Source organism: Haemaphysalis longicornis, unplaced genomic scaffold, assembly GCF_048455015.1.
Source record: "Haemaphysalis longicornis isolate Haplotype H1 unplaced genomic scaffold, Haemaphysalis longicornis Haplotype H1 scaffold_1, whole genome shotgun sequence".
Taxonomy (NCBI): domain Eukaryota; kingdom Metazoa; phylum Arthropoda; class Arachnida; order Ixodida; family Ixodidae; genus Haemaphysalis; species Haemaphysalis longicornis.
Window position 1 is genome coordinate 311247697 of NW_027526203.1, and position 71874 is coordinate 311319570.

At 48.4% G+C, this 71874-nt stretch overlaps 1 protein-coding gene and 1 non-coding gene across 3 annotated transcripts; one reads left to right on the top strand and one right to left on the bottom strand.

Moving 5' to 3' along the window:
- The first annotated feature begins 12803 nt into the window (after nt 1-12803).
- Nucleotides 12804-37194, top strand: LOC144149934 (L-xylulose reductase-like). 2 transcript variants are annotated; one of them, XM_077681681.1, is made up of 7 exons: nt 12804-12966; nt 13773-13870; nt 17260-17414; nt 23050-23092; nt 27866-28030; nt 30493-30610; nt 36922-37194. In XM_077681681.1, exons 1-7 carry the CDS (start codon nt 12897-12899, stop codon nt 37023-37025), a joined length of 753 nt encoding a protein of 250 aa, XP_077537807.1. In that variant the 5' UTR covers nt 12804-12896; the 3' UTR covers nt 37026-37194. The 2 variants fall into 2 exon arrangements, with proteins under 2 accessions (XP_077537807.1, XP_077537814.1); XM_077681688.1 differs by having other exon boundaries at nt 12807-13099.
- Nucleotides 37195-53381: 16187 nt separating this feature from the next.
- On the bottom strand, nt 53382-53471 carry Trnay-gua (transfer RNA tyrosine (anticodon GUA)). The gene is given in 2 exon segments: nt 53382-53417; nt 53435-53471. It is a non-coding gene; the product is annotated as a tRNA-Tyr (tRNA).
- Between the last annotated feature and the right edge of the window lie 18403 nt (nt 53472-71874).

Below are 71874 nucleotides of genomic sequence, written 5' to 3' on the forward strand. Positions count from 1 at the left end.
TTATGCTGAGTGGGCGCGCCTTTTCTTTTCGCCCCCTTCTCGTTGGGCTTTTGTGGGCCCCATCGGGAGGCAATTAGCGTGTCTCGCGACAATGGCCGTCTTTCAGCTCCTGCACGTACCTACCTGTGCCGGGACGGGGGACAGTGGAAGGGGTGGCAGGGCCCCCGGAAAAGCTTGCAGGCGACGCCAGCAGAAAAGTATTTGGGCTTTGCAGGGAAGACGACCCTGTGCTTTGCCAAGAAGCCGACTTTTTCAATCAGCCCCCCCCCCCCGCCCCAGCCCGATGACGTAGGCCGCGTCGCGCAAAAGAGAATTTCGGCTTTATAGTCTAGGTGGTGTTGCATCAGCGCTCCATTAGAGGCGCGAAGATGAGGGAGACCTAGGGCTCCGCGCAGCAGCAGCGGAAGCACGGCATAAGGGAGAGATATGGCGCCGAACGCAACACAGCCGCTCCCGCAGACAATAGAGAGCTTTAGCAGTCCGTCCGTTCCGTCGTGTACGTAGTTACCGTGTCGACCGGGACTCGTCTGGGCACTTGTGCATTCGTCCCCGTAGAGGGATTAGTTCCGCGGGCCGGCCTTCGCCATGTCCGCGCATTCGTCACGGAGGGGTGCGCCTCCTCGCCCTTCCTCCTCGCCCTTTCGCGCGCGCAGGCGCAGTCGGGTCCGGGTAAGCACGCTAACTGCGTACACAATGGAACAGACGGACTGCTAAAACTCTCTAATAAGGTAAGGCGCGGCAGTTCCGTGCACTCCTCTGGACTGCGTCCCGGTCAAACGGGTTGTAAGGTTTCGGTATGTGGGAAGCCACATGAGAACAAAACGTCTTCGCTAGGTGATTCGCCACCAAATCAATGGCTTGGCCATCAATTTTTTTTACGAAGGTGATATTCCACTGTACTCTTTGCATAGTGTTGGTGTGCAAAGCGCACACTATCCAAAAGAATCCACTGGCGATTACTTTACTCTCTAATGCGAAATGTATGCACAGCGCGAACTGCAGTCTTCTCGGTCACGGCGCATATCTGCTGCGTCTCAGGGAGTGATCGCGTGATCAGCGGATGCACGGCGGCGTGCGGTACTGTGCCGTTATCTCGCAGCGCTTCACCGCCGCTGAGCATGTTGCAAATCGTGTTTGAACCTCCCGCGCAAATGTAACGTGGTTCGGATGAACACCAAACGGAGGAGGAGCGTCTGGCGAAAGTGTGAGGGGGAGAGCGCTCCACGGTGGCTACGCATGGCGAATGTGTGGAGGCAGTGAGACATACCGAGCCGTGGCGACGCGCTGGGACATGACGCCTTAGCAGCGCGTGCCGCACTCCCCATCACGTTTTCGCCAGAGGTTGCTCCGCCGTTTTCTTTCTGCCTGGGGTGTCTCGTTCGCTCACTCGGTGTTGCCAACATTACCTTCGCTTTGGCCGCCGCCGCCGCCAAACCCCTGTACCGGGCGCCAAAGTGATGTGCACTAAAATGCAAAATTTCCGCCCTAAAATTAACGGCGTATTGAAGCGCAGCAAAGACGAGGACAGGAACTAAGACGACACACAGGGTGCTACGACACACAGACGACGACACACAGCGCCCTGTGTGTCGTCGTCTGTGTTCCTGTCCTCGTCTTTGCTGCGCTTCAATACGCCGCTATGTACCAACTCGCCCAAACCAATACTCTCCTGAACTAAAATTAACAAGACGTGACAACAAATGGACACAGATGGGGAACAAACATACGGCGGCAGAGAGCAACAAAAGAAATTGAGGAGCCACCCTGTCCTACAGAAGTTGATGACCAGCGAAGATGTTGGGTGTACCGAAACAAACGATAAAATCAATTGACGATAAAATCAATTGAAACGCACGCTGGAAGAGTGTTAATCCGTCCGAACCGTAAAAAAATTAGGAGTGGCTTAGCTAGGCTATGCCAGGATATACGTAGCGTAAGGTTCAGCTAGTTATTCTTAGCTTTCCTAATTGTCTAGGATTAGCTTGATTATCGTGCTTGCTGCTTCTTCAGTGACACACACGGTATACGCATTATGTGACACATGTATATTTATCAAGCGGCTCCGGCGCAGCGTCCCCAATCGCCCCAGAGCTAAGCTGGTTCCACAGGCGCACGCCGGTGTTGCTGCGACGCACGAGCCATCGGTTACACACCCGGCCACCCCTCGCAGGATCATCAAGTGAACCGGGCCGCCACGTGCGGAACGGAGGTCGGCGAAGACGCTGGGTCGCTCGCTAAAGGGTCGCTCGCTAAAGGGTCAGGGTGAAAAGGGAGAAAAGAGGGGGTGACGGCCGGGCGGGCAAAGCGGCCGCAGTTGCTCTGCTCGTACGGCACGTGTTGATTGCCGCAGTTATTTTTGTTTACGGGGCCTGGGAATGCGTGGCGGGTTCGTTGCGCGTCCTCCGTTCAAGTTCTTTTAGGGGAGAGGCGGTTGAGGCTGCTAACAATGCATGCACTAGGCGTACTGAAGTCGCTCTTTCTCGGTCTTCAGCAGTTTTTCTAGACGAACGTCGCGCTGTGTAGTCGTTCCGTGAGCCGAACCGCTCATTTAAACAGTCGCGAATAATTAACGTGATTCGCGTCACATCGCCTGCATGGTTTGTGACACCGAAATTGCCCGCACCATACCGTTGTGCGCATTCAAGCGATGACTTTGCTGATAAACGTGCTCCAATCTGGTTTTATTAGGTTCCCGTTTTGAAACATTTTGTTCAGGTTCGCTGGAACTACGGTCTCGTGCAGTGCTATTTACAAGTAAACATATAGCAACACCGTGCAGGCACGGCGGTGGAATTTTCCCCTGCAACCGAAATAAAACATACGAATACACCTTAAGAATCGGACAACCCACAAACGGCGCAAGCTCAAGTGCGCTCGTTATTTTTCTGTGTATTTTTACGAGCTCCTCACGGGGTGCAAGCCCGCGCAAAAGCCTGGATGATACCAGGCGCTTTCCACGAGGCGTACGATCACGTGCGCACCGTGAAGAGCGTAACGCGGCAGGCGCCACAGAAAGCTATCGTCTTTCGATGACATTTCGATGAGCAGATTCACAGACAGTTTTTGTGCGGATCAATGACCTGCTTGTTGCCATTAAGGAACTTTCATTTTATTGCAGTACCGTTTTAGTGAAGTACCGAAGAACCCGCTGCTCTGACGTTGCAGAGCTGCCGGCGGCAGCCGCCGCCACGAGTCGCGCCCGCGAAGCCAGAGCAGAAACTGAAGCCAAAGCACGGCTCGCCCTCCGGGTGGCTCGCAATCCAGATACCGAGTTAGCCGGGACACAGAGTTTCTCACTAGCCTACTATGAGCTGAGCCGACGCGACAAAGCCGGGAGACGCCAAAAGAGGGCAGCCGCAGCTGCAGCAGCAGCAGCCCCAATGACGACAGCAACAGCAGCAAGTAGCGCCGCCAAAGCAAAGCGGCGGGAAACCTGCAGGAAGAAAGCGAATCGATGAAGACGCTAAAAGAGGCGGCTGAGAAACTCTGGCGGAGAAGCATCGAGCTGGAAGCGACGGCTGACAGAATCAGCAGAGAAGTGGAATAAATTAAGAAGACGAGGGCGGCCATCATGCAGCGGATACAGACGCAGCAACAACACTAGACACCGCAACCGGCGCAACAAGTAGAGACGGAACTGGAAGCAGAAATGGACCCGAGGGCGGCGGCAGCGGGCCCGGCGCCCAAGAGAAGGGCAATCGGGAACCTCAAAGCGAGAGGATGGACAACCTCGAAGCCAGGCTCGACAACTTCGAAGAGTATCCAAACGATGTTCACCAAGTCGATAGACGACTGGATCACCGCGCTCGAGAGAATGTGCCAGCAGCTCGCTACGACAGTACAGAATCTATAGTGACGCAAATGGCCAACCTCCAGCAAGTATTGACGGTACACCCACAGCAACAACAACCACAGCAGTAACGACGAGGGACCTCCTGGTCTGGCACTGGAACTGAAACGGCTTCGCCGCTAAGAGGGCGGTACTACAGCAGCACCTACAACAAATACCTAGAAAGCCAGACGTAATCATGCTGCAAGAGACCCGCACTTAAGAGGTCAGACTCCCGGGATACCGGACCCACGCCAGCCCGCCGAGCTCGCAAAAGACGGCCGGTAGGCCTGGCCCGGGGTCTGCACTCTGGTCCGGAAGGGCATCACGTACGTAGAGCATAAACGACTAAGCAAGAGCACAAAATAGAGCACAGCGCGGTGGAGGTAATCACCGGGAAGAAAAAGAAGAGACAGAGCATGTTCTTGACGAACGTCTACAGCAGCCCGTCGCACGGCAGACAGAAATTCAAGGCGCTGCTGCACAAGGCGAGAAAAACGGCGAGGCCCGACAACAGTCACCGTACCGCTCGGGGACAACGAAGAGATTGGCAGAGGACCGTGTAAACACCAGTTCACGGACTGGGACGCCTTCCGATGACTGCTGCCCGAAGAGCAAGGCGAAATCACGGACATCGAAAGTGGGCCAACAAGATCGTGCAGAAGACGAGGGAGGCCACCAGGGAAATCGAAACGGACGCGCGCGTCGACAGAGTGGACAGCCACCTGGCCCACCTAATTGAGGCCAAGCAGTCGATCACGGCGAGATGGAAGACAGAACGGATGAACAGAAAACTACGCAAGAAGATTGCGGAACTCAACCGCGAGATCCAGTCCCACAGCAGGGCACTGTGCGCGCAGCAATGGAACGAAGCCTGCAGTGCGGCGGATGGACAGATGCACTGCGGCAAGACGTGTAGCATGCTAAGACACCTACTGGACGAGATCAAGACCAAGTCTTACCAGCCCGAAAACCTGGCTAAGCCCGTCCACAGGGCGCTGGCGAAGGAGGGAGAGGCCGAGGTAAAGAAGCGCCTCGACGACAAGTACCTGCCGGCCACCCCCACTGAGACCCACTCGGACTACCAAGGCGAGACGAACGAGGGGCTAGACAGGGACATAGAAGTGTGGGAGGTGAGAGTGGCCCGACACGACTTGAACACCAAGTCGGCCGCCGGACCCGACCACGTGACGAACAGAGCACTGAAGAATCTGAACGAGAGAACGATAAAGAACCTCACGGCGTACTATATCAGATGCTGGCCAGCCGGGAAGCTGCCGACGCAGTGGAGGGCGTCTAAGACCAAGACCATCCTGATCCCCAAGCCGGGCAAACCCCCCAACATCGAGAACCTCCGACCAATCTCGCTCACTTCTTGCGTGGGCAAGGCGCAAGAGCACGTGCTAATGAACAGATGGCAGAGGTACCTGGAGGCAGCAGAGCTGTACCCGAACACTATGATCGGGTTTCGGAGCATGCTCAGAACGCAGGACGCCATGATACAGCTGAAGAACGATATCCTGGACGACGACGCCAACACGAGAGACAACCGGGCGATCCTGGGCCTGGACCTGAAAAGCGTCTTCGACAAAGTGAGGCACTCGGCGATCTTGGCCCAGGTGTCGCGACTGAATATGGGGAAGAGAACGTACGAGTACACCAGGGACTTCCTGACGCAGGCCACTGAGATTAACGCCGGTGACCTGAAGCTCCCGGATAAGCTCGGCAGTGTAGGGACCCCCAGGGCTCGGTCATCTTGCCGCTGCTCTTCAATGTGGAGATGATCGGAGTGGCCGAGCGACTCTCGCTAGTGGCAGGGGTCCCACACACCATCTACGCCGAAGACATAATGCTGTGGGTCCCGGGCAAGAAGCAGTGGACAAGAAGCCGACGACAGTGGACCGACGACACAACGTGGACCGACGACACGACGCTGTGGGCAAGAAGCAGTGGACTCCATCGAGGAGCAACTGGACGGTTTCGGAGTCGTATGCTCCCCGAGCAAGTCCGAACTCCTGTTGATCCCACTGAAAAAAAAAACGACCAGGAAAAAGAGGGAGGGGGGGTGGACGAAAGGTCACCAAAAGAACAGGAGAAGGTCAAGGGCAAAACGACCGGCGGCCACACGATCCCGGAGGTCGAGAGAGTCCGCGTGCTCGGCATGTTGATAGAGCGCAAGCGCGATAACGGCGAGACGGTGAACCGCCTCGCGGATAAAGTCACCGCGGCCACATGACTCATCAAGAGGGTGTCAAACAGAAAGGCAGGCATGGAGGAAGAGAGCCTCACCCGACTGGTGCAGTCTTTCGCCATAAGCCACACCACGTACGTCGCGGCGTTCAACAACTGGAAACAGTGCGAGCGAAACATGATCAATGCGCTGAAGGCGTACAAGGCAGCACTCGAACTCCTCGACTTCACGAGCACCGAGATGTTCCTGCCCCTTAGGGTGCACAACACCCTGAAGGAGATAGCGGAGGCGCAGAGGACCGCCAAGATCTCAAGGCTATCGGAAACGAGAACGGGCAGGCAGGTACTGCACGACCTGGGTCTGACACCTCGGTCTGGCTGGGTCTGGGTGTGGCGTCTGACCCGTGTCGGACGCCACACGCAGACGGTTACGGGTATGCCCGGTACCGAGAAACATGAACCCAGAGTTCAACAATGAGCGAAGGACGGTGAGGGCCAAGGCGCTAGTCGACCTCCACGCCAGAGGCGAAGGCGCCATGAACGTGGATGCGGCGGAGTACCAGGAAAGTGAGGGGGCCTACACCGCGGCGGTCGTCGGGGCGTCGACCGGCGAAACTATAACGGCGGCGAGCGTGAGAACCCAGAAGGCGCACCGTGCAGAGGAGGTGTCATAACCCTGGCCATCGCCGACCCCGCGTACGCGACGGTGATATGCGACTCAAGAACGACGGTGAGAAACTACGCCAAAGGGAGAGTGTGCAGGGAGGCCGCGCGAGTACTACGCGCGGTCGACCTCGACGGCGAAAGAAGGTGCGTGGCGATCAAGTGGTTCCCGGCACACATGGGCAGCGATGTGTCGGACCGGGGCAACACCAACCACAACGAGACGGCAAACGCGGAGGCGCGAGGACTAACCATCCAAGCCGCCGCGGCAAAAGCCGACCCTCTGCGGTGGTGGAGGGAGACCAAGGACAGCATGCATCCACCTACAACGAGATCGTGAACTGGTACAGACTGAGTAGACGAAAGGTTCCGCCACCCCACCCGGGCCTGACCCGAGAGGAAGCGGTGATATACCGGCAACTGCACACGGGGTCGCTCCTCACCTCGATGCTGATGAGACACGTGTGTTCGAGCGTGTACGAAAAGACTTGCGCCGAGTGTGCCAGATGGAGAGAGTCACCGCGGCTCACATCCTCTGGGACTGTGTCAAGAACCCGCGCGAAGCGTCGACAGAGACAATGATCCCGCCGCAGCTCGAAGCCGCAGCTCGAAGCTACGGCCAGAAAGAGCAGACCAAGGCCGTCCAGCAGATACTCGGCGGCCCTCGAAAGGCAACGACCGAGCGAAACCGACGGAAGGTTACCGCCCCAAAGAAGGGGCAGGCGAAGCCAGTCGAAGGGAGTAGCGAGGCCGGAGCCGAAGTAGAGGGACAAGAAGTCGAGAAGTCGCCAAGGCCGCGTCGCGGAAAAAACCCCCCACCCCCACCCATGCCCGCGAGGGGGATCTAACCGAGCTGCAGGAGCTTTAATTATTATTGTTATAATTCTTTATTCGGAAGGGGAGACTCAAGGTCTTTAATAAAATTGTTCTCTCTCTCTCTCTCTCTCTCTCTCTCTCTCTCTCTCTCTCTCTCTCTCTCTCTCTCTCTCTCTCTGCCGGGATAGAACATTTTTTGTCTATTGATGCGGAAGGAACAGAGAAAGGAAGGATGTACTGCGGATATTATTCTACCCAATCGCAAGGCACGTATACATAAAACGCAGTGTAGGGGGAGAGGAGAGACTAGGATAGATACTAAGTTTGCAGGGCCTACATTTGTTCTTCGGGGACTGGCCGTGCGCGTGTTCGTGGCTTCCTCTGAACATTTCGCGTTTCAGATCCTCATAGATTCTCAACCAGCCTGCCGCAACTACCTCACCAGCTGTATCTCTCATCAAGCCCTGCGCATTTAAGTCAGAATCTCCATCTCAATCAACGTTGGGACCTTCCCGCAGAGACGGGGGCGGACCGTTGTCTGGGGCCTGGTTCCGAGCGGGGTGTTCATAAACTAATGCAGCGCCATCTGGAGTCATCGTGGCTGCGTTTGCTGCCGCCAGAGCGCGCTGTTTTATTCAAGTGATCACCACAGCAATGCGAGGTGCGAATAAATGGGTTCCATATGGCTCCTAAAATGCCTGGCGACGTGCTTCACCGGCTATGACGGTGAAGGGCCGTAATCGCGAGGAATCACTTCCTTGATGTAACTAACGAAGATATGCGCCCCCAAATAACCGAAGCCATGGCCTTGTGGTTAGGGCATCCGTCTGGGCTGCGAGAGAGGTGGTTGGTGCGAATCCCACCGGCGGACACCCGCCGGCTAAAATGGGGACAAGCGAACCTCGGCCTGGTGCCCGGCTTTCGCAGAGGTATGCGCTTGGGATAAGCTCCGCACATCCCGCCATGCCTTTCTGGGCGATTAATTTCGAACGACTAAACCTTAAAAGGTGGTTCAAGCCCATTGAAACGCCGCCCTGAGCCGCGCTTACCCCGTTAACCCCCCAGTACTCCCATGGACTCCAAGGCACACGTAGCCCAGAGGGCTCCGAAGGACTCGCAACTGTTCCGCACAATGCAACTGGGCATAGCTGCAGCAGTGGCGGTCACGGCTGCGCAGCGGCCGTGTGTGTACCACGGAGCTTTTTTTTTTTTTTTCGAAGCCCACACAACACCTGAATCTTTTTTTTTTTCTTGTATGGTTACGGCTTCTAAGCTGCAACAGCGAGTACATCATGAAACCAGGCGCTGGTAAGATATTAACAAATTTAAGTCCTGCCCTAAAGGTGTTGATACGCCTCCCCTCCCTCCTTCACGTCTTGAACCACTGCAAAAGCTACATAGTTATTGTCAGCACGTGATTTCGTGATTTGCTCTTCGTAGTGGACACCCTTTTTATGCATTAGGTTCTCTGCTCCTAACGCATCTTTCAGGGTAAAGAGCCGTAACTCCGGCTCAAGCGCCGCAACCACAAAAACATATCGCGTTAGATACCCTGGGTAATGACCTGGAAACATGCAAAATTGCATTGCCATGGGTATACGTTAGAAATTATTTTAATTGCATTTCAAAAATGGCGCTTCATCGGGTTGGAGAACCACGCTGTGAACTTTGAAGCTCTCCTCTCTCAAACTCACTCCCGGAGTGAGTTTGTGAGAGGAGAGCCACTCCCAGGACCGGAGCGGCTATCTCAACTAGGAGGCCCCTCACCTCACATGCGCCCCAACATCAGCGCTTGCTGTTGCTCCACTGCTCCAAATAAATAGTCCCCCCCTCTCTCTCTCTCTCTCTCTCTCTCTCTCTCTCTCTCTCTCTCTCTTGCTTTCTTCTATTCTTCTAGACCGATACTTGTCATACAATGTCGATTGATAATTTTACTGGAAGTAACAGACGAAAGGTTACTCATGGTGAGCACTACTCCTGCCACGAGTGGATGGAAAGGGGATATTACCGAGGGCATTACCGAGGGCATCCAACCTGCTCTGATGAAACGGTTCCGGCAGACCTTCACCACCTAATATGCACATGCCCTAGACATGCCCTGGAGGCCAACCTAGTTTCCTGGATATAGACTCCCTTAATGTCTACTAAGCCTTGAGGCTATTAAATAAACGATAAAAACAACAACAACCTTTTTTTTTTCGCAATGACGCATACGCACCACTTGAGAATTAGCCGGAGGGGTCTGTTGTCTTTTTAAACGGTCACGTGACTCGATCTAACGAAACCCGATCTTACGATTTTCCCGATCTAACAAACTAATTCGGATTCCCTCGCAGGTGCCTGTGGCTTAATGCTTTTATGAATACGAACTAACGAAAGATATTCAGCGCCATTCCCGATTCAACGAAATATTTCGAAAAACACACACATTTTAAAAAGGAGCAATTTCGAGCAATTTCGGACAAACTGATGTAAGCGATGACGAAGACGCCGTGGTCTCCCATGCAGAAACGTTCTACGTTCCGACGTCGTCGCAGGCACTCCATGCGGTTGACCTTCTACGTCGGTGCCATGGCGACGGCGGCATCAGCGCTCGATGTGCGAAACAGAGGAGCATCATGGAAGTTTTTTAGCTGTGTCTAACGGACAATAAAATAAACAGTGTGGGCATTGAGTAAGCAAAATATTTGTCTTCTATTCATTTTCTGTCGTATGAGTGTTCGCGTAGCGGTACAGTGGGCCACGAGGCGGTTTCCTTCTTTGCATGCTTCTAGTTGTGCACCCAACTGAGCATGCATTGCCGTAAACTGTTATAATTGATATAACGAAATAATGAATATGACAAGGTAATTACGGCTCCCTTTCAACTTCGTTACAACGAGGTTTGAGTGTACGCTCAAGCGTAAAATTGGAAGTCGTTTCAGTAAGATGGATGCGAGTGCATGGTAGCGACCGCGTGGGTAAGCACGCTGCTTTTATGCATGCCCCGCGACTGTCGGGTGTTTCTAGGTGGTGGGTTTTCTTGCTCGCGAGCGATATTCTTTCCTTCTAAGACCTTGATTAAGAGGCTTCGCACTCCCACTTATAAATATGAGGCACATCAATATCAAGGCGTGCTGCTGAGCCCATCGATGCGGGTTTGATTCCGGCCGCGGCGGCCATTTCTCTGATGGAGGCGAGTGACAAAAAAATTCACCCCACCTCCCCGAAGGGAATCGTGAGGAAATGCGAGTTCCATTCGATTCAGAAGGGGTGCACGGCAACGTTGCAGAGAAAGTTCTGTGGTGCCGGTGCAGTGCAGCAGCGTGGTTCCGCGGTGTCGTGCATCACGGCTGCACCGTCAGCAGCGCCCCTGCGTGTTTACAATCGAGCGAGGTGCAGGCATAGTCGTCTGCTAATCATCCTCGCCTGTCGTCCTCTACAACTGGATGTTTACGGCCATCTGGGTTGCGTCGTATGCATCAGCGGCGACGCTAAGTTCGTCCCGCGTATCTTCGAGCTCGACGGACATTTCACGCGGTCGCCGCAACTGCCGGTAGCCGCCTGCCAACCCGCAACGCCCCAACGCTCACGGCACCGAATCGTTGCACCTCCTCCGTAGCAGGTGCAGCGGTTCTCTGCACCGCGGCGGCAACGCTGCTGCACCATGAGCAATCGAGCGACGCGGTGCACGGCACCATTCCTGCAGCGGCGAATCGAGCGCTTTGGTGCAGCGCACCGTGCAGCGTTGCAGGCGTCTGAATCGAATGGAGCTGCGAATGCACCGGGATCGGCCCGGCGCCGCTGCTGCTTGTTCTCGGCCTCGCGCCTCTTCACCTGAGGATCGACCGAGCGAACGGGAGAGTGGGGCGAGCGTCGAGAGGAGAAGCACCGAAGCACCACGCCTACCCTCGCCTACACTCTCCCACACACGCAGGAGCTCCGGCGAGCTCCCGCGATGCGAGCGCCCTCACACGCCCGAGCGCGCTCCTCCTCTCCACTCACTCGCCGCTCATCCGCCCGCACCACCTGCTCCGGTTGCTAGGGGAGAGGAGGAGCGCGCGCGCTCGCAGCTGTTGCTATGGGAGAGGGGGTGAGAGCGGAGAGATAACACCTGCGGGTGCGTGGACGCCGCACGGCGCCTGACATGGCTCGACTAAGAAATGCATTCGCATTTAAAAAGCCCGTGTATCAAGATCTCAAGATCCCCAGGTAGTCTAAATCGATGGTCTAAATTAATCCGGAGCTCTCCAATGCAGATGCGCCTCATAACCTAGGTGATATAGGTCGATACTTTGCGGCTCATGCAGCTATGCAAGTCTGTGTGTAAGTTATAAATTTTCGATAAGCTTTCGCATTAAATTTCTGGGTGAAAAATTTGCACTTGTGTTCTTTATTTGAGAGTTTGGTGTAATGAGATTTTACTGTGCACCGTCACCGGCAGTGAATGTCCCGAAAGGGCCGCGATATGCAATTAAATGCTGCCTATAAATTATGTAATACAGAATTGCTCCAAAGATATGGCCAACTTTCAGAATCAATCAACCAATCAATTTTATTTGACAACTGCAATTCATACAGGTGCCAGGGGGCAGACAAAAAGCCTGCGATACGCGGCTTGACAAAGGTCTGCGCCCCTTTAATGGTAACACATTGCTGCATCATGTAGCAAGACAGAAAGAGAGAGATGGAAAGAAGAGTGATGGAAAATAAAGAGAGAAAGCTAAACCAGTACACAGAGAGATAATACAAAGAAAGCAAATGGCAACAAGAATTGTTTTAACCTGGTTATTATACAATGTTTAGAACAAGCGAATGGGGCAATGCACTAATGGAGCATTGCAAAATATTTAACACATTTTGTACATAATTCTAATCAGGCGAATGTGAAATTATAATGCACTATAACACATCGAAAAATTGCATGATCAGAAATACACGTGAAGTCCGTACAGGTAACGGTGGTAAGCGAATTTAATAACGATGGTAACGCGTAGCTCAACATCTGGGTGCCATGATTAGTACGTGCGTGCGGTATGTACCAGTGGAAGAGCTGTCGGCTTGGCTGTAGAATATATTTGAAAGGTTGGCGAGAGTCATGTACACCATTAATTCATAGCGGTCACCAAGCCATGCATGATTGTTACAAACTGCCCGGTATATTTTAATTATATATTACATGGCATTTCCCTGGCCGAACAGGCATTCAAGCAAAACCTAAAAGCATATCCAGCTCGCGAAGGGTGAACGGTGTTTCCTCGCATCAGCAAAACCGGAATCGAAACCGAAACAAGTGCGAGTTTCGTTTTGAAAATATGACTGCTCTCACGTGAGCACTTCCATCGTGCACGTGAGGTAGGAAGCGAGCCAGGAATGCGCCCAGCATTCAAACTGTGCATTTTATCGTTTATTTCTTCAGATGCTTCTGCCATGTCTCGTCGATATCGTGTTTGATAACCGTGCCGCATCTCAAGTGACTTCCCGGAATCGTAAGCACGTAAGAATCTGCTGTGTGGTAGCAGCAAGCAGGCGGCCGACGTTTTGAGGACGTTGCAAGTTGGTTCTTTGCCATGGAAGCGTTTTTTGAAGGGAAGCGTGCCATGGTGACGGGCGCTAGCCAGGGTAAGAAGTTCTACGGTGGCGCTATACACCAGAATGCGATGTATAGCGGTAGCACCACTTCATTTCAACTCAGGGGGGGCTGCGGTGTGCTGGAAAGCCCAAAAACCCATTTACGGAGGGGCCCAGCACACCAGCATACAGTTGCCGAGCTTGTTTCCTGCGATAGGCTGGAGCATTTCGTTCAATTTTCTGTTGTACCGTACAGCGGTGCGAATCGCTTTGTGTATACAGCAATGTTCAGCGCAAAATTCTTTTACAGTGTGGCTGTCGTCGAAATGCGCTCCAGAGGAAATATTAAATTGCACCTGATTGCATTTCAACTTATGGGATATATTACTGTTGCTTTGAAGTGCTGTGGCATCTGAATCAACGTATGGTGGGATTAGCGGCAACGTAATTCGTCGGTGTTCGCATTAATCGTGTCTTGGCGAACAGCACTGCAGCTGTCGCAAGACAAGAGTGGTTACTGGTCAGTCTCTTCGATTATCTGTCTCGGATATGTCGTACGACACTTAATTCGGTATTCGTTCTTCGCATGTATTTTGTGAAGAGGCGAGTCTTCAAACTACCCGCGAACTATCCGCGCTGAGTCCGGGACTGATAATCGAAGAGCCCCAGTGAATGTAATTCTTGCTTTTGCCCCCCCCCCCCACCTCTCCCCCTCATTCTCCAGGCATTGGAAATGTGATTGCACGAGAGCTTGCAAAGCACGGGGCTACAGTCATTGCCGTTGCGAGGTCTGCGGACAAGCTCAAGCAATTACAAAACGAGGTAAAAACGAGGCGCAATTATCTGGTGTCTTTTCGTGTCTGACTATCAATTGAGTGTGGTACAATGTAAAGAAACTGGTATACCTGTGTCATGTGGACATGATTCGATGAAAAAAAACTTCATAAATAATGGTTTTTGTAAGCTGAATCTTCCTACGTCTAGCAATTACTACAAAATAATTTTGCGGAGGCTGAAAGTACTTTTATTTGCATTGCTTTATCTGCAGCTTAGTAGATAAAACATTAAAACGGCTATGAGGCAATGCATTTCATATCACCCTAAGGGTCCGCTCGATTCACCTTTCAAACTATTTATGTGACTGCGGTAGTCTGGTGATTTCAGAGGACCGTAGGGGGCTGAAGGAGCAGAGGCAGTAAACTGTTTATCTTGGGAGCGAGGAATTTCATTTCGGCATTGTACTATACACATATGAGTTGTGAATTGAATTCCATAGAAACGAAGGGCTACACTACCAATACATTTTCTACTTCACAACAGTTTAAAAATAAAGTTCATCTTATTGGTCATCTTCTTGTTCATCTTATTGTTCATCTTATTGTTATTGACATCGTTTTTCAGCAGAGATTACTTTCGCATGATGACCAGGCTTCAGGGTGTTGTAATTTCTGATTTGTTGCTGAAAGATTTCGGTGAATGATAGTTCAGGTCTGATTGCTTGTGTTACATTTTAGAAGTGTGTGCACTAACCCACTGCAAAACCTTGAATCAAGGTGGAAATTTGGGCTAGTCAAAATTTGTTCTTCTTGCACAGGGTACAAAAGGACGGAACAAAATGACAAAGAAATACACACCGTGAAATCTGGGGTGTGGTGTTCGTGGGTCTTTTTCTTTCTTATTCTGTTCCGTCTTTTACGCTGTGCAAGATGACCGCTGCAAGAGGTGACAACTAGTGAGCACAGTTTTTTGTTGTATGCAAAAACAGCACTTTAGCTTTGTTGTCAGGGCATCTCACTGGCCTAAACAGTTCTTTGCTTTGTGCCATTTTCAGTAATACTGCTTAGGGATGTGCACAACAGTAAAAATTGGTTTGTCTTTTTTGAGTTGCAAAGAGCAGCTAAGAACGCAGATAATCTGACTCCAAAGACCTGGAAAGCTAAGCATTTCCTGATTTGCGGTTACCAGGGGCGGAACAGCTGCGCCATTTGCGCCATTGCGCCAAACTCTTATATCAGCGCCGTCCTGCGATGCAGCACCCAAATTGAGCTACAAGATACGACTGCCATGATGCCCCGTGCCTGGGAACTTGGCTGAAACATTGTTATAGTGTTCTAGAAAATGGCTCTAGAACACAGTAATACTGTGTTTTCGGTTTAAAGGCGGTTATGGTTTTGGTTTATCAAGGCTATGAGCGGCTATAGAAGTTGGCTTTTGCAATTGTAGCTGTAAGGCCACAGGCACTACGCGCCTTCCCAGCCTTCACTTTGGATTTATTTGTGTCGCATTTGCACGGTTTTGTTTGCCAGTACTGGCCACTGTACCACAATCAATGGAAAATAACCAAAAGTAACCGAAATGTTTTCGTCACATCGCAAACAAATAATATTTGCATGAAAGGTTGTACTTTATTGCAGGTGAACTTTAATTTAGTCGACCATTTTTGAAAAGCATAGCAGCAGGTATTGAACAAACAGGGTTTTGGACACTTTACCCTCATTTGTTAATTTGCTTCTCCTATGCTGTGAGGTAATTACTCATTTTCGCTTGTGAAGTTTGGGGTTAGCTTTGCTTATGTGGAGAATGGTCCAGCATTCATTATGCCTTGTAACATGCCGTCATTATGTAGTGTACGGTGTACGTCCATCGACTCTTGCAACCAAGTGACGGGCAAAGACAAAGCTGTGTTCAGCTTCGTGCACACTGAAACCGCTGTTCGATGAAAAAAATGCAAGCAAACACCTTGTTTTACAGAATGCCACCGTGAGTTTCCTTAACACTGCCGTCTATCGGACACGAAGCGGGGCCTGTTATCTGATCCTCTTCGACTCTGCGTGTGAGGTTTACCCTTTGAACGGTTATAACGGGGTGCACTCGCTGGTGCCTATGGTGGATAACTATGCATATTGTAAATTTCCTGGTATAGTACAAGAATTGTGTTTCTTGGTCGGAGTAGGCTTTAGTGCACGGTAGATCGCCTGATATAAATAGATCAAATTTATTGTACAGGGGGCTGGCACAGGCCACTCTGCCGGCCCCTTTCCAAACAACCTTTCTGGCAGCTCTAAACCTACACCAAAAGGCCTTTGTGGCTGCTCCAAGCGTGCTACAAAAGGCAATTTTGCCTGCTCCTAGGACTGCTCCCAAACCCATGTACCCTGTTCCACCCCTGGGTTACGTATTATTGACTTAGGAAAATCGAACCCTCAGGTTCGACTTTCAGGTCTAACCCTCAGGTCCAACCCTCAGGAATGTTTGCTACAAAATGTATTTTGTCTAAAAAGCTGTCAAGTTTTGCAAGAATTGAGTTTCATCGACCAGATGAAAGACAACATATTGATTGGCTCTGTTAAATTGTTTCAAACCTTAAGCGTAAAAGAGCTGGATGGGTCAGTGAAGCTTTGTGTGTTATGCTTTGGCATGTGGGGATGCAGAATAATAAAAAAATGAATACAAAGCATTCATGGTGGTCAGCGTGAACGGAAACAACACACAAAGAAGAGAATAGACGGCACAGGCGCTGTCTAGCAACTGAAATTTTATTGGAAGAACATGTGTTATTTAAGCAACCAAGAAGAGATAAAAAATTGAAGAAATCATACACGAGTCACACAATCATATCACGTACGCACTTTACACACACGACTTGTCAAGAAAATCTATTTCCTCATCTATTAGTGCGATAGATGGGTGGCTCACGCACGTGTCGCCGCTTTTTATAATTCTGTACGCTTCCGCAATTTCCCTCGTGCGCTGGCTTCTGCTTCTAATCACCACGACCGTTTTTTCAAAGTCGGGAGCGCAACCGCATTCCTTGCTGTGGCGGGACAGGTGTGAGGATGGCACTCCCTTGAGAGACCCAGCATGTTCTCTCAATCGGACATTTATAATAATATATAATAAGCAGTCTTATTATAATATTATTATAATACGACTTATTATATATATATATATATATATATATATATATATATTCTTATAATTAGCAGTATTATCATAATATATAATAAGCAGAATATAAAGCAGTCGTGCAATTCTCACTTCATTATGTCGGCTCCACTTTTTCCTGCTTATTAAGGGCACTGATTAGTATCCATTGCAGCTTGCCTGTGCCTGGTGTCTTCCTAGAACACATATGGGGACATTCCAATGTTAGCCCACCCTGGCATTTCTTGAGCTGCATTTTCAGCATGAACTCTGTGCTTTCTGAGCAGGTGCCCAATGTGGTGCCAGTGTGTGTCGACCTCGCCGACTGGGGTGCAACAGAAGCGGCGCTGTCCAAGGTGGGCCCAGTGGATCTCCTGGTGAACAATGCAGCGGTTGCCATTCTTGAACCAGTTGGGGAGATCAAGCCAGATTCAATTGATACGTGAGTCACAAAATCAACCAACCGCACAGTGATAAGCCTGGTAGCCTCTGTTTCGCACTGCAACACTACCACATCCCAGCCGCTCCATGCATTGGCACTAATTAGTCCATGAAAACATTTCGATTCCCACAGTTCTTCGAGTTATTTGGACAAAAAGCAAAAATAAAATGACAAAAACTTTAGCGTGAAGCTTTTTAGCGGCAGGAAGAAGCCTCTGCCACAAGGTTAGTTGAGTTTCTAGCTTGCAGCTGCAAAACACGTTGGTCAGGTGGACCCGACAGCAGAGTTTCTACCACTGCTCCTAGCGAGGCTGCAAATATAGCACAAGGATTCGCCAGGATCATTGCCAATTTCCCTGGCAGTCTTTGGAAGAGTGCAGTTCCCATCGCATGCACATTAAGGGGGGACACTGCTCTTAAAACAGCTTCCTTTACTTTTTAAGCAAACTCTGTGAAACTTGGCAGTCTTGCTGCTTTTTCCACACTGATTTCAAATATGCCATCATTTCTTGAGTCAGTCAATTAGTTACCAAGATAATTAGAGATAATTAGCCATTTTTGGAGGAACAATAGATAAACCAGTGTTGGTCATACAACTGTAATATTTATATTTTTCTATACTATGAACCCTGGTGAGTACAATAAGAGAAGCGGTTTTTTGATGCACCGCTTGGAACAAATTTTACAGCTCATTAAAATTTTGTGTTTCAAATGGCCATTCAAAATGGTTCCTTGCCACTGATGCCACCAAAATTTAATGAGCTGTAAAATTAGTTCCAAGCAGCCCATCAAAAAACCAATTCTCTTATTGCACTCACCAGGGTTCAGAGTATTGGAGAATATAAAGATTACACTTTTATGACCAACACTGTTTTGTCTATTGTTCCTCCGAAATGGCTAATTATCTCTAATTATTTTGGTAACTAATAGACTTACTCAAAAAATAATGCCTTATTTGAAATAAGTGGGAAAAAAGCAGCAAGACTCACAAGTTTCAAAGAGTTTTAACAATTAAAGGAAGCTGTTTTAAGAGCAGTGTCCCCCCTTAGGTCAACTAAGAAAACTTGTCCATGACGTCATGATATTGGTCGTACATGAAGTTGTCCTTTAGTTTCATGCATCACAAAGGCTGGACATGCTTGTTTTTGATGCCAAACTTGGCAGCCAGCACTTTCCATCTAAGGGCTACAATGGGGACGCCACAGACCAAAGTTTGCCTCATATAGGCTGAACAAATTGTGTCATTCAAGATCAATTTATTAGGCGTCTAATGCATGTGTTTACTATATACGGTCGATACTGTGACAATGAAATTCACATATGGAAAAATTTATTGTTGTGGGAACTTCGTTTGTAGGAAATAGGCAAATAATAAATTTAATCTGGGAGAAAATGTAGAGGTATTGCTTCTTAGTACAGCCCAGCGCACTTATAACAAACACATTGGGAAACGGAAATCAGTTTGTTATATTCATTTATCACTAATCTGGACATTAAAATACAGACAAAATAAAAATTGTTATAAAGGGGCTAGCTACACACAATCGTTGTACCGTCGTTACGCGACTCTTGTGCACCCCTGATCGTAACAATCTCGACATTTCTGCACAGGAATAAGAAGCACATATATAAACAGTTTCAATATGAAAAACTTTTGGCATCGTACGTGTTTTGTAATGAGCTGTAGCCAGGATACACCACCTTGTCCTCCCTACCATCCATTGCGATTCCTTTTCTTTACTTATCGCGAGAGGGTTCATGTTGAAAAACGTATCGGTACAATCTCCCTAAGGGCATGGCGAAAAAGCATGAACGTAAAGGAGCGGGCAGAAATGGCGATAACGAGATTGCAAGCCCGCCGTACCAAGGTCGGTAGGTTTTGTGCCCCCTCTCTTTCTGGCGCAGGCAGAAGCGGGTGCACAGCATACATGGACAACTTTTTTATTCTATTATTCTCGAACATTTTGTACATACCACAATGGGGGGCGCGGCCTCAGTGAAAGGGCAGCATTTTCTTTTCACTGTCGATGTGCCGGCGCTCGACGAGGGACACGCAAACTCCATGTTTGTGAACGCGGGAAGAGTGGCGAGTGGAACCTGAACTAGCAGCAGTGAACGCTATGATTGGTCGGCAGCGTTGCTTGGAGCAACACTCAGAGCGTGTCTTGCAGTGAAGTATCCCGTTCCTCCGCATTGCAAACATGACGACTGGCGCGCTTCTCAGCGCAGTCTGCACTCTGTGGGTCAGCGGCTCTGTTGTACTTTGTTTATTTTACAGGGTTCGCACAGGTCCTTGAAAACCCTTGAATTTAGAAATGTAAATTTGAAGGCCTGGAAAGTCCTGGTATTTTTAAAGGGTCCTTGAAAACCCTTGATTTTTCTGGAGAGAACCAATGGCCCTATCTTTTCACAAGAATTTAAAGTGTTTGTCGTAAATTTTAGGTGTTAATAATGTGAAGAAACATTGTAACAATCAAGTTTCAGTGTATTGCGTGAAATTACGAGTTGTGGATTCTCATTATTACGAGGCAACATTGGGAGCAGCACTCCTCAATAGAATTCATGTCACGATACAATCCCGTGAAAGCCGGCTTCTGTTCTCTATCTTGCATGTTCCATCTAGTCTGTGGACGGCCTTTCTATGGATGTTTGCTGTGCCTGATACGCTCCATCTGCATTTGCTTTTACGGGCAAATAGTGGACGTGTACATAGTTCATCCTGCCTTGCCGCAACACTTGCCGAGTTAATTTTAGCTGATACTCTTGCTGACAACATAGGAGATGCAGGCAACATTAACTAAGTTTTGAAATCAAACAGCCTCAGCAAAATACCAAGAAAAAAAAAACTCTAAATACAAATTATGAAATAAAAAATTCAGCTAGGGGAGCATTCATGAACCCATAGCGCCTATCTCCCCGAATTCATAGATGTATCTTCTCAACTTAAACCAAGCTTAACTTGCCGCCGTCTAAGTCGGCTTCCCTCAATGTGCATTAATGTTCTTAGGTGTTGGGCAATAACAAAATTTTGCATTGTGTTGAAAAAGTTATAAATAATCCCAGATAAAACATAAGATGGGGACCTTGAAAATGTGTTTTCTGGTGCTTGAAAGTCCTTGAAAACCCTTGAATGTTTGCTTTTGAAGCCCGTACGAACCCTGTTTTAGCTCTGTCCGAATTTTAACAGCCATTTTGCAACGAATTCGGCATTCTGGTACAGTTTTATTCGTTATATCCAAACTGGCCGTTCGAAATTTTTCGTTAAAAGTGGACTGAAGTTGCATTGCAAGTGTAGAAATGGTAATGGGATGTGAAGATTTGTTCAATTTAGCTGGGATTTCGTTAAAGCCAGGTTTGCTATAAGTGGGCTATATGGCTATTTTTTTTTCCCTTTGATCGCAGCACCGCCGTTAAGTCATTGGTCAGTCATAGAGCATTGTTAACTAAGTTGCACAACAGTGTCCTTGCCCTTATGAAAGGTTCTCACATTGGATGCACCAAGCACCTCGGGGGCAGCTGGTGGGGGCCATTTTGTGCTTAAGGTGCATCACTGTAGTGGGCGCTTCTTGTGGCCTTGTAATCATACAGGAAAATTCTGCATTTTACCTTTTACTTGACAGCGTGAACCCATGACAACATTGCGTGGACACACTGTAGGGCTTGGCTAGAGCTTGATGGCTAATGAGTTTCTTTGCAAGCTGATGTTAGCTACTAGTCTCCATCAAACAATAGCACACTCCATAACACTGGCAGTGATGTGTGAACACTGCAGTACCTGGAGGTGTTTCATGCAAAAAAAGTGACATAATTGTGGTTTTGACTCGGTGCATGCAATCGCAATGTTATGAATGTACAATTTTGTGAGCTTTAGTTCTAAAGTAATGATAAAAAATTTTCTGCCACAACTTTTTTCAGGCAGAATAGTTTAGAGAAAGTTTCTTTTACAGGGGAATTTTTTGATTGATTGACATGCATTTATTCTACAAAGGTATGTCACTCAATTAAAAATTTCCTTCTCAATGACTCTTTTTCAAGAAAATTTTCATGACAGAAGAAATCCTTGCATGAAAATTTGCTCAAATTGCAAAAGCCTAGAGAAAGTTGTTCATTGAGAAGGAAATTTTTATGCCTTAATTTTATGGGTGACAGATTGTTAATTGGAAATACACTGGTCCAGCAGAAATTTCAATGAAGTGGCGTGTGCTGTTGTGGGGTTCAAATGTATTTTAAATGGTTTTATAGTAGACCGGTAGTTGCTCTTTTTTTTTTTAATTCAGGCATACTCAAAGAATTTCACTTTTGTAGCAGGCGGAGTTCTATCAAAAAGGTAATGAGTCCTTTCTGTATAACTTTCATTTCAAGTTTATTTTTGTTTATTTATTTATTTAGACAATACTGCAGGCCAGAATTAGGCCCAAGCAGTAGGGGGTAGGGGATTACAGTGCATGTCAGCCAAATGTAGTTATACAATGTCTAAGCTTTGAAACAACAAAGAAGAATGGCAAAGAAGAAAAATTTACTACATGTGAAATAGCTGATCAATTGATGCATGCAGATTGTCAGAAGTAAATGCTATGGCCAGGAGATTGGATCAGTCACGTAGGGTTCAAGGAAAAAATTCATATTTGTAAGTGTTTGTATGGGCGAACAAGGGGGTAAATTTAAAAGGGTGGCACTACCTGGTAGGTCGGGATGAAAGGAGGCTAAGACATGTTGATGGGTCAAGGCGCAGTTTGAGGTTCCAGAGATTGGCAAGAAATTTTAACCTGTTGCTTCTTCATCGTGATTCTAGCATTGGAATTCTGTTAATCTGAGTTGGTTTGCTTTAATGCCTGCAAGTAATGATCAAACACGCGCCGAACGCCATTTCTTACCAAGGCAACAGGTTATGAAAGGTGTCGAAAAATGTGTGTGCTTAACATTTCACTCAGAATGAAATGGCTTGGCTCTGTCACTTACCGATACCTATTCGGTCACGTAACGCTTGGTCACATGTAGTTCAGACACTCCAGCGCTTTATTTACTCTTGATTTCACACAGGAAAGAAAATCTTCTAGGTGACGGTGCATCCACATGGATGCACCATCACCTAGATGGATGCACGCATCCACATGGATGCGAATTTCATTTTATTGTGCATTGGAAACTGCTTCAAGCACATCGTGCCTCTTTTGTTTAGACATAAAGGGCTAAGCAAGCCCAGACAAGTGGGCATACATAGCATTGCCGAAGCAGAGTCATGTAGTGCACCCTTCTGACTTTTGGTCGCGAAATTGAGTTGCTCATTAATGTATTTTTTCTTTCATTTATTTTTTGCACGCTTATGTTTTTCTTTCATACCTTTGCATCAGTAACTGCCAAAATGCCAGCTTGTAATAAATTTTGCGAAGACGAATTAGAGTGTGCAGTTTACAAAGGATGACTGCAGGTAAAACAACCCATTAGCCTGCATAAATTGAACTGCATCTTTTGCTAGAACCTTGTTTGTGTATTGTTAGTTCTCTTTCTTTTGTATCTGCGGTGCCACAACTTTATCTTTCAAAACTTTTATGACCTTAAATTTCAAAAAGATATAATGCACACGGGTAGTTAAAGGGCATGAAAGATCTTACTTGGGCTGTTCATATCTCTTACAGTTGCTTTACCACGAATGTGAAGGCTGTGATCAACGTCTCACAGGTGAGTTAAAATGTTCTATCAGGGTTCGCACAGGTCCTTGAAAACCTTGAAAACCCTTGAATTTAGAAGTGTCAATTTCAAGGCCTGGAAAAACCTGGAATTTTTAAATGGTCCTTGAAAACCCTTGATTTTTCCAGAGAGAATCAATGGCCCTGTCTTTTCACAAGAATTTAAAGTGTTTGTCGTGGATTTTAGGTGGTAACAAATGTGAAGAAACATTGTAACAATCAAGATTAAGTGTATTGCGTGAAATGACAGGTTTGGTGAATTTTTTTTATTACAAGGCAACATTGGGAGCAGGCACTTGTCAATCCAATCCATGTCACTATACAATCCAGTGAAAGCCAGCTTCTGTTCTCTATCTTGCATCTTCCATCTAGTCTGTGGACACTCGCTCCTTGCATGTTTGCTGTGCCTCATACGCTCCATCTGCATTTGCTTTTACGTGCAAATCGTGGACGCGCACATTGTTCATCCTGCCTTGTAGCAACACTTGCGGATTTAATTTCAACTGATACTTTGCTGACAAAGCAGGAGATGCAGGCAACATTAACGAACTTTTGAAATCAAACAGCCTGAGTAAAACACCAAGAAAAAAGAAAAACCTTTAACTACCAACCATGAAATAAAAAATAGAACCCATTAGCACCTATCTAAATTTGCACTAATGTGCTTAGGTATTGTGCAATAAAAAACTTTTGCATTGTGTTGAAAAAGTTATAAAATAATCCCGGGGACCTTGAAAATTTGTTTTCTGGTCCTTGAAAGTCCTTGAAAACCCTTGAATTTTTGCTTTTGAAGCCTGTACGAACCCTGTTCTATGTTCCCAGTAAATTGTGTTTTAAAAGTATGAGTGAACTGAATGCCACAATTATGTCAGTATTGGGCAGCCGTATTTAAAAAATTTATTGTTCTGAGTTACGGATCCACCCATAAGCATTATTAAAAAGTTATGTTTTATGCTAGTAAATTAATTTTGTGCGAATTAGTTGACTGTGCAAACCAAGCCGTGTTCACAGTCTCCAGCTCCTGAATAACTGTTTCATTCAGGAATAGTATCACACTTTGCAGATTCCACTTAGTATATTCTAGCGAATACTCTAATTGAAGCAGTTAAGGTATTATTCCTTCCTGCAATTCCTTTATTCTTGTGAGACCTGTACATGTTGGGGCTACGATTATTTTTTCAACACTTTTGGCACCCCTCTCTCCTGGCATTCCATAATATCACACAGCTGGACCCCTGTGCTTCCAAGTAAAAGCTTCCATCGTGCAAATTTTGTGCAAAGAGAGAGAAGAGAGGAAACAGGGTTGCGGCACTATGAAGCGTATGGACAGGCAGATGTAGCATAGCATGGAATTAGTACTCCAGCCATGCTCTAGCTAAGTTTGAGCTTGGTGCGCATGCCTGTGGCCTTGGGTGTTGTACATCTGCGTGTCACCACCAGCGGGGACTGTTGTGAAAGCCAGTGGGTTCATCAGCGAGCGGCAAAGGGATGTAAACACTTTGTCGGGGACATTTACACATGGCGGTTGCCCACCTGTGCTAGCGCAGCAGCCAAGGCATTCTGCTGCTGATCGCATCTCGTTCAACCCTAGCTTAGATGGCTATGTTTTCATAGTTGTAAAATAATGACAAAAAAAAAAACACTTTGGAGGATTTTGTTGCATCAAATTTCAGATCGTAGTATTAATATTATTACAGAAGGACTTCATAATGGCGTGCCTCGCAGCACATGTGTGGCTTTGATGGCAGTTCTGCTCACTGCTGAAAAGTCGTTGCCTATCGTGGAGAGGTAGTTTCTCTATAGACAGCGCCTCTCGGGGGTCCTTGCAGTGTCAAGCCATAGCTTTCTCCTCTACCTCTGCTCCTACCCCTCCTTTCTTTCATCTCATTTGCTATACATCTCTCCTAACTTGAGACACGTCGCCACATGAACGGTGACACCTCTTTTCAGCAGCATTCCTCCTTTTTTTGCTTGCTCAGTGCAGTGGAATAACTGTTTTGATTCATTTGAGTGGTACCTGGATTGCATTGGCATTTCAAGTGCATTTAATATGAACGTGCATTATGCTATTCAAAGCAGAGACTTAATGACGTTCAGAATCCAACATGCTTCACTAAGTAATTTTCATAGATGCTCAAGATTTATCATTCACTCACTTTGTTACAGTGGTGCTGCTACCATCAGATTCTGTATTCATACCTTACAACATTTAAAGTGAGAGGTAATCGCACAATAAAATCTTCGCCATCCATGACTAGAATTAGTTTGAAATGTATTTGGTGTATCGATTCACTTTCAAAATGTTTGCTGTCTGCATTGCTGGGATGGAAAATGCAGCGTCAATAAATCTCGCATCAGTATGACCGCTTGACATGTTATGTAACACTGAAAGCAGGTATTTCAAAAAGAAAATCAGTGGACCATACCACAAAAGCATACAAAAGTGGCCCTCTCTTAGTCTCCAAGCTAAGCGATTGTAATTTGTAGTTGCACCATCTTAGCAAAAAATTATTTAAGCGCTGACTGCACATTCGCAGGTCTAAGAGAATTGTTTAGTTCGGAGCTGACTGCCATGCTATCGTAGGACTTCCTTGTAAATCCCAACATTTATATCTAAACTTTCCAGAGCTTCAAGAACACTGAGAGGATATGAAACTTGTATTTCTCGTTTATTGCATTGTCCGGCACCGCACTTCTGATTGCTCTTCCCCTTTCATACTGTGAGGCCGTACAGAGGCCACTGTACCAAAGGGCCGATCCATCCATCATTTTGCCAATTCGAACAAAATCCGCCAAGCATCACTAGTGTTGCTTGAAAGAATGGATTGCTGTATTAGTATTGGTTATGTTGTGGGAGGTGCAGGGTCTTGTGTTTCTTACTAGCATCATGTTTTTATGCGGCCTGCACTTGTTACAGCAGATACTGCAAAAACGGACTTCCGGTTGCAATGGACCATCTCTGTTGGTTTGTTTGGTCAGCATATATTTTAAATTGAATCCACTCCACCCATAACAGATCCGGCTATCGTCTACAGCAGACGAGATGCTGGGCAAAAATTGTTTCAACTGAGCATCAATAGTGCACTTTCAACACCTGATTTTTTTTTGTTTGTTTGTTTGTTGTTGTTGTGAGGAAAACTACTATGTCTGCCAATGTTGTCAGCATAGAATGGGTCGCTGGTGCGGCCGAGCCAAGCTAGTGCCAGGGGCCTTTTCTTTTCCCTTTTTTTTTTCTTTCTTTTTTTCGATGAACGACAGGGTAGCAGATTTAACTGTCCGATAAACTGAGCATAATTTGTGGGCATGATGGGCCAATGTGGGTTACAGGGGTTCCACCATGCCCGCAAAATGCCCCATCCAAAATGCCCCAGAGATGTTTGCGGCGTCTCGAGGGACACCACAACGGATTCGACTCACCGACAAAGCGACAACAGGTTCCAAAGGGCCAGGAGGAACCATTGGCCGAGTGGTACAGCGCATACTGATAACCACGACAGGGCTAAGAGCCACACTATATCAACGCGTGCATCGAGGCCCAGCCTCAAGTGGGCTGCGATGGCCGAGGCGACACATGGGCTGCCGGCGATATAGGAATAGGCCTACCTCGGGCGTCTGATTGGGGTCAGGGGCCCCGCTCCAAATGGGTGGCAGCAAGGGCGCGGACAAGCCGCATTTTTCTGCATTCCTTACTCTTGGTCCTCCATCTCCCCATCTAAAAGACCAGCAAAGTGCTCACGCCGCACTTATAAGGCGTGGAGGAGAGGAGGCAGGCTCCTGGGTGAGGAGGAGCAACGGTGGTGGCGGGGCAGTGTTCGTGCTAGCTGGCAGGTCGGCCCATAGCGACGTGACATATCTCATCGGTGAACGCGCACGCTGCGCGCTGCTGAGGGCAGTGCTTGTGGGAAGAGAAAAATGGGAACTAAAGGGTCCCCACAAATTAAATCTGTTGAACATGGCTACCAACAGGCCAACATTGCCAGAAGAATGGGCCTGTCTAAGCAGGCGGGAACTTGATAGTCAAATATAAGGACGCCGCCAAAAAACGTGACTCTTTCAAATGCGCATAGCGGCGCCTTCAGAGGTCGATTCTGCCCTCATTACGCAGTATTTGGCTTAATAAAGAGGTCAAGTACAGTGAAGTTTGGCATTTGTTATTCTCACACATGCATCATTTCCGTTCCGTTCAATGAAAAACTTAAGAATTGCCTCAAGCAGGGAGATGGTTCCCGACCATTGTGTGCAACCTGCCATTCGCTGTGTGACATCCTTCTGGTCTGACATTTGGTTTCACAGCTGTACTTCATCAGATTATTTCATTTCAGCTGTTTTACTGACCAGAAATGATCATGAAAAACATGCGCAAGCAGTCTTGGGAAACATCAGGCAGCAATTCAAATTGTTTGACAAATGGTTTCGGGTAAACCTACCTCAACACGAAGTGTTTGAAAGGTCATTGGCTAATTCTGCTGGCCACGTCTGGTTTTTATAGCTGGTTAGTGATTGCTCCTAATTACATTTTTGCTTTATTTGCTCAGCTTAGTGTGCGTCTCTATGCACTCGACTGCATCCACTAGGCCTTTTTTAGGTGCCGGTGGTAAGCTTTGAAAACAGCATTAGGCAATTCTTTTCCCCGCGTGAATACTGTGTTTACATGCTGCAGACACATAGACAGAAAAAATTGTAGCAGGTGTAGACTGTAGTACCTTTTTCATTGGTTTTCAAGTCCTATCATACTTGTGGCTGCTTTCTTTCCTTCTCTTTGCAGATCTGTGCCAAGTCTATGAAGGAGCGGGGCGTGCCTGGTGCAATAGTGAATGTCTCCAGCCAAGCTGGCATTGTGGCCCTTGCTGACCATGCAGTCTACTGTGCCAGCAAGGCAGCCTTGGATCAGCTGACTCGTGTTATGGCACTTGAACTGGGACCTTACAAGGTCAGGCAAGCCCTACTGGGAAAAACAAGCACAAATTGTCTTGTTAGTTCCCCTAAATAATCAATGTATATGGGAGGGACATAACAATAGGCGGACCGTACGAGTAACATAATGACGGCCGTAAAGACAGACAGAAAACTCGTGGAGTGAGAAGATAAGAAAATGCCAGGGAAAAGAGTGGTTGAGTTGGGGCAAGATATCTATGGGTGAATGTCTATGGGAGAGAACATTTTAGGACTTTTCCTGCAGTGGACATCAATAAGCCGATGATGATGAGAAATGACAGCTCTGTACTGGATCATCTTTTCCTTGCATGTGGGTCAAGTTTTCATAGCAGAAACACAGAGAACAGCCAAGCTGATATTACAGCTGTCATTTGTGCACTAGTTCTGCTGCAGCTTTTAACTGGATGGCGACAGCAGCTTGACCAACTTGCGCAAGCTTCTCAATATACCCGTCGTGAAAGGTTACAAACTCTTCCCTGTCAATCTACTGTGCCTGGCATTTTGTCAAGGCCAGAATGGCATCTGTGCCTGGTCGGTGTAAGTGCTTTTGTACTGTACATAATGCAGTTATGCCTACTCGGGCTGATCCACCTGAGTGGAGCTGCTATTCTAAATTCAAGGTGCATATCTCAGTTGGTCTTATGACTTCAGAGAGTGCAGGAGTGTCACAAAATCTTAAAGCACATTGACTTTGCATGTTAGGAAATATTGTCTTGCAAGGCTTACACGTGTTGAGCTTTGTTGCACTGCTCTGGCGTTGTGTGAAAAGGCCAACTTAAAGGGGCATGTTGTGCGGTGAAGCTTTGCGTTTTGCGAGAGAGCCAACTTTAATTGCTCTATTCGCAAATTTTGATTATTCGAAAACTACGAATACCTTGAACAGTAAGAGAGAGAGAGAGAGAGAGAATGAGTGCTACCAATCAAACCAAATAGCAAACACTATTCCCGAAGCATCCAAAGTTTTGAGTATTCACACACCTCTACTTACCTTTAAGCAAGAATTGTAAAATGCAGCAAAAAAATGGCTGAGGCTTAGCTCAGCTAACCAAAGCAAATGCAAAGCAAAAGCTTGGCTTAACCCACCGCAGTGGCTCAGGGGCTATGGCGTTGTGCCGCTGAGCCCAAGGACGCGGGTTCGATTCCCGGCCGCGGCGGCCGCTTTTCTGGTGGAGGCGAAAAGCGAAAACGCCCGTGTGTCCGAGATTTCAGTGCACGTTAAAGATCCCCAGGAAGTCAAGATTAATCCAGAGCCCTCCACTATGGCGCGCCTCATCGCGTGCGTTGCGTCGGCACGTTAAACCCCATGATCAATCAATCAAAAGCTTGGCTTAGCCTGGTTAAGTATAACTGATATTAAATGGGAAAAGGGTGTTTTTTCTTGACTTTTTTTTTTTAATTCGCAGCCATGCGATCTCTCTGGTTTCCCTGAAAATGTCTTTGCCACTTTCGTTTGTCAATTGTCTTTTTATTTTCATATAAGAGCACACTCTGAGCTGTCAAAATGAGCAGGGATGACAGAAAGTAATGTATAGTACCCATGAAAGCAGTAGCAGGCTAATTATGGGCGCGTTTGTTTACATTACCTATAGAGTATAGTGCGCCGGCAGTAAGGATATGTGAAGTACGAGAGTTGTGAATGAGCTGATCACTACTGAAAACAGGTCCATTGAAGAAGCAAGTGTTTAGGCCCTGTGCAAGTGTCTTGCCTGTGACCACTATGAAGGCCTTAAAATTCTGAAAAAGAGAGCATACAGCTGATGGGAGAAAAGCATGACAGTCAGGGGACCAATTTATTAAGCTGATGAATAACATTACCAGGAGAGAACGACTTCATGTTGGGACCTAACAAAAATTGGAAAATCTAAAAATGCTTTTGCCTCTACTGCTAGAAATGCAAGTAAGTTGAAGGAAGCTGATTCGGTGCACAGTGTAAGGCTGCTTTCATAGGCTACCTTATATCGTTGTTTCGTTGCTGGATCAGCTTTAAAAAACAGCAAAAAAAGTGTCTTTCCCGCCTCTTAGTGCATCCTTTGGTGTCTGGTAGATTATTTATTGAAGGACATTTAAACAAAAAAAACTCAAAGTTATTTGCAAAATCACATATGTTTAACCTATTCACCAGCCTCACATGATTAATACAAAAATAAAAACCCCTGACACAAATAAACACATTGTGAAATACTTAGAAAAGCACCATTGATGTCGTGTCCTGTATATGCACAGAAATGCATACATGGCAAAAACTTCGGTAATTGGTAATAACCAGGGGAAAAAAAACTTCATTATAGCCTAATGCAAACCACAAATGCCAAAAAGTAGCCTAATTTGACTTCTCATTGCCAAATGTGGCTATTAGAAAACACCAAAATGAAGAGAAGTGACAAAAGAATGCTTACACACTGGTAGACAATTCTCAGAATTTCATTAGTTTTTTTTGCTGGTGGTCTTTTATTGCAGATCCGTGTGAACTCGGTGAACCCCACGGTGACCAACACACCCATGTCTTTGGTAGGCTGGAGTGACCCTGTCAAAGCCAGTACCATGAGGTCCAAGATTCCATTGGGTCGTTTTGCAGGTTCGCTTTTTGTGTTGTTTGTGCTGAAACTTCTCCAAGCGCGATTGAGGTTTCCAAACGCAATCAAAAGCAGCAATACTCTCGTCCTCGCTGAGTAATCGCACAGAAGCTGACAACTTCAACTGACGTCACAAATAGTATCAAGCAACTTGACTCAAATAAACATGCGATAACATTTATATAGTTACATATACCTATGACCAGGCAAAGTTACCAGGCACCGGACGCAAAATACATTTTTGGTACCATCTGGCGTACGTGAGTACAATTGGTGCAACTTCTTCAATCTGGATTGAAACGGGCCGTGTAGTAGCGGTGATGGGTCAAGCGGGCCCGAGAAGTCAATATTGGTTTGCTTTAATCTGGATTGAAAGTGCCCGTGTGACAGGGGCATATATAATGTATGAAGAGAATTGAAACCAAAATTGATGTGGCTGCATGACAATAGACTTTGTGAGGGTGTGTTTTAAGCAGGTGGGTGTGTGACGCGTGCAATCGGATTAATAAGAAGTGACGCCATGGCTTGGGAACAAATCAGAAAACATCTATTCTTATGCGGACATGCACACACACACACACACTTGAAAAGGAAACTAGGGAAAACTCTACAACAAGCTAAAACAAACACGCAACGCAAAAAATTCTGAACGAGAGTTCGGAAAGATGATGATGCACTCACAGTCCGGTCAGCTCGCTGCTCGGCAGATGTGGGGATGAGGACGCACCGGAGCACGCCAAGATGCAAGCTGTTGAATAGCTTGGGCGGCAGCAGCTTCGCACGGCTGAGTCACGCGCTGCTGGTTTGCTGGCCTAAGCCTTGCTCTGCACAGAAGTCCCCTCAGAGAACAGCCACTCGGGTGGCAGCGGTGGGTCTTCCATGAAGGCACCTGGTATGGCGTACCTCGAGCCTCGAACCTGGCGAACCTCGAACAGCAGCCAGCAGCCCGGTCGAAGCACGTCCCTGAGCTGGCCAGCCTCCTGGTCGCAAACCAGCTTCGCCACCTTTCGTCAGCTGACCCATTCTCCTTCCCCATGCATCACGTGCTCTCGATGGTCTTCTTTCTTCTTTTCGATTCCCGGCTTGCCAGTGTCGTCTGCTATGCGATTACTGTATTATAGCCAGTGCCTCGTCTCAAGAGGCCTGTCTCAAATTTGTTTCAAATGAGAAACTACATCAGAATGGTAGTAAGCATAATGCAAACTTTGCATTCTGTAATACTGGACAGAAAATTTATAGAAAATTGTGAATTCGGATCAGATGCTAAATTGCTGCTTATTTTGGCACCCCTGTCTCAGTATCTGCAAAATTTTGCACATTTTCACAAGTGGCACTCAAAAACATTGAAAACTTTCAATTGGTATCCCCAGACCAGACAATATGCCTGACCTGGGCACCTACGCACTCTAGCCTCAAGGGAAACGAGATGGCCCACGAACTCGCGCGAGGGCTCTATCTCTATCATGGGGCGTGGTCTGCGAGTGATCGGCTGGTTGCATCCATGACATCACTACACACTGCCGCCTCCCCACTGGATCTACCCACCGGCGGACCACCAGTCGGAGAACAACAAAGCAGTGCACATTGGGTGTCTACTGCAAACAAACACCTTCCCCAACCCAGACCATCTGACACGCATACACCTAACCGCCCGGCCATGGCGGCCACTTTCCTGATGGAGGCGAAAAGCAAAAACGCCCATGTGTACGAGATTTTGGCGCACGTTAAAGATCCCAGGTGGTAAAAATTAATCCAGAGCCCTCCACATGGCGTGCCTCATCGCCTGCGTTGCATTGCCACGTTAAACCCTACAATCATTCAACACCCAACCGCGACCTGCTGCCTGTGCAGCGAACACGCCACTTTTTCTCGCATCGTATGGGCATGCCCCCAAAATTTGGTCTCGCTTATCACCTCTGAGGAGCACTGAGAGGCCACACTCCACAGCTCCAATCTGGACCTTAGGTCCAGTTAAGGGGGGGACACTGCTCTTTAAACAACTTCTTTTAATTTTAATTAAACTCTGTGAAACTTGTCAGTCTTGCTGCTTTTTTACCACTGATTTCAAATACATATGCCATTGCTTTTTGAGTCAATCAATTAGTTTCCAAAATAATTAGATAATTAATCATTTTTGAAGGAACAATAGAGAAAACAGTGTTAGTCATGAAACTGTAATCTGTATATTTTCCAATACTATGAACCCTTGTGAATGCAATAAGAGAAGCAGTTTTTAGATGCACCACTTGGAACTGATTTTACAGCTTATTAACCTTTGGTGCTTTGAATGGGCAATCGAAATGGTTCTTTGCCACTGGTGCCACCCAAGCTGTAAAGTTAGTCCAAGTGGAGGTCACTGGTGAGTGGAGGATGCCACCGGCTACAAGCACCACCTAATGGCATTGACTAAATTAAAGTTTCACCTCTCTCTCTCTCTCTCTCGGTATCTGCAATACTGACCAATTTGTGAGTGGAGATATTGGCCAGGTACTGGTAATAAACACATCTGTAAAAGATGACTCATTTAGGGAAAATAAAATATATGAAAAAAGTAATTAACTGTTATGCTTTTTTCCAAAAAGTGCACATTTCAAAATATAAAAAAAAAGGTCTCTCTCTGTGTTTTTGAAATTTATTACAAAAAATATGTTTTTCTAGCCAACGATATTTTGGGGTTAAGATTAAGCATAAAAGATTACCATTCCCGCCTGATGAGTATATTTTTTGGTAGACGTCGCTAAATTTGGCCGCGGTGCAGGGGCAGGTAGCGGCCGGGGTCCACGCGGGTGTGTTCCAAATTTTTTTTCTGTCGGCCAAAATTTTTTCAGCCGAAAATATTTGTGAATCCACACATGCGAGAATGAGGTAAAAAAATTTCAAACGAATTGAAGTGGTTGACGAGCCATGCTTTGTTCAATGTTATCTGAAATGTCCCTGCGGAAAAACAGGTTACATTGTTTTGTTTATACTGCAGTAGTCATAACCGGCTAAAGCCGTACGTCATGAGATGTGTTTCGTTGTCCTGCACAATATTTCTGCCTCTGCCTTTTCTGACTTCACTAGGCGTGTGCGAATAGGTATTCGGACGCTTCGAATATTCAAACGAACATTACAGTATTCAAATTCGCTTCGATTCGAATTTAAAACTTTCGATATTTTGAAGTATTCTGGGTGAACGAATATCAAAACTGCGTTCAAGTTATGGTTTCTTTAGGCAAGCCGCAGTGCCATTGACATCAGTCCTACATCTTGACTACATGTGGAGCCATGACAAGCTAAGCCACATTCAGAGCGTTGTCGTAGCCTTCTTACGCGCGCATGTTCGTCATGGTAGCTGTGGCTCCTGTTTCATTGTTTCAAACAATGAAACGGTAACGAAAAAATTTGTTTGGTTACCGTGTGACACGCGTGCAGTGAGCAGGGGCTGATTGCACTCCGCTCTTGAACTTCAGTGGCCATCAGTTGCTTCAATCACTCAAGTGACATGGCAAATGCGTCCACAGTAAAATCTCCATGATACGAATCTCACGGGGCCACGAAAAATATTCGTATCATCCGAAATTCGTATGAACCTACACACATAAAAAAATTTAGCACTAAAACAGTTTTCGTTATTTTTCTTCTCTTACTTTCACGTGAAGAAATCCGTGACATTTTTCTGCTTTTTCTTAACCTCTATGTCGCCAAGTGGTCCTTTCTGGACTTTCGCCTCCTCACTCGCGATGCCCAAGCACTACACGGCATAAAGCGTGAACCGCATGGCATGTTTTTGCACGTGATTCGTGCGCGTCGGGGTTGCGCGCGCGATTTTTTTCACGCCCGCGTCGACGAGTACGCATCCTGGGCGAGTTGGTGTTGCATTGCAGAAAAATTACAGAACGATTCCGCGCGCGCGGCAGCTTCTGCCTCGTCCAGAAAATGACACGCGCTGCATGTGGCAGTGGGAGGAGCCTGACGACTTGCGCCAATGGGGAGGCAGGTGCCTTATGGTGGCAGTTTCGAAGTGGCCGAGACAGCCAGCTGGCTCCACCGGAGATGTTTAGGCTTAGCAACCGAGCAGATATTTCATGGGCGCTCACACTAGCGGCGCGGATGATGTTTTATAGCACCGCTTTCGCCCACATGATTAGCTCATTTGCCGCTCAAGAAATTTCGTGTGTGCTTTGAGCAGCATTTAAAGAGCAGTTAGAAACGGTCGCTCGAGCGCCCCGCACCACTTTGTGACCGCAGCCGCCGCCATGTTGCCGCGGCCAGCCGCGCCCCGCGCGGCATGTGGGTAGTTTCACGGCAGCGTCAGCACGCCTGTGGACTGCACGGCGCGTTTTCGCGAGCAGAAAACAACAGCCCGGCTGTTCCTGGAGAAAGTGACAAAGAGGGGGGAGGGAGCCCGTACGTTGCCGTCGCTTGCTCGCTCGGCGGTCAGGTGCCGGGCTGCGCAGGTCCGTTCGTAGGAGCCGAAATTTTTCCTATTGCAAACAATCCAATTTCGCCAGGACTTATCAGAAATTTGTATCATCCCAAAATTCGTATCACCCAGAAACGTATCATCAAGATTCCACTGTATAGAACTTTTTTATGAAGGTCCCGCCAGGCCCGGAAGCTCAGTGTCTCAGTGACAGGAAACTCAGTGACACCTGACACCTATTCGAATTCACTTTGAAAGTATTCGACCCCAAGGACTAATCACTTCGAATTCGCTTCGAACTATAATATTAGGTATTATTCGCACGAGCCTAGACTTCACGTGTGTATAAAAGTGTCTATTTGCATTCTACAGCAAGACTGGGGAACGTGCGACCTTTTACAGCTTTTTAAGGGAAAAAGCTGCATTTTTAAGTTTTTTTATTTTCAACGTTTAACTGAAGGTGCACTAACCCAGCCATACTTGTGGCGAAAACCTGGTGAGAAGCCCACCTTAGCGGGTGTCACTTCTCTTTTCAAAAGGAAAAAGCAAGGTAACAAAGAAAGTTTTCTCGCAGTGTCGATTGCCGTGACCGATTCTTTGGTGGGTGGGTACAACGGAGGGGATGGAGGGTGGATCGACCTTCAGATGGTAACCAGAGCTTCCACTCACGGCTTCCTTCTTGGAAGGGAGTCCCTGCTGACGTAGTTCTATGCACAGTAGCTTTTTCTATTGTTCGTTAGCAGAACATACCTTGTTCTGCTTTTCATTTCACTTGTAAAATTCGGCGACACAAGGACACAAATGAAGCAGTTCAATTGCTTCAAGTAAAGCTGTTGTTAGAGAAAAGAAAAATACAAAAAAGCTGCAATGTTTTGGGTTTGGGCAGGTCTGGACATTTCTGAAAGCTGCCCTTTGCAATCCTTTATTAGCACTTGTACCATAAGTCTCCTTCACAGCAGTACTGTATTTAGGTCAGTAATGTGGCCAATTGTGTCGGTTTGGCCCGATTACAAGTTTACCCAGCACAACATGCGGGCTTCACTCTCATTAGTTTGCAAAGGAAACAATGGTTGGTTTTAATTTCTGATAAATTAACGGGCCACGAAGACAAACTATAACCTCGTTTAATCGGAAAGAAGTAGGCTTTGTTACCACACCCAACTCTATTCCTGCCCTCAAAGAGGTTGTTTTCACACACACACAAAAAAATGCAAGAAATATTGGCAAACGTTCAAAACACTAAAAACAGAGTTATCACTAACTTAGTTAGCATTCAAGTGGTACGTACAATCAAAGGGAACTAGACGCACCACTGCAATCACGCAGTCATGCTCCTTGGCGGTGGCTTTGGTCAGCGGCCATTAATCGCACAGACAAGTTCCTGTGAGACCATACAACCAAGCGAGACTTCTGAGCAAGATAACTGAGCAAGTAGTGGTGAATCACCACTACTTTGTCTGTGTTCCTTAGCATCTAGGTTAGTTTGAAGTGTGCGTTAAAATTGGTGTCATTGTTATAGGGCCAAAGCAGTCTTTTGAATGAACCCAGCTTGTATTTTGTCTTCATGGTGCCTTTATGGTTAGGTAGGCACACCAACAAAAAAAAAATTGCCCCCCCCCACCCTTCATTTTAAAAATGAACAGGTGTTTTTCTCTTGGTTTTCCAAGTTTCTCGTCCTAAAAGTTGGCACATGAACAATACCAATGCATTATAAAAACTGTACAGACCCAATCCGCAAAGGTTGGGGTTATAAAACTAATTTTTTTTGTAAATTTTCACTGCTTAGTGGCAGCTGCGATCTCTGCAAAGACTTGTCTTTAATTTTCACCTCTGCAATTTTCGTCTGCCCGTTTGTAGTGTAGAAAACATGCGTGAAAGCATTGAGCTGCTATTTTTTTTTTGTTTCAGAGCCTCAAGAAGTCTGTGATGCTGTCCTGTACCTGCTGAGTGATCGCTCCTCCATGATTACTGGCACAATATTGCCGATAGACGGCGGCTACACGGCCTGCTGATCCCCACACATGTTGCCCAGTCACGTCTCTGGTTGCTGTGCAGCATGCGGCAACCATAGAGCTGGTGCTTATTTTTAGTCGTGAAATCTCAAGTTGCTGCAGTATTGTGATAGATATGATGGCTTTTTTTTTTTTCTTGCAAAAATAAAGGATTTGTGTAGTTTTATAACCTGTGTTCCCTAATTATGTATGGTCAGTACCTGGCAATTGTAGAGGTGCATTGGCCTGAATAAATGGGCATAAGGGTGGGGGGAGGGCACTGTAAAGGAACATTGCCATGCGGGTGAGACTTACATGCACAATTCCTTTGTACATTTTCATTCTGTTTTCTGCCTTTTTTTTGTTGCACTTTTGATAATGTGATTTTTTTTTTTATATATTTCAGCCACATAAAATATGGCTACCAGGACTCACAATCAAACAATCACTGTGCATTTAGCTGTAGAATACCTGTATGAATTTGCTGCCTCAACACCATGTGCTGTGTCGTTTTTGTTGCGTGTGGGAACCTGAAGCTAGTGCATATTAAGCATGATTGAATTTGATCCTTCCAAACTACACTGTTTAAAACTGAGGTTGCATGGTAGAAGAGGTGTTTAATAAACTTACTTCAACACAGGTACAGGCAAAAGTAGTACGAAGCTAGTTTGTTTGCTTTTTAATTCTATAGCTTTTAATAACTTTTTAATTCTACAGAGAGCGATATAATTTTAAAGGGACACGGAAGTGAATTTGTCAAGCTCCCGTTTTTGCTTGCAGTGCGTAGACTGGCTCAAATTAGCCCACTTTTCATCGTTTATCCGGTTGACAAATCGGTAATTATTTTACAAAGCGCGAAAGAAGAAAAACTACCATGCGCGGTTTGCGGCGGCCGCACCAACTAAGGCTGTGACGTTGGGAGGAGGGGGCACCGTGATTGGACGATGCCCAAGGTTAGCAATCAAACACGTTTCGGTTTCGGTTCTGTAAAACACAGCCAATGGCGTTGTTGGATGTTCATTCTCAATATCTCAGTAATCATAGTACCGCACTTCTGCCATGTTGTCGGCTGTAAAATGCATAAGATAAGCCTCCCAGGACGGCTTGGAATCGTAGCATTCACTAGCCGAGGCCTACGCAGTGCATGAACGCCCTCCGCGTCCCTGCAGACGCTCAAATGCCATGCGCTTTTCCCCTATATTTGGAGCTTGCCTCACTCATGCCTGTATCGTAAAAAGCGTGTTCGCACCAGGCCAAGGGTCTGTTGATTCTGGCCTGTGCCCACTGCCCGCAAGCAGTCGGTGCTTATGGCAACAGCACGCCAACGAGAACTCGCTAGGGCGCCAGTGCCAGCCTGCACGCGTTCTGTGAACTAGTTCGTGGACCAATGAACGTTGCGGCCCAAAAAAATGTGAACTCAGTATAGAAAACATCGGCGGAAAACGAAAAAGGTAACCTTAAAAAAAAGAAAAAGCACGCAACCACGGGGATTCGAACTTGACTTTCAAAACACTTGCTCTGATATACTATAGCGCTCCGAACCACTAAGCCACGGGCGCGCGCTGCCGACCTTGGAAATATAAGGTATATAATATATAATCAGTTTACACATTTATTTAGTCTTAGCATTCCAAGCAGCTTCGGGTGACTAATTGTTGTTTTGCACACGTGCAGTAGGCATCCCCCAAGTTTCCACAATATCTCGCGTCTAGCAATTGCATTTCTTAGACGCAAAAGCGTTCGCAGATGCGTAGTCGTGCTGCTGGCCGCTGTGCTTGTTCGCCCAGCGCAAAAAGTGCTTCCCGCACCCTAGTTTTACGCTGTACGGTAAAAATATCAGTTGATTTTATTCCCTTAGTACCTATATTGACTTCGCTGACTCTTCCCCGCCTTCTAGAGGCCTTATATTTTCCTACTGGCGTACCAGTCAGCGAAGCGTCGCATGTACGCTTGTGCAGCGCTTGTGTGAAGCGCCTTGACTTGGAGCTAGATACAGTGTACAAACTAACCAAGTAAAGAAAGGCACATTCTTCCATTCACAAACGTGTCCTGGCTTCGTTTCAACTGAGCGAACGAATTGCGACGACCCGTCGGCGGCCGGCGGACGAAACGCTGGGCCGACTGACTCTGTCTGAAGGCCGGGGAGCCGTGCAGTAGCGCAGCCAATTGCGAGCTCGGCTCTTCCCGACGTCACACGAAAACGCCACAGAAAATGGGCGAGCGTAAAGAGAGGAGGACAGCATTTTCGAATTAATTTTTCTGCAAAATAAAATCGCGTAAACGCGCCCAGAGTGGTCGAAACATGGCCTGGGGACTCCGGACTACAATTTGCGCTAGTAATCCCGCAATGTTTACATATCACTTCAGTGTCCCTTTAAGAACATCGAGGCATCTTCCGAGAATGCACTTAAGACAAAAAAATCACGCCATATCCACGGAATAAATGATGATAAGTGGGGCGAAGCTCGAGAGGGGGAGATCATCGGTAACCGTAACTCTCCCGTGAAAGTTCGCCCATTACATCATTAAAGGAGTACTGACACGAAATTACTCGCTTTCAGTTTTTATGCTGTAAAGAATACCTATTGGCCCAGTAATTACGAAAATCGAACCGAAAGCCGCCAGCCGCCAACACAGAATTAATTATAGCACGTTTATTGCAACCAATTTCAAATTTGGTCGCCGCGCGGGAAAATGGCCGTTCGAAGGCCAGCCTGCAAGCGGGCAGCCTTACGTCACGGTCTCACCCGTGACGTCAGGGACGTTTTTCTTTCCTCCATGCGTTCGCCGCATCGTCTGCTACGATTGTACATGGTCCGCGACTCGCCCGCGCAGTCGACATGTCGTCTGAATCTTCAGACTCGGATGAGTCACTGCCACCCGACAGACAGAACAACTTTATTTGGCCAGGCGATTAGGCCGGCGATGTCTTTGCCGTCGTCCGTTTTTTAATATCACTGCGGCTCGAACCGGCGCAGACCGTGATAGCAACAGCTTGTCGCCACTCTTCTAATCAATCTGATCACGAAAAAGAAGCTCTACATGCGAGAAACTAGATGTTAGTGTGTTGAAAATTGTGCTAGGAGTTGTTATCAGAGCTGAATTTAAAAGTGGCCTTCAGATATTTGCCGCGATGGGAAGCCTACGCTGACCGGCGGCGGAGGTTCGGCGCTCCGACCCAGCACTGTCGGCCCACTTTGCGACATCTCCGAAAGCATGCGGCGGTCACGTACCACGAGACACAAGGGATGGACAGACCCATGACTTAAGGAGCTTCGCCCCTAAAAATGAAAGTGGTGTGAAGTTATGCAAGACACCTGTGTAATTTTATATAATGTAAAGTTTTATATACTGTTCTGTATACTAGCTTGTGCCCACTGAGCATTCACCCATGCTCGAATAAGCACCCATCCTTGATTTTTTTTTTTAATTTAAAAATTTTAAAATACCGCGCAAGTGCCCATGCGGTTGTACCCCATGTCCCAGATAAGTTCAGAAACACAGCAAATGCACATCAAGCACCCATTGTTCCCTACCTTTGCAGTGACACTAAGCTCCCATTGATTGATATCTCCGTTAAGCTTATTGCGGAAGAGTCATTTGACAGATTCAGCAACACATGTTATCCATGCTTTAAAACATAGTTTTTCATTGCTTCTAATAAACTGTTCGTGGCTAAGGTGTTGCGCTGCTGAGCACGGGGTCGCGGGTTCGATTCCCGGCCACCACGGCCGCTTTTCTGATGGAGGCGAAAAGCAAAAACGCCCATGTGTACGAGATTTCGGCGCACGTTAAAGATCTCCAGGTGGTCAAAATTAATCCGGAGCCATCCACTACGGCGCGCCTCATCGCCTGCATTGCGTCGGCGCATTAAAACCTACAATCAATCTAATAAACTGTTCGAATTCTTCATCTGGCTTTTTCTGTGTTTACGTGGTACTGATATTTTCTATCTTGGATTTAATGATCGGTTGTCGCACCATGTGCCCAAATATTTTGCGATTATCTACAAATTTTAGGTGGGCGCTTGCTTGATATTTTATGGTATTTGAAATTTAAGTTGAACACAATAAGACTATCTTGCCTTTGGGCCATTAATTGGTTGCAATTAATTATACCAGCTGGGACTCTTAGACCGGAGCAAAGGCCATTGTAGTGTGGTTAATGAAAATTTACCAATAGTAACTGTGTATCATTTGTAACAACAAAAACAGTAATAGGTCAATGAAGGAATAAAAACATGCGTATTTTAATAAATATGCACTGAAACTTCCATGAAGACTTTCATGCATATCATAAAGAGGTTGAAGCCATTCTTGTTGCCATGTTTCACACTGGAATTTGAGTACCTAGTCATAGCAGCTTACAACTTACCCTTGATGAGCTTGCAGCTTGCGAGATCAAATTGAGGACCTTGTCAACATGCTGCTTGCTTAAGCCTTCTGGGCGCGAAAGTACAGTATGTCATAGCAGAGTCCAAGTTTTACAGTATTTAACAGGCCATGGAAGGAGAGAGGTCATTACAGATTATAATATTTTGTGTGCAACCAGTTTACGCCATTCAACAAGTGCTATCTTCTCCCTGCCACTGGCGGATGACCACATTTGCAGCCTTTAATCGCCAATGCCCAACTCGTCAATGGTGCCTTCTTCAACAACCAGGCATTCATTCTGATTTCATCGACACTAGCATCGGATATAAAGTCTTGGCCCCATCAGACACACTTCAGTGGGCACGGGAACAGTCATTCATTCTGTATGGCTTGCTCTCTGCACTTTTAGGTCTTGCTGGTGCGAAAGTCATTCTTGGTGTGCAAGAAAAAGAAAAAGAATTTTCTGGTGTCCCTGTGTGCACACGGGCTGATTTATTTGGTATGCCAGCACCTTCATCTTCGTTTTATTCCCTTATGCTCTGGAAGTGTATAGTCTGATCTGGGCCGTACCACTTGCAGTGCTAGTCCTCCAAACTCAGCTACTACACCTGACCTATGAGTAGACATAACCAAGAATTCCGCCAAAGACACGGATAACATCGCATGTTCTGCCAAATATACCTCGAAGATATAAGACTGCTTACAGACAATCAGGCAAGTACACTTGAGCAACCCACAAGGCAGGACAAACTTTTCGAGAATGTTCCAGAGCTTTTTTAGAATATGACCAGCCAGAACATTACACGAACATTAGATGATATTGGTCAAAGTCTCTGTAACATTGAAAAGAAAACACTATTGACACTGAAGTGTCTTGGGTGTGATGGTGTCAATACCTGGCATATGTTACGGATTTAGGACACCATACCTGGTAGAATAATATACTTTTCAATGGTATCCCAAAATGGAAGGAGGTATATGCTGAACTAAAGTCCCTTCATCGGGTTGAAGGGACTTTAAGCTGAACAGGAAATAATGGGATCAAAATATAACCAAATACAGGTACGAGCTTTAATTTTGATAGCATCAAAAAACACCAGCTAAGTACATACATGAGCCCCTGATGCTGTCCTATAAGTATAAACTATAATCACTGTGGGATAAAGTAAAAAAAGTAATGTTATGCTCAGCTTGAAGATGTAATAAATGCCTACCTGAAAGTTGTTTGGCTGGTACGCAAATCGGCACCACAAAAAACTATTGGATTCATGGAATCGCAACCATGGTCTTGCCTTTCACCTAAAATACAAACTGTTGAACATGAAAAAAAAAAAAGCGATAAATTTTTATTCCCTTGATGTCTCAATCAAAAAATGGTCTCCCTTGTACTCCCAGGTCTAACGACCAAGTACAAGGTTTGTCTCTGCATGTCGCCATGCCGCCATGTCAACACAAAAAGGGTAGGAAACAAGTGAATCGCAATTTATTCCATTACTCACTCGTAGAGTACTGATGCTAGAGCTCTAACAGACACCTAACTACATCATACCATACCTGATAACAATGCCTTAGATTCATCAAACAGCTGCAGATTGTGTAGATGTGACTGCATGTTAAAGGATCACTGACACGAAAATTTTATGTTACACTTTTATTGCTTTTGTCGATGCTTAATGGTCTCGCGAAACTGAAACAACACTTCAAATAATTCAGCACGCGATAGTTCATTACATTGAACGGCCTGAAAATCGTTTGTTTCAAATTCCCGCGCTTTTATCCGGAACGGCGCATATGACAGACTCCCTGCCTGACCTCATCGCTTTGTGCGGACGCCACCGGCGCCCGCTTGAGAGGGTGTTGCGCCCGCTCGCCCCTCGTGGGGGCGCGCGCGTGAAGTGACGTCACGAGTTTTTGACGAGCGCTGTCGCGTCACTTCTTTTTCCTCTCCTGGAGTGATGTCACGCTGATGTCCATTTGCTGAGTGCCGTTCCGCGCGCTGCTCTGTCGGCGCGATCAATGAGATCCAATTGAACTATGTTCTTCGCGTCGCAGGCCGCTCATATTTCAGCAAGGGTATTCTGTTGAGTGAAGGAAGCGAACTGTGCAATAATATTAACGCCGAAAATTGGTGTCAGTGCTCCTTTAAGACATGGAGGAGAAGCACTTAATCGTCGTTTAAACTATTGCTGCATCAAGGCTGGCACATGTGTAATGTCATTATATCAAAGGGGTCCTTGTTGAAACCAATAGGAAGTTATTTTTGGTGTGCGGTATAGGCTTCCAAGCACTTCCTCTATTTTTTAGATGCGACGTTGAGAGGAGCATCTCTTGCCGGCGGCCCTGTCCTGCGTGCGTCCGTCGTCCGCGTCCGCACAGCTACGTCTCTCCTCCGCTCGCCTCCTCTCCTCTCTCCGATAGCGAACACTCTCTCCCAACATCTGCGGTCGCGCTGCGCGCGGTGTTGCGCACTGTGCGCATGTGCAGTACTCCGTGGTCTCCTCTCCGCGGTCTCCTCTCCTTCGGGCGCGCTGCGCATAGAAGCGGAGTGCCGCGCTCCGGCCGGTCTCTCAGTCGACGGTCGTCCGCGCTTGTGCTTGCGCTTGCTCTCCTGCTGTACCCGACGATTGCTTGATGCGACGCCAATGGAACCCCTTCAGCGTCGCATCACACCAGGGTTCCCGCGAGGGGAGGTGGGCGTATTTTTTTTTGTTATTGGGCTCCATGACAAAAAGGTCATCAATTGCTTTTCGTCCTCACCAATATTTCTTCGAGGTGTCTTCAATTTTTCCACAAATTCAATGGGCTAGCACTATAGCCAATCTCCAGTCATGTCGTTCACACACAAGACCCTGTGTGCTGTTTGTTTAACGTCTATCAACTAGTCACTGCTGGTAGTAATACAGTGGAACTCCGCTGATACGTCCCCTGGACTTACGGCGATCGACCCGCTTAATTTTTACGACGGATCACCGCGGTCCCGGCAAACTCCCCGTAGAAACAATGCATTAAAACCCCGATGATATGACGCTCTGGTGCACGCAGGCCGCTTCATACGACGGACCCTGGCGCTTTTTTTTTTTTTTTTTTCATATTTTACACCGCTTCGCCGCCTCGTCGCGACCTTTCTTTATTCTGAACCCCCGTTTGACGCTGCTTGATGTGCAAAGGTGCGCATGCGGGCCAGGCCACTTGATGAACAGACGCAAGCAAGCAGGCGGTTACTCGTGAGCTTTAGTTATCTTTCGTCGTCCCCAAGCGGCAGCAGTACGCCAACGCGCCAACCGCGAGAAGTCGAAGTTCAGGTGGCACGTGGACCGTGATTTTGAAGCTCCCATTGAGCCGCTGGCGAATGCGAAAACACATACGATGCATCCCCACGGCGATGACCGAACATCCGCTTTCCCCGCCCGCTCGATCCAAGTTCTTCCTTTTACGACGTGCATTCGCGCCTGAAGTGGGGAGCACAGACGCCGAGTTCGTACGTGAAGCCGGTTGCCGGGTGTTCTAGCACGTGCTAACGCGGTCCACTTTGGGAGAGATGTGAAGGCCTGCGAACAAATTTCCGGGCCTGCCACTAGTCATGGAGAGCTTTCAGCGGCAAGTTCAGAAAGCCATGTGAGGTGCAGCAGCCGGGTCTCCGACGAAGGGAGAGGGGCCGCCAACTCTGCTGTTTCTCCAGCCTTGCACCACTATTGCAAGCTGCGCGATCTTTTTTTTTTTTTTCGATACACTGTTCTCAACTACCTCGCACCACGCGGTCTCACCTGTTACCACTCAAAATCAGCCCTTCTCGTACTTCGTGCACGTACCCGTGGGAGACCCCCTGACCCGGCTCCGGACCCTCAGGTAATGATCACCAGGAACCCATCCCGCAAGTGAAGACACTACGGATCCTAGCTATAGGTGTAAGCGTCCACGCAGATGGAACTGGAACAGCACTCCCCAACTACACTCCACTGTATCACAACTAGCCCATCTTATCCGTCGTATATGTGTACACAAACACGGTCTTATAGAACCAGACACATGTCAACTTGTGCAAGAATTACTGCTCAGCAGGCTTACATACGACACTCCCTATGTCCAACTCCGACCCCAAGAACACTCCAAATTGGATGCTCTCATCCGTCGAGCCTACAAGGTATAGCCCTGGGGCTACCGCGGCTTTAACTTCCACCAACAAGCTTCTTCAACTTGGCCTACATAATTCGCTCTCCGAACTCATAGAAGCTCAAAGAACCAGCCGACTCTCTCGCCTTACGCTCACCCAGCTACAGGCCGCACAGTCCTCCAAAATTTAGGCCGTCTGTAATGAGATGGAGGACAGCGGTGGTGGGCACGTCGAAGATGGCTTCCACGACGATGAAGTTAAAGGCCTAGCGTGGACAATCGCCCTCTGTGGGTATGCGTCGGAAAAGGAAGAGAAAGAGGAGATCGTGGCTGGGGACGAAGCAGGGGTGGATTCCGAGGACTCATGATTCGGACGGCTAGCCGCAATTAAAGGGGCACTGACACAAAATTTCGAAGGCGAGATAACTTCGGAGATAGATTGGTGGGAACACATATACATCATCTGCAAAATATCAGCGGCGAATACAGCCTAGAACATATTTAAAATCAATTTTAAAGTGTGCGAAACGCAACCGAGCAGCCAGCAGAGGACCACGCGCAATCGACATCCCGAGGATATTGTGTAAATAAACAACATCCAACACGTCACGAGTTTGTGTTTGCCGCTTCCGCGCTGCCGGCGTTTTTCGCCGGCTCGCCCGGCTCGCCGCTCCAATCGGAGGGCCGGAGGGCGGAGCTTCTGCTCTCGAGAACGAACGACCCGATCGTTGGCGGCGGAGGCGCCGTGATTTCGTCAGCTAATCGGGCAGCTGGCCGCGACCAAAGTTCTACAGCGATTCCAGGCACTCTGTTTCTATTACTCTTTATTACCATTCGGTGCGAAAACGCGCCGGAGGCACGAAAAGCCCACTGAGCTAGCCGCACGGTCGCTGTGCAGGCGGCGGCCACGGCCGCGAAGTGGCCCAGGCCGGCGCAGGTAGCTCGAGTGATAGCTTGTTACCGCTGCACGAAATTGTCCACAAGTCCCGACCATGGTGGCTTACATGAGAAAGGAGTTAATGATGCGATGGCGGGTTGCATTAAAAATTGTCATCGGCACCGCTTACGAGAGCGGCACTCGAATATCCGCGCAGTGCTAAGCCGAACACTGTAGGGGACCTGCAGGCAGGCCGGCCGGTCGCGCGTCGTTCTTTAGCCGCGGTAGCATTTGCACTCGCCGCGCCTGCGCCACATCCACGGTCGCTTTTTAATTAAGCGCCTCACGAGATCAGTACGTGGGGGCATTCGCAGAAACTGCCGTCGATGCGGATTCGACAGTGCTACGGCGGCTCTGCTCTGTGATGTACCTCCGACGGTTACGTGGTCAGCTTTGTTCACACAAAATCCACAAAATCCATCGTTTCGCGGCATTCGCTGAAACCGAAACTGCGACTGGCCGCATTGAAAATGCCTCTAATTAAACAACCGTCGCACGCTGAAGCAAATGAGGTTTCTACAGGTTATAAGTAGGTTACTAGCTACTTATCGCAACAAAAAAAACAAGATGCAAAATTTTTGTGTCAGTGCCGTAGCCGTTGTCTTCCGAGGCCGTCGTCGAGGACGCCCGGAGCCGTGCCCGCAAGTTGGCCGTCGACCGCGCATCATATCGCCGGCTTCGACTGTGTGACATTGTGTTCCACCTGCCAACTATCAAGAGGTCGCCGACAACAGGGAATGGACCAGCAAATACTTCATCGACTACGCCACACCACGTGAGGTTTTTTTTTAAAATGCAGATCATTTCTTTAACTCACGATGTCACCCGGCGTTGTCGGCGTGCCTCGGCGTCCGCAACAGCCGTTCCAGGTGCACCCTCTCCCCCACTCCTCCTCTCCCGCATCACTCTACCCTCCTCGCTCTCAACAACAGGTCCGCACCCATCCCCCTACACTATATAAAAAAATAATACTTACCGGCGCCTGGTTTCGATCCCACGACCCTGTGGGCGGAACGCGAGGTACATGGTGCTCTTCCCACTGCGCCACAAAACCGACACAGAATGAAAGGCTACGAACGCGCCTTATACCTTGACTCATTTAAACTACGTCAAGAAGCTGCTGATACAACGCATTTACTACCACCAACTCCCCAAACACTAAACGTTAACGCAATACACCCACCCCCTATGCGACGCAGTTACTCGAGTCCCCCTCGCAAGGAGATGGGCCTTTTTTGGTATGTATCCACAAGGGGGGATTGGCCAGGGCTAAATCATTGATTGTACCTCCGTCGTCTTACCCACTCGGCTACGACCGTGAGTTAGTATCCGAAAGTAAAACGGCTTACTCATTCGGATGTGACTGTGGCGAGAGGAATCATGCTCGACACAGAACGCGTGAGAGGATACACGTTGTGCCTGCGGGCGCCTAGTGTGCGCGTCCCGTTCGTTCGTTCTGCTTCTTCTATTTGCTTCTTCGTCGCCGTTATTGCAATAAATATGGAGTAAAGGTCATTGGGGCAGCGAAGAAAAAGCCAATCGCCTGCAATCGTGGACTTTAAACATCGTGATGGCCGTGAAGGTTGCGTACAGCTTCGCTACCTTCAAGTTTTACGCGTTACTGTGAGCTTCCTTCATTTTTTTCAGAAAAAAGAAGGCCGTGAAATGAAACTTCACTATGATTAAAACCCGCATTACCCTATAATTATGCATCCTTTAGCAATTAAAGCGACCTGTAGCAGAAGGGTAAGCTTGAATACAATTATATATATCCCTTCTCGTGTACCCCAAATTTTGTTGCCTCAATACATAGGATAAGTGGGACCGAAAGGGTCAACCTTATACGCTCAATTGGCTCCTTCAAAATCATCTATATAGCTGCCGAGAAGCGCCGGCAGTTGAGAAAAAAAAAAGTTCGATTTATTCTGGGACCTGGCACCGCACATATAGTTTCGTATAGGGAAAACCGTAGTTCTAAACATACCCGCCGCGGTGGCTCAGTGGCTAAGGCATTGCGCTGCTGAGCACGAGGTCGCGGGTTCGATTCCCGGCCGCGGCGGCCGCTTTTCTGGTGAGGGGAAAAGCAAAAACGCCCGTGTGTACGAGATTTCGGCGCACGATAAAGATCCCCAGGTGGTCAAAATTAATCCGGAGCCCTCCACTGCGGCGCGCCTCATCGCCTGCGTTGCGTCGGCGCGTTAAACCCCACAATCAATCAATCAAAGTTATAAACATATAAATTTAGCCTCGGAATCCTGCAGCGCAGATCGGTGAAGGCCAGTTCGCATTGCCGCGAAACGCAATGACGAATATTCCGCCCGAACTTTAAATGTGTAATCTTCATTTGATAAGAGTGCATCTGGATGAGCAGCGTCTAGATGCCAATATCTTCTTAATCTTGAAGACGCAAAACGAGCCAGGTTTGGGATGCCGAACAAAATGGAGCACTGACAGCGAGATCAGCTAGACTGCCCGCTAATTTGTTGCCCTGATATGGCCAAGGACCTATGCCAAACGTACCTCCTTCAGGTGCCTTGGAACAAACAAAAAAAGTAGTGTGCGGTACAAAGGAGAGTCGGAAGAGGAAGTTAGAGCCGAAATAACGGACATTGGATCAGATTATATGATGATTCCTGATATATGTAGCGGTACTTTACATAGAGCGAGAGCTATTGCTAAAAAATTCTGCCATAAAAATGGATGAGTTGTCCGAGAGTCGTAGCGAGTAACTCCAATCCAGAGGTTACGAAAAATTTCCCATTCCAGCTCTGTCGCAATTTTGAGATGCATCTGTATAAATCACAGGAGACGCAGGGTACTTGGATAAATACTCGTTAAAATAGCTGTTAATAACGAGCGCGGAAGGAGTTTCGCGGCCGAAGTGAAGGGATTTTGAGAACAGTGAGCGCAGCTGATCCTCTTCCTCTTCAGATCGGGCTGGCATCCCCTACTGACGCCCATCTTTCTCTTCATTTTTTACACCAACCCTCCCCGCCCACCAAGAAGCACCAAGACGCCTAATTTATTGCCCATTTAAAACAGGCGGAGTTGCACAGGCGCGCGCACGACACCCTCGCGTACGGGTAGCTACTTGGCCACACGGCCTATAGTAGCAAAGCATGGGGTTGACTGATTGTATTGGTTTGGATAAACTTTATTGAAGCCTGTAGAACGACGTTTTTATGCGCCGCGACGCGGTTTCTTCGTGCATGATGACCACGTCTTCTATTTCCCTGTGGTGCGTCGTATTTAAGGGTGCTTCGTGAGCGCTCTTGCAGCGCTTGGGTTGTCCGGTTCTCTGCTTCGTCCTTCTCTAAAAAAATGTTCGCTGTTCAATCTTCAGTGTTTGTGAGCGAACCCCAAGAGCAACAAGTATTCAAGCCACCATCTTCGTCATAGGCGCTGCCTAACGACCTGTCGGTGCCGCCAGCTTCAAGTCTGCCGCCAATCGCCACCAGCTTCAAGCTCATCGGCGGAGGACTCGTCGTCAAAGCCCAGCTGCATCTTCTCTTGGGAGTCACGACACGGTATTGGGCTGGAAGCTGCTCCCTTGATGAATGCATCGCCCGCGTCGCTTTTCGGGATTTCCGGACACGATGAGTCCAGCGACGACCTGGTGGCGGCGCCGTATTTGATGGGCGTGAACATGGAACGCCGGTTAAAGGTTTGTGGATGTGGGCCTGACTGATAGTATTGTGAAGTTATCTGAACCTCGCACCGTGCCGATGTGCTCCCGACGGGCATTTGGAACTGAGTTGCCGGTTGTTATATCGATTGTTTTGGCGGGATTATTGACCAACCATCCTCAGCACTTGCAAGAGCAAGGACATGGTTTCGCTACAAGAACCACAATACTGCCAAATTTTTATTTGGAATTGCCCAAAATGAGTACAGACTTTTATTTTTGAAGGCTGGAAAGGCAGCACAAGTGGCAGGAAGCTGACGGAGTCCAGCGGCGTACTCAACAGCTTGCCACCAGGCGATAGGGTATTACTGGCAATGCAGTACGCTTACACAAAGCTTGAAGTGCCAGCATTAAGCCTCAGCTTTCCGCCTGGGCGTAGAGAAGACGCGGAAGCGGGCAAACGCCCGCACACAGGTTCAACGGGTAATTGCTTCACTGCAGCAGAAATTACGCTATTCTTTCCAGCACCACTCTGCCGGAAACGCTCGTGGTGCGGAATAGGGACGGGATCCCACAGCTTGACAAAGCAGTGGCTGTGTGCTCTGAGTTGACCTATATCTGCAGGTTAACTAAGGGTGGCATTTTGTGAGGTTCAAACGTATACATGAGCCGGGCTGCTCTATGCCGAGACTGACAGTCTCGTCTCTCTCCATGAAGACCCGTGTGTACACATTTGCTCTTTGTACATTAAATATACATATGTAATAAACATGTCCTATTATGGACCATTCTGTGGTCGGGTGGTTCTTATAAGTCCCCAAACAATACAATTTCACGCAAACTAAAAAGACTTACATTCAACAAGCTGTTTCAATACGTACCAATCAATACATCCCTGAAAATGAAAACAAAATTAACTCTTACACGCCCACATTTGCAAACATAAGCGATTGGTGTGAGCAAAGTGAACTACCGGACACATTTGGGGCACAAGCTTCATTTTAAGAACTACCTCTCCAGCGGCAACTCCTCGGTAAACACTAGTCTGCTTTCTTACAAAAGAAAAATAGATTCGTAAGCACTGTGCTCACAAGGCGGCGATTCCCCTGAGCAACTGCGAATTCATGGCATCGTTATACGCAGACGTCAACAAAGAACGAGCATCAAGGTGAGTCAGACACGTTCAACCTCTACTTTTCCGTCTTTGTTCAGCAGCAGCAGCCATGGCTTTAAGGGTGAGCTCCGTCGACAGGGCCTGGGATGCAAATGCATGGCTAAAGAGTGATGAAAAATGCATTGGACACAGTGCAAACAAATGACAGCACTACTAGTAGCCATACCAATAACGAAACTGGTGTAGAGGCTACTCCAGTGAATAATTATTCACTGAACCGAATCAAGGGTGCATGAAGTATATCTGGAAACGAATTCTTACGAGGTGCTCAATGAAACCTGCCGAAGTGGCGGTCCCAAGCAATCGATTTAACTGGCTGCTCTCTCCCTGAGGTGTTTTCCGTTACATGGTTGCAGGTGTCCACGGAAAGCATTGCACCGTCAGGGCCTATGTTGCGAGCGCTCCCGTCTGAGGGCTTTAGAAGAACGTGTTGCTGGGCCTGTTGGTTACGGTCTAAGTACATGATAAGTAGCGCAAATAGACACACGAGAAAGAGGACACGGACAGGTAGCGCCTGTCCGTGTTCTTTTTGTGTGCCATTTTTGCGCTATGTACTTGGACCGTTTGAGAGCTGCGCTTAGCCGAGCACCAAGAGGGCCGTAAGAACACGGGCTTCGTGATAGAGCTCATACATGCATTTTTAGCCGCTGGCTCGATAACGCAGGGGTTTGATATTGTCGGTACCTAACCTAACGTGTGGGACAGCGCTAAAACATGTAACCATACCCTCTCTCTTCTTTGTATCAATATGTCGTCCCCTCCCCCCCCCCCTCTCTCTCTCTCTCTCTCTCTCTCTCTCTCTCTCTCTCTCTCTCTCTCTCTCTCTCTCTCTCTCTCTCTCTCTCTCTCTCTCTCTCTCTCTCTCTCTCTCTCCCCCTCCCCCCTCTCCCTCCCTCCCTCCCTCCCTCCCTCTCTCTCTCTCTCTCTCTCTCTCTCTCTCTCTCTCTCTCTCTCTCTCTTTCACACACACGCACGCATCCACACACACCAGCAGGCGTTCCATTGTGCACCCCAAGGCGCTAAAAGTTACGTCTGCGGGTGGACTTTCATTCTTCACGTAATTTTATCAATAAATACCTCAAACATGAAGCAAACGAGACACGACAAGCGCGCCGTCGTTTCTGGCTTCCTTGCCTCGCCACGTACTTGCGCATTCTGACATGTGCACGTTTTAGAGTTGCTGCAAGTGTAATCGCTACTTTCGAGCACGGGTGTTTCTGATTTGAAATTATAAAAACCGTCACCGCAGCTAATTCAAAGCGACATGGGCAAGGTCTTCTTAAAACGTAGCGATGAGTGCTTGCCTTTCGACGCACTGACGCCGTGGCCAACTTGCTTCAGCTGCGGCCGCTGGACGAAGCCAACAAACAAATAATTGGTGATTGATTGACTATGTGGTTCACGCACCGACGCTACACCTAGGCTATTAGGTGCGCCGTAGTGGAGGACTCAGGATTAATTTTGATCACCTGGGGATATTTAAAGTGCGCCGAGATGTCGATACACGGGCGTTTTCGCTTTTCGCCTCCATCTGAAAAGCAGCCACTGCGGCCGGGATCGAACCCTTGTCCTTGGGCTCAGCAGCACAACGCTGAGCCTCTGTCAGCCACTAATTTACTAATAATCGTTACCATCAGGCAATAATCAATCATTATATATTGCACTCTGCTCAGCATTAATCATCTCATATACACGGCTGACATGCTTTAGTTCGCTTATGGCCTTCCTTGGGTTTTTGTACCATTTTTTTCGCCGCCGGGGTTATTCAAGAACACCTTCCAACGAGACGAAACGGAGCCCGCGGCCTTGAGATGCATAGTAGAAACGAGCTATAGTTAATTTCACAAGCTGTGTGCAGCGTGGTGGATGCTGCACGGCTCTCGTAAGCCACCCGACGAGCGCGTCTACTCCACCGCGACATTCCACAAAGGCCGGATGAGACAAATCAGCAATAGACGCTGGGGTTTCCCTCGTTTGGGCAGGTGACGCCGCCTCGGTAACGCGTAGCTTTGGCTCTGGTGAAGGCAGCTCGTGAAAAAAAAAATTATATAGAAACAGTCACCGAGGCGTGCCTATCAGCTTGATAGAAAAGCAGAGCGAGCGGTAAAAGAATACTAAATCGTGGGCATTTAAAAGGAAATCAAAAAGAAAAACAAAATCCGTCGAGCCGGATTCGAACCAGCGACCTATGGATGCCTGCATCAGAAGCCTCTACAGTCCACCGCTCTACCAACTGAGCTATCGACGGATTTTTTTTTTTTTTTTTCTGAAACAATAACTTTATTTACACATAAATATACACGTCATGCCGAGTGTTACACATGGTTCAGGAGCAGGTCTGACAGTGGATGTGTCGGTTACATGTTTGGCGGGTAAGGTGACAACGAACGTGAAACCAGGAGAAGCAAAAAAAGGGGCAAAGAGACACGAAACAAAAATAGGAGGACAATGAGAAACAGAAGCACAGGCTCTACAAAAACAAAGGCTAAAGGAATTGTGTGTGTCCTATGGCTGGCGCTATCTCTCCTGTTTCTCAAAGGAGGACTTGGTCAACGTAGATACGCTGGCCCGTTGAACGCTCCAGCGCCCCCCCCCCCCCCTTTTTTTTTTTTTTTTGGCTTAGGCTTTTCCCTGCCTGCGCCTTTCCTCATTTGTTTTGTAGCGCTTCAGCGCATGGCTGCCTCGGGCGAGCTTCCTTCGCAGTTCCAGGTCGCAGTCAGATGTGCCCAATGCGCTGACCGTCCATTGGACCTCCCGCAGAAAGTGTCGCCATGCGGGTTGTGGGTGGAGGGCGCACTCCACTGCTTCTACCCTCGCTTTCCAGAGGGCGTGTAGTCCGATGGCTAGGACACAATCACGGAAAGCGTGGTGCTCTGTGTCCGCGCACAGGAACTTGAGGCCCGGCCAAGTGATGTTCCACGACGTTCTGAAGCACGATTGTATTTCGTGCCAGAAATACATCGCCGTGTTGCAGTCAAGGAATGCATGTTCTGCGGTTTCCGGTTTGCCACACAGGAGGCATCCGGCGCCCCAGGGGAGGAAGAAGCCCCGCTCCTGCTGACGCGCCATGACTGGCAACACTGCCGCGTGGAAACGGAAGAAAAAATCTTTTGTGCCGACTGGGATGGGGGATTGCCTGACTCGCTTGAGAACATCGCCTCCACCATGAGGGACCGGTGGCTGACGGTACAGGGGTGGTGGCAGTGTCTGAGCAACTAGGTCCCAGTATAACTTTCGCGGCTTCACAGCGAGCAGGTATTCCCAAGAAAAACGCGTCTGAAGTGAAGCCACCGCGCTCGCTATCTCCCTGTAGAACCCGGTGGTGCGAGAGCCGTGATCGACAGGCGCTGATGTGGCAAGCCACGGCCGCAAGTGAAAGGAGCCTATGCATTGGATGGCCGCCTGAAGAAACGGGTCGACCTGGTCGCGGAAGAAAAGGAAGCGCTGGACTACGAGCTTGAGTTCTGCGTTTATCAGTCCAATGCCACCCCCCTCCACGCTCCAGAAGAGATTGGTGCGGCGCATGGGCTCGTATTGCGACCGCCAAACGAACACTGCCCACGACCGGTGTAGCCTCTGTATCGAGCCGGCATCGATGGTGGTAATGCGCGCTGCGTACAGAATTGCGGGGTAGGCTACCATGTTGCACAAGAGGGACCTTGCATAAATGGATATGTTACGGTTCCTCCAGGGGTGAAGCTTCCATTCGGCCGCGTCAACTTTTGATTTCCATCGAGGCGCCACCGCCTGGCCCACTCCGATCTTTACCCCTAGATATGTCTCAACGCGGTCCGACCACCGCATGTTGAAGCACTTGCGCGGCTTCCTTTCCCAGCACCCCAACCAGGCTCCCTCGGATTTTTCAAGGTTCAGCTCTGCACCGGAGAAACCGCAGAACTGATGTGCCAGTCGGAGTACTTCTCCGGCTTGGGCAGCTGTTGTGCAGATAAGGGCAACGTCGTCGGCATATGCCAACACTCGGAGTTCCCGTCCGCCCATAAAGAGTCCTTCGATTTTGGTGGACGCAGCAACCATGCGACACAGCGGCTCCAGGTAAAGAGCAAAAAGTAGTGGAGACATTGGACAGCCTTGGCGGACAGAGTTTTGTACCATGATGGGGGTTCCTACTTGCCCATTAACGATTATGCTCGTCGTGATTTGAGTGTAGCATATCTGGATCCACTCCATCATGGTGTCTCCTACTCCGCAGTGCCTGAGGAGTGTGAACAGGAAAGGCCGTTGTACCCTGTCGAATGCCTTCCTAAGGTCGAGCTGTAGCACAGCCAGTGGTGTTAACCCTAGCTCTCCCGCCTCACAAGCGGTCCTCATCCAGTGAAGGTTGGAATTTATTGTTCGCCCTTTGAAGCCGCAAGTCTGGTGTGGGCCCACCACCGTACTAAGGGCCGTTTCGAGTCGATGAGCCAGTATCCGAGCCAGGATTTTGTAGTCTGACGACAAAAGGGAAATCGGGCGGAAATCGGATGTGCTTGGAATTGGACCGGATTGTGGTGTTTTCGGCAGGAGGACCAGGTGGCTATTTCGCATGGAAGGAGGAAGTAGCTTTTTGTGCATTGTGTCCTCGAAAACTGAAGCGAGTATTGGACTTAACCATTTTTGAAAAGTCATGTAAAATTCTGAGACAATCCCGTCTGGACCTGGGGACTTGTTTCTGGGTAGCTGTTTGATTACGGATTCTACCTCCGCTGCAGTTATTGGAGAGTTGATTAATTCTCTCAAATCCTCCGATATCTTTGGGAGCTCGCTCAGAACTTCCTCGGGCACGGGGTCTAATCCAATCTGCAAATTAAACAGGCTGGAGTAAAAGTCCTCAAATGCGCTTACTGGGCTCCGCACTCGACCGTCTTGAAGGCCCAGCTGCGTAATATTAAGCGACCTAGAAACAGGAGCGGAGAGGCGCCTATATAGAAGCTGGCGAAAAAGGTGTGTGCGAACAGTATAAGAAAAATAAAATAGTGGGTGCCACGTGACATGCGAATGCTACGGCACGTGTGTAGAAAAGGGGCACCCCAGCCGAGCCGAACTCTGCTTCTGGAGAAGCTGTGGCGTGTGTCACGGACCAGTCTGCCTGTTGAATTATTAACAAAAGCGAAAAAAGAAACGCAGACACAATGTAGCAGTAAAGGGGCCTGTCAGAGTAATTACGCCAAAAGGCGAAGAAAGAAACGCAAATACAATGTAGCAGTGAAGAATGCTTTGATAAGTACCACCAGGCTGTCTCTTTAAAGCATGTAAGCAGACTTAAGTTCCCCGAGGTTTATTTTTTCATTTCTTACTGCGCTTTCGCTTTGTTTCCTGCTATTCAACTCCTAGAAGAAGCGCTATAGTTTTATTAACACACCAGCGCTATCTAGCTGTAAAGCGCGCTGTAGTGAATGGCTGCGAATAAGTAGACCATTTTGCATTTTGGGTTCTTTAACACGCGCCGAGCGTTTCTTTTTTTTTTTTTTTTGTATGTTACCTCCATGGTCCCGGATGATGTTCGGAACGGGTTAAAAGGTGGTCAAGAGACAACAATTTTATTTGAGTTCGGCCACACCGTGAAAACCTAATTTCCGTTATTTTAATGCGAAAACGTTAGTTTACTCGGTAGGTCAAAAATCTGGCGTTCCGGGCACACAAATGATCCGGAAATTGGCCGTCGGCTGAAAGAATAAAAACCAGGTCAAACAATGTTCGCATTGACGCCAAATTTCCAAGGAAAGGTCCTTGTTACGTGATTGAGGTGAAAAGAAAATTACATAAATCTGGGTCTGGATCAGGTTCGGACCAGAAGTGCCGCACCTGGCTGGGAAGGCATCCATGGCAAATGTCTTTCTGCTCCCCCATGATGACAACATTCAGTGTTATAAATGCTATCATATTGTTAGTGTTACTACTACTATTATTAGTAGTGGCCTGTGCGCCAGAGAAGCCTTCGCCTTTCCGTGGGCATAACTAGGCTCACCATGATGATGATGACGCACCAGAAGAAATGTCATCTGGCTCTTTTTAGGGCTCGCTAATAAACGCTTCATTGACTCATTGTCCACTGAACAGTGTACTAGAGCTGCGGTTTAACATATCCTTGAATTCTACTGTAATCCCGGAAGTTAACAAGGTTGGAAAATTAAGTGAAGGAAGAAAAGGGCCTTCCCAGCTACCTGCTGTTTAACCACTTCGCACTCTTGTAAATTACGTTTAACTACGCAGAAAATGACGACATGCTACGCGCTGTTACGAATCAGCGTTCCGCTGTGCTGCAAGCTTCGTGCAGCGCTTTTGTGCTTTCTGGCGGAGCCTCCACTACGTGCGCCTTTCGAATGGGCGACTCTGTGTCGGTGACTCAGGCTTGCAGCGACAGCCAACGGATCCCAACAAGCCTAAACATGCCTGGGAAAGGCCGGATCGCTGGCGGCTCGCTGCCGGCGTTATTCAAACTTCGGCGGCGGCAAACGCGACGTGCAGATACACGTCCGAATTAACGCGAAAGCCGCAGCGGAGAAACCTTCTCTTCCCCTCTCTCGGACTCAGTGTGCGCCACTACTACCGACCCCTCACGAACTCTGGAAAGAGCGTTGTGTGTGTCTGTACCATGTCGCGCCGTGTGCAATAGCAGGGGGAAGGCTTGTTTGACCGTTAGCACTAGAGTGTACTAGAAGGAGTTGAGTGGGACGAACGGAGCGCTCCACCCGAGGCGGCAAATGTCGACAGTATAGAGGGCGCTGCGGGCGAAGTGGATTCTAGTCGACTGAGCGCGCCGATGCACGCCAGCCGCGCTTTTCGCGCTTCGCCTGAATTTACTGCTCACGCAAATGCCAAACCGATTGCGGGGTTAAAAAGAACTCGTCAGGATAAACTCACAGATATTTACACAGGCTTTCCAACGATAATGCAGCATCTCCCGTGGTAGTGTGAACTTCCCGCCAGGTACATAGTGGTGTACCTTCTTCTCGTCCGTCATGGCGGGATCTGCGCGCCTACAAAGACGGACCATATCCTCGGTGTACATGGTAACACTCTCGTTCTGGCGCTGATTTCGTGCTTGAAGGGCAGCCTCGGCCTTTTCTTTGCGGTCGCTGCTCATGAAAGTGGCTAGTAAGCGCTGACGAAACTCCTCCCACGACGAAAGTGTGGATTCATGGTTTTCAAACCACGTTCGCGCACCTTCCTCAAGAGAGTAGTATACCTGTCGCCGCTTATGGTTATTGTCCCAGCCGTTGAACGTGGCGACCCGTTCGAAGTGGTCCAGCCAGTCTTCCACGTCTTCATAAGGCTCGCCGTAGAAGACTTTTGGTGTACGCGGCTGTTGCACCACGTACTGGAGAGGGGCGTCAGTCATGTTCGTGTTCACAGTGGCGGTGTTGCCTACAATCTTCTTGGTTGCCCGATCAGGTAGAAGGCCGCACTCCGCCGGCAGTCCGAGTAGGCGACGGCTGGTCCGCTGGTGTACGGGCGACACTTCGACGTGGACAGGCCTGGATGATTGGGGTATCATGTACCCAGCTCCTCCACCACTTTTGTAACGATGGTTACAATAAAAAAGGCAAACTGGGTTTATTAGACAAGGCGAACTTGTGCCCACAAGAAACGAGCTCTGGCTAGCCTCAACCGTTCCACGGTCTTCTTCCTCTTTTCCTTCGTTCGGCGCGCACTCCTCGTCCTCTTCCTTGCTTTCGAGCACCGCCTAACGGACAAACGGGAAGGTACACCACTATGTACCTGGCGGGAAGTTCACACTACCACGGGAGATGCTGCAATATTGCGCCCTGTTTTTTGTTGTTGTTCCGTGCTCCATCGTCGAAGCGTTGCGCGAACTTTCATTGCGCCGGTGTGATTCCTTGCTGAAGCCAATCAGGGAATCAGCTTGTATTTCAATGTTACGCAAATTTTTAAGCACCGTTCTCTACGAAATAAAACATTTAATGATGTTGTGAAGCTAACTTCCGTGTCACACTTTCTACTACACGAATTTGCAGTTGTGGCCTTCAGGCTGTCCGGAGCGCCCTTGAGCGATCGCTGCCAGCACCGCAGTGCTTTGCTCAGTTCTTTGTGCGCCTTTTGAAACTGCCGTTTGATATTCTTAACCTCTTTACTTTTTTCTTGTGACCACGACGTTCTGGGCGTACCAGCCCACTACTAGGGGTATGCTACCGTTTGCTAAGGTATAGCGAGATATACATTACAACACTCACATATTTTATTGAAGAATTCAACGCTTTTACGCATGCTACGCAATACTACTAAGATATAGTGATATGTATGCATTACCATTACTAACATTTTATTACAGAATTTTAAGGTTTGAAGAAATACGGTGCTTCACGCGTATTGATGCTGAAAAGGCAAAGAACTAGAGTAGGGAGTGTGGAGAGACGGAATAATTGAAAAGGCTGCCTCGAGAGATGTGAAGATTGCTAAAAATGTAATTAAATCAATAAGGTACAATGTACATCTAGATTTGAAAAACAAGCCCCCTTGTCCATTCATTGCCAATGGACCGAGGTCACCTAATTTCAACCGTTTATGTCGAGAAAATAGCATAGTCATACACAAGAACTGTTACATCAACTGATCAAGCAACAGCAGATCAGCATGTTTATTCATAGGAACAAAACGGTAAGCAACTTAGAATTTGATGTGACGACTTGCATTGGGACATCACGTGCACCTGCGCACTTTTAGAAGCTGGGCCATTTTGCGCCTTTCTTCTTTTGCCCTGTTCACACCTTTTATTAGGAAGTGTAGACGGGTGACAATGTAGAAGTGCACTATTTTAGCCTTCAAGTCAGCTTCATGCGCAGCACAGCCAACAATTTTGTCTTTGCCCTTCACAAGTGACAGCACATCCAAAATGCTGTTGGCATGCAGGCGGTTCAGGCTGAAGCAGTCCGTGAAGATACTCTCTAGGTAGTTGACAAAGTCAAACAGCTCGGCCGATGGATACAGCAATCCACCCTTATCACAAAAACTTGTAAAAGCAGACTCGACGTGTGTCCTCCCCTCTGAGGCAGGAACAAGCAGGAAGGCACGACATGTGTCACACCCTGACTTCTCCACACACTTTTTGGCAACATACCCTGCCATGTGGTAAACCAGGCGCGAGTCACTTTTCTTTTGCACAAGGCTATTATGATCGACAGGGATAGCCTGCTCCAGGCTCACAGTATCTCCCTGACTGTCAAGGTCGCCTTGTGCAATGAGCTTGTCAATTGTTTCTTGCAGGCTAGTTGCTTCCGGGCACGCATCTCCTGTGTCCAGAAGTGCTGTCAGTACCACTGGCTCCACACTAGAGCCAGTCACTGGCCTTGCCAATCTATAAAAGCTGAGGCAGTTAACAGTAATGAGGAACTGCTCTGGTGTGGGATGATCATTGCAGCCCGATGATTGCCGCACAATCCCGAACAGGTTCTCGACGGGGTCCTGGCTAAGATTCGCGGTCATCAGGTACTTGTAGCGGTGCTCCTTTGTGACATACTCAAGCAAGGACAGCACGCTTGACAGCGTCACACGGAAGCCGACAGCTGTTGTTTCGCTGATGAACCCAACACCACCGGTGGCGCACTCCCACTTTGTGATGTACTCAAGGAAGCTTGACAGCGCAGCTGCTCCCGCTGAATTGGGCCACAGTGCTTCAGACTTGAAGCGGGATGTCATGACCTTTATCAGAGTATTCATCATTCTGAAACAAACAAAAAAAAAGCAAGAAAGTCATGAGTATGTGGGTTAGGAATACGAGGTAACATTAGTAGGACAGCAGTTATACCGGGTATAATTTTTAAGACCACATCAACCACGACTTGATAATCTCCCCAGCAATCTAATTACCTGAAGAATACTTCTGTTGCATCTATGGCTCCTCTTCCATAGTCTGATTCTAAGGTGCCCTTGTAGTGATGCAGGCCACGCAACACATGGTCACCGAAGAGCTGGAAAGCCAAGGAGACTCGCATCTTTTCAAAGCTACTTGGCTCGAAATGGCGAGTTGTCAATCCTGGCATCGCCTTCAACGTCACATTGTTCTTGTCAAGATTGAAGGCTTCCTTGACGAAGTACGTAGATACCTGCATTGTTAATAAAACCATGCTAAGTTGCTTCCCACACATTTTAAGTAAACCCATAAAAAGAAAAGAACCCTTACCCGTCCACCTGGTGTGGTGAAGCCACCCTTCAGCAGGGAGTTTCGAAGGCATTTCACCAGGTGGGGGAAATCCGACAGAAAATGGAGGTTTCTCTTCGTATCAACAGGGTGCTGGACTCTGCAGATAATCTTCCTGGTGGATCCTCGAATGCCCATCAATGTCCACATCTTCCTATTCCAGGTGGCCCCATCGCAAGTCACAAAGTGGATGAAGAGTCCTGCTTTCTCGGCCAAAATTGTCGCCTCAACAAGAATTTTGCACAGAAGCTCGCCTTTCACATTTCCATTTGCAGCGAAAGCTCCCAGGATCTGGGAAAACTTTCCAGCAAACGGAACAAACATCACCACCATGCCATGGTCGCACAGAAGGTTAGCATCCTTGGCAGGCGTGAAGGGTCCCAAATCCACGAAGCCACGCAGCTTTCCAGTTTTCTCCATTGAGAAGTGTTCAGACAACTTCATCTCGTCAACGAGAAGTCCGCCGTGGCGCTTGAAGGTGTCCATTGAGCTTGTTTTTGCTTCTAAAGCTTCCAGCATTTTTTTACAAAAACCAAAGCCTGTTTTATAAGCAGCAGTGTACTTCTTCAGGGTGGTGTTGCTGGGTAGTACGAGGATGTTTTGCTTCCTGATGTGCTTGTACAGTCTGGGACTCTTCATTTTCATTAAGATGCACTCAAGAATCCATTCCTTTGTGAAGTGCATGCCCCTCGTGCTTTTTCGCTTGGAAGCTGCAAAACAATGACGCACACTCTGTTGCTGCTTTCTTGGTAGTAGGGCGATCTTCTCTTCGAATGCTTCCCTTTTAATTTTGGCGTTTGCAGCCTTCATTCTTTCTACCTGCCCGTTCAAGCTCAGCACCTTCCTGCACAAGCGCCTTTGCCTTTGTAATGCGCATCTCAGCTTTTGCGCCGCTGTCATTGCTTGTTTTCGATGGTGATTCCTCAGACGAGACATCCGAGTCAGCAGGGCCTTGCGTAAGTAACGACACGAAAGACATGGTGTTCCTGAAAAAAAAATACAAATCTTACTTGTTTGGGGAAAAACAATCCTTGTTACTGGTTATGTATTTGGATGATGTCGGTCACACCCAAATTTTTATGTATGGACTTTACAGCTGGAAATCAAGACTTCACCATTCCAGGTGAGCCAGCAGAAACTAGACCCAGAAGTTGCTTACGGGCTCTAACATAGCACGCGTCATATCCTAGGTGTTATTACACAAGTAAGTTGTGCAGTTTCCTCATAAATATACCCCGCAACTGTGTACAGGTACCTATTATGTTATGTAATTGTGCGTAAAAACAGAATGGACGTATTGCCGGGCTAGGTAAGGCATACATACTGCGGAGCGCATCAAAAGGCAGTACCTAAAGGTGAACGCAATGGTGTTTTAAATGTTTACGCTGAAATTCGGTTTGCACCTTTCGGTAATTACCGCACAAAGCAGTCACTTCTTGGGAAGAATGCAGTACACATTCTATGCAATCATAGAATCTGCATGCGACCTTAATGCCATATTTACCTTCGCTAGCTGTGCACTTCTTGTTGTAGAAAGAGCCACGAATGACATTTGTCTGACTCAGAAGCTTCGTCGTTAGGTCCCCTTCGGTTACAGCAGAAGTGGAGAGCGCACCCATGGACACTTCAGCAGTTCAGATGCGTGAAGAAGGGCTTGCTCTGCCTGCAGCACAGTTCTCAAAATTCCTTCGGCGACGAGTTTTCCATTGAGGAATGTTTTGAAACTGGCCTGCTTGGCCGGGCTGAAATAAAAGAGAACTGCTCTTTCTGACGTAACTGTTCCGGAGCACGTTTCCAAGTTCGAGAGTGCGTACACAACGCCGTCAAAGCCAGGAAACTGGTGCACCGACCAATATTTAGTCGGCGTCTTCAGTTCTCGCAAGTTGTCGAGTCCCACCGGTACACAGTCTTCACTTTCGAGGCACTCGTCAACAGTAGTGGGCGCGTCATTGCAGGCTTTCTTCCCGTTGTGTGTTTCGGGCACGGCAGGCGCTTCCCGTTTTCGAGGAGCGCGTTTGGGCGGAGCTTTCGAGCTCAGATATTTCGGAGCGTTAGGCAAGACTGTGGGAACTGCATCTGGCGTCAGCGAGGGCACACCGCGGGCGATTCTAACTTCTTGGCCGCCGACAACGTGCACATAGTCACGCTGGATGAAGCGTTCCTCAAAGTGAAGCTCACATACCGCACAGTTCTCTTGAAGCGGTTTATCACCACGATGAAGGTTTCTTTCCCATATTTTTCTCCTGTTTTCATCCTTCGGGACGCTGAAGAGCGACAGCTTTCTCTCCGTTTTGACGCCTGCGTAGCCGGTGCGGCATCCCGGAGCGTAACAGTGCCGATGCCTTGCTTTAGGCATTACGAAGGTGTCGAAACTGGTTATCCAAACCTCATCACATCACAAACAGAAGCAGCGGACCCGCACAGGTTTTAGACAAGCGACTGAGTAGACCTTTACTGCCTTTACAACACACGCCAAGCTCGGCGCACTACGATATCCTATGCCACCGCTCGCAGTTCAGACAGGCACAACCCAATCCACTGCGACCGCAGCGCCGCCACGCCAACTTTCCACAAACTGCGCTTCACCGCGAAGCAGGCGCGGAGCCGGCTGCTCGTCCCACTCAACTCCTTCTAGTTCACTCTAGTTAGCACTTTGGGTATAAATACGGGGGGCTGTAGTGCCAGAGCGGCCGGCTCAAATTCGTTGCACGGGGTGACGCGCCAACAGCGGGTCCGATTCACGCCTCGTCCAAACCAGACCAAACCGCCCACGGCCGACTTGCCCAGACTTGCCCCGCCGCAGAGTCGCCTCTCATTTTGCGCAGCGGCGGCTCGGCCGAATCCTGCATCGGGTGAACGTCCGGCAATGGACATGTCGCTACTCGCCTGGAGGTGAGCTCGCGGAGACGGCGTGGGCGTCGCCCTTCATTTCCCTATCGTGGCGGCTCGGCTGACTAAACCGCTTCGCTACCATTCGTCGGATTTTAAACTTCAGCCACCGAGAGTCCTGATTGGACCGATTCAAACTTCTCGGGGCTTCCGGGGGTATAAAAACCCGCCCGGAGGCACTTATCGTCGGCATTCTCTCCGGCGGCATTCTTCGGCGGCACTTTTCGGAGGTACCGAGTGAAGCGGTGCTGCCGCCTTTGTGCGAGCTATGTAACGTTTGCTTACCCTTGTACATACTGTATATAAATAGTTCCATATTTATTCAGACGCGATTCCCTGCAACGCCTGAAACGTTGCACGGTGCGCTGCACCAAAGCGCTCGATTCGCCGCTGCAGGAATGGTGCCGGGCACCGCGTCGCTCGATTGCCCATGGTGCAGCAGCGGTGCCGCCGCGGTGCAGAGAACCGCTGCACCTGCTACGGAGGAGGTGCAGCGATTCGGTGCCGTGAGCGTTGGGGCGTTGCGGGTTGGCAGGCGGCTACCGGCAGTTGCGGCGACCGCGTGAAAATGTCCGTCGAGCTCGAAGATACGCGGAACGAACTTAGCGTCACCGCTGATGCGTACGACGCAACCCAGATGGCCGTAAACATACAGTTGTAGAGGACGACAGGCGAGGATGATTAGCAGACGACTATGCCTGCACCTCGTTCGATTGTAAACACGCAGGGGCGCTGCTGACGGTGCAGCCGTGATGCACGGCACCGCGGAACCACGCTGCTGCACTGCACCGGCACCACAGAACTTTCTGTGCAACGTTGCCGTGCACCCCTTCTGAATCGATTGAAGTTCTCGAGCCGACGAAAAGTTGAAGTAACATTTACTTCAACTTTTCGTCGGCTCGAGAACTTCATCGCTCTGCTCTACGCCGCGTCGATAGCGGACGGAGCAAGGCAACGTCGCTACACCGGTGAGTCGTGACTGCGCTCGGATGGCTGCAGTCGCAACAGTGGTGGCTGCGGTGAGCGGGCCCAGTCCCAACAGCGGAGACAGCGTCGGGGCGGCTGATTCCCAACATCGGTGACAAGCTGGGATGCGAGTCACAACCTTGGTACCAGCGCTGGTACGGTCATTCCCAACAGGGCCCCAAGCGCAGAATTCCATTGCTGTTGGAGCAGCGAATCAATGCTGTCACTCTGCTCGAGTCCTGTACTGTAACCTCGCCCGGAAGGGTATTGTTATTGTCTTGCTTCGGTTCATGTCTCGCCATGCAGTAAACCAGTTAAAGGGACACTGAAGTGAATTTGTCAAGCTCCCGTTTTTGCTTGCACTGCGTAGACTGGCTCAAATTAGCACACTTTTCATCGTTTATCCGGTTGACAAATCGGTAATTATTTTACAAAGCGCGAAAGAAGAAAAACTACCATGCGCGGTTTGCGGCGGCCGCACCAACTAAAGGCGCAACCACATGCAACGTTTTGGCCGCGTCTTGCAACCGTCTGCGGCGCCTGGCGCCGACGCGGAACGGGCGTTGGAGAGGGCGAGCAACCACATGAGACGTGCGAAGAGCGCTTCTCCGATCCAAGTTGCCAGACTTACTTTGGTAAAGGCAGCATCGTTCTGTTTAAGTCATTCTTAATAAACTGAAGAATAATCAAAACTTCAACAAACAAAACACGTTAAATTGATGTTCTATTAAATAAAGTGCTAAAGAGCCGCCAAATAAAGAGCCGCCATGTTGCGTGCGGAGGGGGACCGGAAATTGAGGACAGCAACATCCGGCGCAGACGCCGAAAACGGACCGAAAATCTGGGATGCGCAGACACCGGCGCTCCGAGCGCGCTGCTGTGTATTTGGTGGCGCGCGCTGAACGCGCGTCGCCGCGGACGGTCTCCAAACGCGACCAAAACGTCGCATGTGGTTGCGCCTTAAGGCTGTGACGTTAGGAGGAGGGGCGCCGTGATTGGACGATGCCCAAGGTTAGCAATCAAACAAGTTTCGGTTTCGGTTTCGGTTCTGTAAAACATAACCAATGGCGTTGTTGGATGGGCATTCTCAATATCTCAGTAATCATCGTACCGCGCTTCTGCCATGTTGTCGGCTGTAAAATGCACAAGATAAGCCTCCCAGGACGGCTTGTAGTCGTAGCATTCACTAGCCGAGACCTACGCAGTGCATGAACGCCCTCCGCGTACCCGCAGACGCCCAAATGTCATGCGCTTTTCCCCCATATTTGGAGCTTGCCTCCCTCATGCCTGTATCGTAAAAAGCGTGTTCGCACCAGGCCAAGGGTCTGTTGATTCTGGCCTGTGCCCACTGCCCGCAAGCAGTCGGTGCTTATGGCAACAGCACGCCAACGAGAACTCGCTAGCGCGCCAGTGCCAGCCTGCGCGCGTTTTGTGAACTAGTTCGTGTAGCCATGAACGTTGCGGCCCAAAAAGAGGTGAACTCAATATAGAAAACGTCGGCGGAAAACAAAAAAGTTAACTTACAAAAAAAAAAAAAGCACGTACCCGCGGGGATTCGAACTCGTGATTTGCAAAACACTTGCGGTGACACACCTAGCGCCCCAGACCACTGAGCCACGGAGCGGAATATATAGGGTATATATTGTACAACCGGTTTACACTTTTATTTAGTTTTGGCATTTCAAGCAGCTTAGGTGACTATTTGTTGTACTCCGCTCGTGCAGTAAGCGTCGCCCGAGTTTCCACAGTAGCTCACGTCTAGCAATTGCATTTCGTAGACGGAAAAGCGTTCGCAGATGCGTAGTCGTGCTGCTGACCGCTGTGCTTGTTCGCCCAGCGCAAAAAAGTGCTTCCCGCGCCCTAGTTTTACGCTGTACGGTAAAAATATCAGTTGATTTTATTTCCTTAGTACCTATATTGACTTCGCTGACTCTTCTCCCGCCTTCAAGAGGCCTTATATTTTCCTACTGGCGTACCAGTCAGCGAAGCGTCGCATGTGCGCTTGTGCAGCGCTTGCGTGAAGCGACCTTGACTTGGAGCTAGATACAGAGTACAAACAAACCAAGTAAAGAAAGGCACATTCTTCCATTCACAAACGTGTCCTGGCTTCGTTTCAACTAAGCGAACGAATTGCGACCAAGCAATTTTTTTTAACCTCCTTGATTGCGACGGCCCGCCGGCGGCCGGCGGACGAAACGCTGGGCCGACTGACTCTGTCTGAAGGCCGGGGAGCCGTGCAGTACCGCAGCCAATTGCCAGCTCATCCCCTCCTGACGTCACACGAATCCGCCACAGAAAATGGGCGAGCGTAAAGAGAGGAGGACAGCACTTTCGAATTAGTTTTTCTACTAAATAAAATCGCGTAAACGCGCCTAGAGTGGTCGAAACATGGCCTGGGGACTCCGGACTACAATTTGCGCTAGTAATCCCGCAATGTTTACATATCACTTCAGTGTCCCTTTAAGTTTGCCTTCGGCTTCTTGTCGTCATCTTCAAGGCAACAACATTTGCTGGCCGCTCGCTTCACCACGCTACCGCATGCACGACGGAGGCGATGGAACCAAGGAGGTTCTTGGATGGAACTCGGTTCGGGGACGCCTTCCCGAATGCAACAACGGGTTGCCAGCGGTGCGATAGCAACTTCGCAACAGCGCGTAAACACTGCCTATCGTTTTTCGCTGCGTGGCCGCAAGATAGGTCGGTAAAAATGATTTCGAACATACCGCGACTCTGCATGGCCTATACGGAATTATTTTATCTATGTAATGATCTCAAAAACCCTGTTCTGGCAAGCCCTGTTGCCTCCTCGTCACATGCCACCGCATCCCGTGACACACCAACCACTCACTCTCATCACCAGCATTATGTCAATTAAAAAAAGGAGTGTATATGCTGGGAACACTCGGCGAAACAGTTTGATTGTTTACAACACAAATATAAAAACAAGGATAAATACAATACGACGCTCCATCAAAACCACAACCGCCCTTTTGATTTCGACGAAGCGAACTGCTCCACAATGTCAACGAAGTTCGTTTTTTTTCTTCTTCTCTTTCTATAGGGACCGGTCACTGCTCAGAGGGCGCGACGAATAAAGTACACCCAGCGCAGCCCCGCGGAAGCTTGAGCTAACTTTGGGTCGGTGAGAGCCAGACGGCAGGCTCGCGTTCATATATTCGGCACCTCTCGGTTGTTTGTTTTTGCGATTCTGTGATTGCTTTTGAAAGGTGTATTGTGCTTGAAAACTGTTCTGGCAAATAGTTCCCCCATGTATCAAGTGCTTCTGTGCGATTTCCGGACAATTACGGGGCTGAACTACTACTGTCGGCCTCGCGTGCGCGAGAAGTTAGAGATTGTACGTTCCTGCGCGCGTGTGCGCCGTGAAAGAAATTGATGGGACAGACATCGTTGCGAAGTCCCATTCTCAGCAAGGGAAGCTTATTTACAGCACCGATTCAGGTCAGTATCAATTTTTTATTGTTTTACAGCCTAATAATGTGACCCCAGCGTATACAACGGCGTGTTTGTGCTGTTTCCTCTGTTCGCGCAACCACACTTGTTACTTTTTCGGTTGCCCTTCTTCAGCTCGGTTGGTGTTGTCATTAATTAACGCGATTCAAAACGTTATTAGCTAATGACAAAGTAACAGTTGGAAATCTGCTGCGGAGCTGCGGTTGTCTTTACGAAGATTCCGTTTAGTTTCGGCTTCTATCTTGTGAGTAATGTTAGAGTCGTCTTAGCGGCTAATTGTGATACAGTTTTCAGGCCGTTCAGAATGCTCCAAAAAAGTATTTCCTCCTCCTCCCCATCCTCTGCTTAAACAATTGTAATCTCAACTTTCAGAGTACGCAAAACGCATTAAAGAAGTCAGCGCGAGTGAATGCAATCTTGCCTTTGATAGCTTGCCACGCTCTCGCTTGGAAACCGTGGCCGAACTCTGTACACTTCGGGGAACAAAGTAGGGCAGTAAGCGGGATGCGTATTGACCGTCTTGACATTGCTTTTGGCATCACCCGCGAAGTGCTGTGAACATATTCTTGTGCCGCCTTTTGGCATGCATTCGATGTCGTGAATGTCGCTAAAAAAAGGTTACTACTGATAAAACAATAGTGGCAGAAGCCGCAATACCTTGTGTTATGCAAATACTACGATGGCATGCGATTCATCGCAGCGCGCGATGTGTATGGAACACTGAAAGCAAACGTTTTAGTTTTACGGCCCTTCGTGTCTGCGCTGCGCATAAACAGTCATCGTACTCATAATTTTACTCCTTCCACTGACAAAAAATGTCATGGCTTTCTTACTGCTAAAATCCATTTCTTGCGACGCTTATTCTCCACGGCTGCCCGAGAAACCTGTACAGAACGATGGCAGGCTGCCTTTCGCGATTGTAGCAGTCCTTCACGCAGCAGTAGCGGCATGGCCACTAATTCTTTCCTGCAGCATTTTGATCCTTTCGGACCCTGTAACTTGCATTTATAACTATGCTTCTTAAAAATCTTCCGCCACACAACGTCGAACCGCACGCAGCGCGTGTATTTTTAGGTGCGCTGAATGGCCGATCGCGACATCCCCCGACCCAGAGTTGCTAAGCGGCGGCGAGAGATGGCGCTGCAGTCGCGCACAAACTTCACTGTCCGGTCCGTCCAGGCCCGTAAAGTCCCGCCAATCGGGAAGTATCAGTTTCAGCTTGCTAAAAGGCTTCCCCCTGCCAGCGATGGAAACTCTACGGTTAGCATCATCTGAATGACGACGCGAAAGTTGGGATATACGTTATTATCTCCTGACTCAAATGGCGCTAGAGTAGCTGCAACCAGCGGTTTTCGAGATGAGCAGAAAATTCTTGTGCAGTGCTAAATATGACACCAGCGCGCGTATGCATGCACTGTGCCCGTGCCGGCAATAGGTACAAGTTTGTTGGCGGCAGAAACCGCCAATTAAAACCCCCGAAAACAATTTAAAAAAAAGTTGTGCTAACAAAAATCAGCCGCAAAGAAAGACACCCCCCCTCCACCCCCTTTTGGCTACGCCACTGCTTGGGGGTCATCATCGAGCACGGAAACTTCGTATAGATAGCCGTCTCAGTTTTACGTCACCACCAGAAAAATTACGGGCGCGCCTGAGAATACAACCCACGACGGCCTGCTCAGCAGCGCACGCCTTCCACCGAGCATTGTAGGCGGGCGGTATTCAATCAACCATGACCATAAATCTTCCGTGACTGAAGAAGGCGGAATCATAACAAGCAACTGCACGTCGTTCACCTTGCCTTGTAACAATACTTGTACAGGGTTCATCGAACTAAAAGGGTACATGTTTCAGGCAGAGATGCGTATATATTGAGAGACAAGCGTCCCACCCGCGCTGTTTCACCACCGTACAGACACATGTTGGGGGGACTCTGCTCCCTCTCAAGTTGCGCCAGAGTACCCATCCTCCTAGCCTCCCTTTAAGAGCGACCACGGTGTAAGAATAACTATTCTTACACCGTGGGTACGACCAGCGGCCTCCGGAATGCCAGACGGTCACGCATCCCCAACATGACCGCAGGTCGCTGACTCTAGCTGACTAACAGTGCACCTATGTGAATGCGTCGTGGCCTTAGAAATATGTCATACACTGAGGAGCATGCTAATTACAGCAGTAGCAATTACGCGAGTAGTCTAGTACGTTCCCGATAAAGGAGGAGGAGGAGGAAAAAAACCATGCACCTCTCCGTCTAACGCAGACAGTGATTGAACGCGAAGCTTTCTCGTGATAGCTTCTTTGGTTGACCAATTCAACAACGTGTTACTCTGGAGGTACGCATTGTTGTGCCAGAGCGCCCGGCACAAATTCGTTGCACGAGGCGACGCGCCGACAGCGGGGCCGATTCACTCCTCGTCCAAACCGACCGCGGCCGGCAGGCCCAGACTTGCAGCGCCGCAGAGTCGCCTCATCCTTCTGCGTCGCGGCGGCTCGGCCGAATCATGCATCGGGTGAACGACCGGTGACCGGCAGGCTGCTACTTGCCAGGAGGCGGTGTCGCGGAGACGGCGTGGGCGTCGCCTTCCCTGTCCCCATCGTGGCGGCTCGGCTGACGCAACCGCTTCGCTTCCATTAGTCGGATTTCAAACTTCGGCCAGCGAGAATCGTGATTGGAGCGATTCAAATTTCTCGGGGCCACAACGGACTTCCGGGGGTATAAAAACCCGTCCGGGCATTCTTCGCGGCATTCGTCGGCGCACTTTTCGGAGGCACTGAGTGGAGAGATGCTGTCGCCTCTGTGCGAGCCATGTAACGCTTTTATTGCCCTTGTACATACTGTATATAATTGTTGCTTCAACTTTTCGTCGGCTCGAGAACTTCATCGCTCCGCTCGGCGCCGCGTCGATAGCGGACGGAGCAAGGCAACGCTGCTACACCGGTGACTGCGCTCGGGCGGCCAGTCGCAACACTGGTGACGGCGTCAGGATGGCTGATTCCCAACATCGGCGACAAGCTGGGATGCGACTCACAACATTGGTGACTGCGGTGGGATGCCCAGTCCCAACACCATAAATTTTCTACAATACCCACAGCTACTGTCGGGTGTGCACTCCACAAGCCTAACGTTTGGGTTTGGGTGGAACGGCGCGAATCGGTACCCGCTGCTTGGCGT

What these genes read in the sequence shown, in the direction of transcription:
- LOC144149934 (XM_077681681.1), top strand. Translation starts at nt 12,897, where the DNA reads ATGCTTCTGCCATGTCTCGTCGATATCGTGTTTGATAACCGTGCCGCA. An exon ending in AAGCCAGATTCAATTGATAC is followed by an intron (nt 17,415 to 23,049) that starts GTGAGTCACAAA and finishes TATCTCTTACAG; the next exon opens with TTGCTTTACCACGAATGTGA. An exon ending in TTGAACTGGGACCTTACAAG is followed by an intron (nt 28,031 to 30,492) that starts GTCAGGCAAGCC and finishes CTTTTATTGCAG; the next exon opens with ATCCGTGTGAACTCGGTGAA.